The sequence below is a fragment of the Lathamus discolor genome, chromosome 3, assembly GCF_037157495.1.
Source record: "Lathamus discolor isolate bLatDis1 chromosome 3, bLatDis1.hap1, whole genome shotgun sequence".
In the NCBI taxonomy this organism is placed as follows: Eukaryota; Metazoa; Chordata; class Aves; order Psittaciformes; family Psittacidae; genus Lathamus; species Lathamus discolor.
Genome location: NC_088886.1, coordinates 146239004 through 146290284, shown reverse-complemented (window position 1 = coordinate 146290284; position 51281 = coordinate 146239004). Strand labels below are relative to the sequence as shown.

Sequence of the window (51281 nt, the reverse complement as noted above, 5' to 3'; positions counted from 1 at the left end):
TCTGTAGCCTACCTTTGCTCTTAGACACAGAGGCAAGGGAGGCCTGAAAGCAGACCATCCAGTAAAACCTGAGACAAAAAAGGCCTTGGCCTTTTCTATGTCCTCACCCCACTCAGCATTGAGCTTAAGTTTTCTTTGGTCATCTTCTTGATGCCACAGTAACTATAGAAGCCTTCCTTGTTCCCCTTTACTCCTTGCCAGTTTTTAATCTAGCTGTGCTTTGTCATTCCTATTGGCATCCCTATGTGCCCAGGCAATGCATTTGTATTCCTTCTGAGTAGTCTCTACCCACCTGCGCCTTCCATATGCTTCCTTTATGCTTCCTTAACTGAGCTTAGGCTTCTCCATTCAGTTGTCCCCATTCAGCCTCCTGTTATGCCTGCTGGTTTTCTTGCAGACAAGACAAACTGGTTTGCCTGATTCTGTGACTCAGATGGTTCTAATGTGTTCCTACTAATACAGGAATGTGAGTAATTAATTCATGATGCTATACTCTTGGTATCTTAAATCACATGCATGGATCAGGGCTTCAACAATATTCATATCAGATTCTTAAATTTTCCTTCTTCATCACACAGCTACTAACCTGATAGCTCCCCAGCTGTGTGGGATGGTTGACAAACCGTCATGCGAGAAGGACTCTTGGGTTGCCTTCCTCTTCTGAAATAGGGTTTTTTAAGGCTTTTATGTGCTTTTAAAGAGGCTGTGTCACGTATTAACCAGACACTCTGAAAAGCCTGCTTTGAGAAGGAACCTGCTCAGAACAAAAGAAACACAGTAGGTTCTTCACACTGGCACTATAGCAGATAAAAAGAGATTTGTTTGTGACAGCCAACAGTTGCCACCAGGATACTTCTGAAGTACCTGTAAATGTACTTGCAGTATTAAATACTCTGAAAAATACTTGCATGTTGTGGTTTAGAACAGAAAAATACAAAACCACTGCCATGAATATTAGCTTTTGGCAAGAAAATGACAACTTTCTCAAACCCAGGGAAAGCAGTTCAGCATACAGATTTCTGCCTGATTTTATTTTAAGCTTTCTTTCCACTGAAATAACTTTTTCATATGGCAGCTGTAGTTGTTATCTCTAAAGGAAGAGGGGACATTGGTATTTCCTCCTTCCCCATGAAAACCTCTTGCTTGCCAATGAGAAATTTCCACTGACTTCACAATCTTCCCTGAGCACATAGGAAAACAATAACATTTTCTCTTCAAAGCCATGTGTATGTGGTTACCATCTGCAATATACTACATGGCTTGTGGGTAATGTATTGATTTCCCTCTGCTGCACTTACTGTTACAATCAAATCAATGAGACCATTTGCAAAAAGAAATGAGAATGTTTTGACTGCCTACAATTCTTTTATTCTACAATTGCAAACTTTACTTTGCAGTCTATCCAGCTAGCACAATGACACATGAAAAGCTTCCTTACTGTGCTATTGATCTGCCTTCATCAGTTAAAATACTGTTTATGGTATACTAAGGCCACATTTAATTCCTCATTTGTCCAAGGTAGGAGACTGACAAAGAAGGAGGAGGCTCCAAGGTTACAGGCTGCTCTTCATGGCCATTGTAATAAAAATCACAGCTAATTTAAAACAGATTCTACCTGTTTTTCCTCCTTTGATCAGCTGGGCATGCTGTTTTCACAGTGGTTTTAGAAGTGGACAAAGTAGACCAGACACAGAAAATCCTTTACCAAGTAGACTGTATTTTTTTTACTCCACTTTCTGTCTTTTCATTGATTAAAGGTTGATGAATCCCATTTGCTAGAAAGTATTGAGGAAATCTGTACAACAGACTCATTTTTCCCAAGTGTGGGTTTTTGCACATTTGCCTTACAAGAGACTTTTCCTTTCTAGAGCTATATTTGATCACAGAAAGTTTAAGTGTGGGTGGTTCTAAACCAGGCTTCCTCACAACCATATGTATCTTTATTAGGGTAGCGTGAGGTCACACTTGGGGCTTCTATGGAAATCTTCCAAAGACAACTTTGTCTTGGTGGTGGTTCCAGCTACAAATCGGTATTTAACTCTGTGTCTTGGGAGTGGAGCAGAATACATTTAGTAAAACTGGGATGGAATATTACAGAAACAAGACCCAGTTATCTTTGTAATGCTATTGGGGTTCATTGAATGTAGATTTTTCCAAAAGATTTAGATTATTTTCTGTCTTTATTTATAAATAAGACTACTCAGTTTCTCTGAGTATTGCAGCGACTTGGTAGTAAAATAGCAAAATAGATTTATTCCATTCTTCATATAACTCTCTCTGTTGTGTATACTGTTGAGGCTGAGCATCAAGTATTGCCTGAAGAATAGCAATAGTTGCCAAGTACTGAAGTGTTATTACATTTCTCCGTCACTTTTCACCCCGTTTTTGGCTGTGCTATGAAAAAGGAATTTATTAGTTATTTACTGCAAAAATCTTTGTCAGTTGAACGTGATGGGAATAAGTGCAGGATAAGCTTTACCTTCCCTGGGTTTGATTTCTTTTAAAATTGCTTTCCTCTTGCTCCCCTTACTCTTTTGTATAACAGTTATTAATTATTATGCATTGATTACATTACTCTTGTGCCCAGGAACTCTTGTTATGGATAAGGACCCCTGATGTGCTATACTTTACAAAGCCAGCAGTGGAATACCTATTCACATTCGGGAGATTTAGAACCATTACAAAAGACAAGGAACAAGGAAAGAATGAGAGGTTTAAAGGATAGAACACAAGCTAATGATACATTATTGATCAGCCTGGAAGCCAGTGCTTTCAACACTCCAGGATTTTAAGCATTACCAAGTTGTGATGGAAAGCATACTGTATTACTCCAGTTATTACGTTTTTAATACAAAACATTTCTATTCTATCACTCTAGTTGACTTCATTTTCTATATTGTGATTAACATGCTTCTTAAATAGCAGATGTATTTATATAGTTACAGCAGAAGTCTATGCAATAAATGAATTTGGGGTAAAATTCTTTCCTTACCCCAGATGATGTTCCAGAGTGAACTTGCAGAGTAAGGTTTGCCATGCTGTGACATTCAGCAACAATTCTGCTAACGGCAGCTTAAATAATCATTTCCTCCTTCCCAGCTGTGTGTTTCTATTCCTGTACCATGCCTGCCCTGTACAGCCACAAGCATTTGTGCAGCACATTGTGAACTGAATTCAGGGAACTAATACAGATGCAGAATAACCTTCTAAAATAGTGTTCATGAAACTGGACTCCAAATAACAGTAACCAGAGTAATAGTAAAGTTGCCTGGTCCTTATTGAACAGAAACAGCCTAAGTTTTTAGGCTTAGAATTTAATTCACTTGGCAATTCACTGTGAGTTTAAGTTTTGATCTAGTTTTGTCCCCTCTGCAACTGGATCACCAGTCCTGGAGTGTATCTTCCGGTTTTGTTTCAGCTGTAAGGACTCCATGTGCTCATCCACACTTGGAGCAGCAGAACCCTGTGATAAGACACAGAGGTGCTGTCGAAAAGAGCTTTCTCAGTGACCATTATATCACCTTCCCAAATGACACAAGCTAGAATAGTGAGGATAGGCTTCTGTAAGACTTGCTGTAGCTCAGCCAGATTGACCAGCACGGATAGGCTGGCTGGAGAGCTGATTATTTTTAACAGTGCTAGTGAAGTTATTCTAGTAGAAATCTAAAGCCATAATGAAACCTCACTGACATTCATACTCACTGCTTTCAAGTAAAACTCATTTAACAGAACCCCAACCTCTGCATAAAGCTGTGTTTCTACTGCAGATAAACATACAAGTATTTAAGAGTAGGAACGTATGAAGTTCTAAGAGGGGCACTGAATCCTTTTCTCCCAAGAGCAGAATCTCTAGCTGCTAAGACATAATTCAGGTCAAACCCCACTGTATCAGCTTTTCTTCATCTGTGGCATGTGGATAAGAAAGTCCTGTATAGAATCTCCAGTCCTCAAGCTCTTGATGCTCCATTAAGTACTGTACCGGTAATTAGAATTCTTATGACTCTCAAAGGGCTAAACCAGAAGATTAAAAGAACTTTCTTTTCCTGTGAGATGATACGTTTTATACTTGGATAACTAGGATAGATGATGATTGCTGATAGGGAGATGATAGAGAGGCTAGAAGTGTTTATTGCTGGCTTTGCATTTCTTGAGCAATGGTATGTAGGTCATTGTAAAACCTAGGGAAAGAAGATAGATGTGGGACTGAAAATCATGAAGTCTGAATCCTTGACCAATCTGCCTGGCCTTGGATAAATGTCTTAAGCTCTCTGTACCTCATTTTTGTATATATGACTAAAGGTAGTATTTCCCCTACTATAGGAGGTGCTATAGCCTGACTATATTAATATGTGTAAAATGTTTTAAACTGTTATGGTGAAAGACTTTATGCTCATATTTATACACAGATAAAATTTTATGGAAAAATTTAACTATACCTCAGACAAACCAGGGAAGTTCTGGATTGTCACTGGAGTCAGTCAGGTTTTGCATTTGATGAAGGGGAATGCCAGTGAGAATCGAAGGTGGAATCAGAGGCACATGTAACACTTGGCAGTTACTAAAGTGCTTTTCATTTTGTTTGACATTTTAATTATGTTACAACATATATATACATTTGAATAATATATATACTGCATATCTGTAATAGCTTTACATCCTAGGTCTATGACTATGTGTGATAAATGAGAGAACTGTAACACTGGGACTGATACATAGATACACGGATGACTCAGCTTTACCAGGAGATGTTTCAAAGAAAAGGTCAATGCCATTCCTGACCTGATTTGGAGAAAACTCCAGGAACAAACTTGCCAACAAAGTTTTCAAGCTGACAAGCAGGTATTCTTTATTGCGGCACCAGGAGACACGGGGGATAGCTCCTCCTAACGTGTGTCTCCCTGTTGCTACACAAGCTGTCCTTATATAGTCCCTGGGCATACATACATTACGTCATTTTCCAGAAAGTTCCCCGCATGCATACAGAATTGTGGTGGTGGTCTCTGAGGGTCGTTTACTTCTTCCAACAATCTTCATCACTTCTGGCAGCCTTTGGAGCATGCACAGTAGATGCTCATACCACTTTAATTGGTTCGTTAGCACCAGAGACATAATAATCCTCCTATCTTCCTACTTATCAGTTAGTTTAACTGTAGCCCATCCTGGACACCTGCCATTCCCAGATACTCCTTATCCATGTGTCCTGTTCTTCTAGACTGTTTTTCTTAAAACTGTGTCAACTATAACAATTTATCTTGTACAAGAATGCTCAGTGTGTTCTGTAGCTGCATTCTATTTTTTTTCTATGTATCATGCACTTTAGTAATTTTCCATTGCTACTGTTACAAAGCCATCAAACTTAACATTACTTAAAACTGATTCTAAAGGTTTATATATTCCATTTTGTGATTTTGTGTCCCCCTTGTCTCAGAACAAAACCTTAACATTTCCTAGAAACTTCGTATAAATAGTCAATGACATCTTTGGGTGAAGAGGAATACAAAATATTGCAAGACCCCATTTCATTTCTTAAGGTATCATAAACTTGCCATATACACCATTACACCATACAGAATGTAGGAGGAAATAGATCTCTGAGTAATTGCTGAAGGGAAGAATCACAAGCATGTGCTGTTGTTGCAGGAGCCTACACTATGTCATCTATCGAGTAGGACCAGGTGGAGACATGATAACCTTGGAGAAGTAAGTATTGATCTTTGAATACTAACAGAAGCCCCAGAAAGAAGGAAAAGTATTTTGCCTTCTAACTTACTATTGTTTGCGCATGTCAGTGAAATCTGAATCAGTCAACATAACCAATTTAAGATGGAATCACAATTGTTCTTATGCCAGTCTTGGGCAATAGTGTATAGCTGCACTTAATATGACCTTTGATCCTGTCTCTTATGGTTTTCCCATAACTAACTAAGGAAAAAGCGCCCAGTTACAACACCTTCACAGTCCCAAATAGCTGGGAGGTTTTTTTTGCAGAGTGGTTACTAATGGTTAACTCTTCAGTTAGTCTTTACCGATGGCCCAAATAATGGAATAACAAGTGTACTTATTGAGTTAGAAGGGCCTGAGAGCCCACTGGGTATCAGGATTCCATTATCAGATTATTGTGGCAAGTTGAAGAAGTTATTTGAAATGAATGAAATGACTGGCAAGAGGAATGATCATCTGCATCAATATTAACTCAGGAACAGCTGGATAATCAGGAATTCTGGGGTAATCCCAGATCATAAGTTGATCAAGCAACCAGGAACAAAAGCAGTCAAATAAATAACCCAGTTATACTAAAATGAATTCACAGGAGCATTATACATAAGACCTATGCAGTAATCCTTTTACTCTGAGTAAGACCTCAGTGGGAATGCTATATTCAGTTTGATACAACCATTTCAATAACTACCAACTGAAAAACAGGCCAAAGGCCTGTTTTTATTCACAATAATCTGAATTTTAGAAGCTATGATTTAGGATTTGAAGTACTAAGATTCTTTTGACTAGTTTCTCATGGGAAACAGGAAAACAGTCTGGAAATACATGAAAATTGCTGGAAAGAGGAGAAAAATAATTTCTTTGTTCACCGTCGCTGAATCATAGAATGGTTGAGGTTGAAAGGAACCCGTGGTCCAACCTTTCTGCTCATTGCAGGCTCAATTACAAGTTGCTCAGGATCATGTCCGGTGGGGTTTTGTGTATCTCCAGAGATGGTGACTCCACAGCCACTCTGAGCAGCCTGTGCCAGTATTTGACCTCCCCCACAGTGAAAAAGGGTTTTTCTTAACTTGAAGCAGATTTCCTGTATTTCCGTTTGTGCCCATTTCCTCTTGTCCTGTCACTGAATACTACTGAGAAGAGTCTGGCCCCATCTTCTTTTCATCCTCCTATCAGGCATTTACACACATTGATAAGATCCCCTATGAGCCTTTTCTTTTTGAGGCTAAACAATCCCAGGTCTTGTCCCAAATAAGACATAGTGAGCATAATTGACAGCAACTAAGAATTTGGATAAATAAGCACGGGAATAGACTGCTCACTGACATTAGCTGGCCAATATCCACTAGTGGTTTTTAAGAAGAGGTTAAGCAAGGCAGGAATGAGGTAATGTTATCTCTTCCTAGTCACAATTTAGGATGATTTGTGGCACCCTTATTTCTTTGAATCTCAGTCTCTTTGTCCATCTCCACATTGCCTTAACTTTCTTTTCATCTATCAATCACACTCTGTCTTCTCTTGTGCATGTATCAAGCAGTGGCAGAAGCTCCTGTCAAGGCATCACAACACCACAGAACTACAAACACTTGCTAGTGAACCAGAAATTGCAAGATTCATCCTGCTTACCTCTTTGCTTGCTGCCTTTCTTCCAGCTGGTTTCTGAGTCTTCAGAACGATGGTCTTAGTGTCATGTGCTGTGCTCAGGTCTTGTGAGGTTATTCAATTTAAACCTGCCTCATTATAAATAGCAAATTGAACTTAAGCTCCAGATTCACCTGAGAAGCAGTAGGATGCATAGTGTCCCAATTTCTTGTTTTAATTAAGAAAAACTACCTCCTTCACAGGAATTTTGTTTCTTTCTGTGCTCTTTACTTATGATTTTTTACTTGGTATCTGTTGTCCAAACGTACTTTCAAACTTGAGGGAGTTTTTGTCAATGTTTACCCCAAAAAAGCAATGAATGAGCGATGTAAAGAAAAAGGTTCACACACAGAACAGGAAAAAAGGCTGGCATTCCATTTTTCTCCACTCAGCCACGCTTACTTCTTTACAGAAGCAGTGACTTTGAATGTGCCAAAAAACTCCAAACCCCTAAAAAATCATAGCATCACAGAATGGTTTGGGTTGTAAAGGACCTTAAGATCATCCAGTTCCAACCCCCCTGCCATGGGCAGGGATGCCTCACACTAGACCATGTCACCCAAGGCTCTGTCCAGCCTGGCCTTGAACGCTGCCAGGGATGGAGCATTTAGCACTTCTTTGAGCAACCTATGCCAGGGCTTCACCACCCTCACGGTAAAGAACTTCTTCCTCATATCTAACCTGAACTTCCCCTGTTTAAGTTTGAACCCATCACCCCTTGTCCTGTCTCTCCAGTCTGTGATAAAGAGTCCCTCTCTGGCATCATTGTAGATGCCCTTCAGATACCAGAAGGCTGCTCTGAGGTACTCACACAGCTTCTCCAGGCTGAACAGCCCCAACTTTCTCAGCCTGTCTCCATACGGGAGGTGGTGCTCCAGCCCCTGACCATCCTCATGGCCCCCTCTGGACTTCCACCAACAGCTCTGTGTCCTTCTTATGTTGAGGGCACTATTATTTAAAAAATAAGAAAACAAATGTGAGCAAGACCCCAAATAACTTTCCTGCTCAACTATAACGGTTTGAAATCAGGTTTCTGAGACCAACTAGTGCATTATGCATGGGGTTGTTCTGTTTGGCTGATTTGATTTGCCTCAAGCCTCAATGTTAATTACAGTGAAAAGCTAAATACAGACTCAATTTAAATTTGCTAACAATCTTAAAAATAGATGCTTCTGCCCTACTCTGAATCCAACACAGCATCCACACGCAAATGCAATTTAACACTACCAAACCCAGCTGTGGTCACAGATTTCATTCTCAGTTGGAGTATGTCATTTTAAGTAGCCATGTAACATTCAGTTTTCTTCCATGTATTTGGATTCAGCTTATGGGAGATAAAAATTGATCTCCTGTCACAGCAGTATAATGCCTATGGGAAAATGATTTGGGAAGGACTGGGAATTAAAACTCCTGGATTGTGCTAGTAATACTGCAAATAATTTACCATACTACTTGTAAACTCAAATAACAGGTGTATGACCTGTGGAGTACTTTATGACTGGAAAGCATTTCGGAATCATATAATCGAAATATTAGATACGTACACGTAAGAGCGAATTTCCTTGAGATGGAAACTAGGTGGGCCCCTCTGTTCAAGAAGGACAGGGAATTGCTTGAAGGAGTCCAGCGCAGAGCCACAAAGATGATTAAGGGAGTGGAACATCTCCCTTATGAGGAGAGGCTGAGGGAGCTGGGTCTCTTTAGCTTGGAGAAGAGGAGACTGAGGGGTGACCTCATCAATGTTTACAAATATGTAAAGGGTGGGTGTCAGGATGATGGAGCTAGGCTTTTTTCAGTGATATCCAGTGATAGGACAAGGGGCAATGGGTGTAAACTGGAGCATAGGAAGTTCCACGTTAACATCAGGAAGAACTTCTTTACTGTAAGAGTGACAGAGCACTGGAACAGGTTGCCCAGGGGGGTTGTGGAGTCTCCTACACTGGAGATATTCAAGGCCCGCCTGGACAAGTTCCTGTGTGATGTACTGTAGGTTACCCTGCTCTTGCAGGGGGGTTGGACTAGATGATCTTTTGAGGTCCCTTCCAACCCTTGGGATTCTGTGATTCTGTGAAAAATAATCCCCAACCATTGTGATAATAGGAGGAATTTGTGTGGATGGTGCTCCATTATGCAAAGGCCAATTTTCACTCTATGCTTTACATGATCTCTTCTTACAGCCCGATGTGTTAAAGATAAGGCTGCATCAGCTATTGGACCAAAAAGGTTGGAACAATTCTTAGTCAGATGGTTGTGCACTTTTTGGCAGCTTGTGTTGCTCATCATTCCATGCACAAACCTCTGTCCTTCATCAAAAGTATACTTCACCTGGGTGTTGGGGCAATCCCAAGGACAAGCACAGGCTGGGCAGAGACTGGATTGAGAACAGCCCTGAGGAGAAGGTCTTGGGGGTGTTGGTTGACGCTCCCCATGATCCAGCTGTGTGCACTTGAGCCCAGACCCTCCCTCCTCCTCCCCCCTTGTGCTGGGCAGCATCCCCAGAGCATGAGCAGCAGTCGAGGGAGGGGATCCTGCCCCTCTGCTGCGCTCTGGGGAGACGCTCCCTGCAGCCCTGATCCAGCTCTGGGGCAGCAGCACAAGAGGGACATGGAGCTGTTGGAGCGAGTGCAGAGGCGGCCACGGAGATGCTGCGAGGGCTGGAGCAGCTCTGCTCTGGAGCCAGGCTGAGAGAGCTGGGCTGGGTCAGCCTGGAGAAGAGAAGGCTCCTTAAGAAGCCTTAGGAACCTTAGCGCAGCTGCAGTGCCCAAAGGGGCTGACAAGAAATCTTCCCTGTGAGGGTGCTGAGGCGCTGGCACAGGTTGCACAGAGAAGCTGTGGCTGCCCCATCCCTGGCAGAGTTTAAGGTCAGGTTGGATGGGGCTTGAAGCAGCCTGCTGTAGTGGAAGGTGTCCCTGCCCGGGATGAGCTTTAATGTCCCTTCCAGTACAAGCCGTTCGTTGATTCTATGACTCAAAGCGGCTGCTTTAGAAACACGCCGGGTCCCTGAGGCCCCCCGGCCCCAGTTCCAGCGGCAGGACCCGGCAGCGAGCCCCCGGCTTTGTCCGAAGCAGGATCCGGCGGCAGCAGCCCCATCCCCGGCGTTCTGCTGCCCTCTGCTGCTCAATGGGGACCCTGCTCGTCCCTAGTTCGACGTCACGTTTATATTAACGTCATAAATGAAGCTGTATCGGCGATATTCGGCCGGAATGAGCAGCTGGGCTGTATTTGCCACTTGTTGTAATGCAAGTGTATCAGAACGATAATTTGTGACCTTATAAAATTACCCGGTATATGCTGGTTTTAATACTAATGCCGTTAAACAGCCCATTTTCTGTAGGTTACTGTTGGCTGTATGATGAATGCTAAATTACCACTTACTGACATTGTCAGTTTCTTCCACTGACTGGATTTTGCCTTTACCAGAGCACCATATAGCAAAGAAACTCCATTAGAATCATGTTTCTTGGCTCAAACCCAAGTAACTTTTGGATTTTTAGGGTTTTAGATTCTAAATTTGAAAGATTCTCAGAGATTAGTTGTGCCAAGATGCCCCTCTGCACATGACCTGCTCGAATCACACCCGAAATACCCATATGAACTCATACAAAAATTGGTCTTTTCTTCCTCCGTCATTTACATAAATGTACTCAGATTTTGATCCAGCTTCTCGCAACAACAGAAGCTTCGGTTGTGCAATCCATGGGACAGAAAATCCACCAGGGAGAACAGGGAAAATTACAAGCACACAAAGCTCCCTGACATTCCTGCCTCTGGATGCAGAAGAAAGAATGCTTCAGGAGTGGATTAGGCTGACAGATCAGGCTCTGTCAACAACTACTGGAGACTCACACAGAGTTCCCAGTGGAAAACTTAGGGATGAAAAGCAAAAATATCACCAGGGGACACTGAAGAATGACACTGGAACATCCCTCTTGGATGGTGCAAAATCTGAATCAGTGAATCTGATTCCATCCATTTTAAAATAAGTGCTTCGAGCCTCCCTGTAAGAATCTGAGAGCACGTTTTATTTGAATGGAATTGCAACAATCTAAGGTGATTTCTTAGAGTGGTGAGCATAAGGAACACATCATTCTGTAAGCAGTCAGAACCAGCATCATGTTTTCTCTTTCCGTAATCCTTCTCTGCATGCAAAGTACTTGGCAAACCACAGTGATAATCACTGCAGCTAAACCAGAGGACCAATTTGTACCAATATCGGTTGCCCCTGTACGCAAGAGAAAAAGCAAAAAGGAGGCAAGAAGGGTGAAGCAAGATGAAGAAACAATGTATTCACCACCTGGTCCAGTATCTGAGGAGGAGTCATCATCACATGACGAAGAAGAGGTGACTTCTCGACCTCGGGCCTCAACCGAGCTACGGAATATGCGAAGAGATTTTACCCGTCAACCAGGGGAGCACATCATCACCCGGTTGCTCCGATGCTGGGACAATGGGGCCGATGGTCACGAACTAGAAGGTAGTGAAGCCAAGCAGCTGGGATCACTTGCTAGAGAAGGGGGAATTGACTGACCGGATTAATAGTCAAGCTTCCAAGACTGCAGACACATCCAAGTGAGGCGCTGCACGTGGCAGTCTGCCATTCTTTAAGCCTGGTCAGAGAGCATACTGTCCTGGGTTTACCAGGAGCCGTTTTGGTCCTTAGTAGCTGGTGCAAGCTCTGTGTTTTGACTTCCAGCCTGGGCAGAGAGCTGATAACACCGATTGGTTTTAATTGTTGTTAAGTAATGTTTATTCTGGCCAAGGACTTTGTGAGCCTCATGCTCTGCTGGGGACGAGGGGAGGCCGGGAGGAAGCAGAGACAGGGCACCTGACTCAAGCTAGCCAAAGAGGTATTCCATACCACAGTAAGTCATGCCCAGGGAGGTAACTGGGAGTTACCCGGAAGGGCACGCTCTCTCTTCGGGGGGGTCGAACTTGTTCGGCGGTGGTATTGTATTCTCTTGTTATTTCCTTTATCAATATTATCATTGGTGGCAGCAGCAGTGATTTGTGTTTTACCTTAGTTACTGGGCTGTTCTTATCTCAGCCCGTGGGAGTTACATGCTCTTGATTCTCCTCCCCATCCCTCCGGGATGGGGGAGAATCGGGGCGGGGGGGTGAGTGGACGAGCTGTGTGGATCAGTTTAAACCACAACACATTTACATACAGAACCTAAAGGTCAGTGTGTCCTAAAGGTAACAAAGCAAAGGCAGAAGAGGGGCAGTTTGTACCTCCCAGCTGAGCCAAGCTTCTAAAACACCCTTGTGAGTTACACAGTAGTGCATCTTTCAAGAACTACCAAAAATAAAGCACTGGTTTATCACAGGAAAGCTCAAATGATTCACAAATAATAAAGACATGGCTAAATTCCACGTTGCTCATTGAATAAAAGCACAAATTCAAGTGAATGAGTAAAAATTGTCAGCCTTTTCTAGATGAAGGTAGGGCCTGCTTTTATAATGGGCTGACTCATTCCCTCCTATTGAAAAGCCAGACCTACCATACAAAACCAAACCTGTTAAATCTCAAAAGCAGGTGTTGCTGAGAAGAAGGTATCCGAAACTGCACCTTTGCTCAGTGTTTTTTCCACTTTAATTTAGCCCCTCTACCCTTAGCTGGGCTGTGCTCAGTTCTAAGCCTGCAGGAACTGAAGAACTGTTGCTAGTGTTCAGCCCAGTGCCTCTGGAAGCATCTAAGGCTTGTGCTGCCCAAGGCTACAGGCTTGTATTTCTTTTGAGGCATGTAGAGATTGATGGATTGTTGTTAGAATTCAGATTTGGAATGAGAATTAGAGTTGTGGATATGGAATAAAGAGGTGCAGATATCAGCCAATGGTTTTCTATTTGGTTTACAGACAGAAAACCAAACTCTAATCCCTCTGCTGAGATTGATGTCTTCAGCACTCGCACTGGTAAGGCTGCACCTGGAATCCCGTGTTCAATTCTGAGCCCCTCACTACAAGTAAGACATTGAGGTGCTGGAGCATGGCCAGAGAAGGGCAATGATGCTGGAGCAGGGCCTGGAGCACAAGCGTGGTGGGGAACGGCTGAGGGACCTGGGGGGTTCAGTCTGGAGAAGAGGGACCTTAGTCTGGCTAAGAGGGGACCTTATTGCTTTCTACAACTGCCTGATAGGAGGTTGTAAAGAGATGGGGTTCGGTCTCTGCTCCCAGGTAACAAGTGATAGGACAAGAGGAAACAGCCTTGAGCTGTGCCAGGGGAGGTTTAGATTGGATAGCAGGAACAATTTCTTCATTGAAAGTATGGTCAGGCACTGGAACAGGCTGCCCAGAGCAATGGTGGAGTCACTGTCCCTGGAAGTGTTCACAAACCATGTAGCTGAGGCCCTCAGTGATCTGCTTTAGTGGTGGATTTGTTGAGCCTGGAGTAATGGTTGGACTCAATGATCTTAAAGGTCTTTTCCAACCCAGTTGATTCTATGATTTATGTAGGTCCCAGACTGGAAAAGGTTATTGGTTTTATGCAAAGCTTGAGAGCATCATGTGGAAGGGAGGTTCCACAAAACCTAGTCTGGCAGTCAAATCTGAAAGTATCCCGGCTTTTAAAAAGCTGGATATGCCAATGTTGTTTGTTACAAGTACGACTGCAGGAACCCAGGGCCTCCAACACCCTGCAAACCTGCATTAACCTGAAACCTTTTATAAGCTTGGAAAAAAATCATAGGAATGTCGGCATCTACTAGAGCCTGCCACCACAGCATGTAAGCATCCTGCCAACATGGTTATTCACTGCTGTAATGAACACATGCATGATTAGAAAGTTTGTATAACTATTACTGGAAACCATTTTCCATCACAGTCCTTTCAGCTGTTTTACAGATACTGCAGGAGGAAATTCTGCCTTTGGGCTCATAGGCTTGGAACGTGCCATGGTGGGGCAGGAAGAATTAGGGGGAGCTCCTGATGGGAGCGCACTGTAAGTCACTGTTAAGAGTGATATACACGAGCATTAAGTGATGTGAGCAATGTCAAGGGAAGTCAAACTCACAGCCTATCCTGGTTCTCCTGTCAAACGTCATGTAATGTACCTTTGCTATGGCATAACTACATTCTGATCGCAAGCACCATAATAGGAATGTGTGGACATGAGTGAGTTGATAAATCAGAGTAAATCAGAGGCAGAGGAGGAACTAGAACTCAGTGATGCAAAGAGCCAGTTTCTCAGCTCTATCAAATACGTATCCTGTAATTTCATAGCCTCGTATTGTTTCTTAGTGTAGTCAAGCATAAACTATTTAAGGCAGGGATCCCCTATGCATGTTAATTGTGTGTTATGTAACAAGAGTGATGTGTTTAATTGTTACTGCACAAAAAGAAGCATAATAATAATGATGATTGCTCTGATTTCTGCCTTCCCTCATGGTGCATATTTTCCTTGAAGTAATCAGGGACTTGTTGCTAGGTAGTTAATATTTAAGGTACCTTAAATATTTTAATGTGTCTGTGCCTGTCGTTTCTAGGCAGCAATATTTGTTTATGATAATATTATACAACCCTTTCTACCTTATAGCCTTTATTCAGTGTAATCTAATAACCCATACAGTTAAATTTCAGTCCTGAGACTTGTTTTTCTCACAGAGTAGCATATTGAAGTATTGAAGCTATTGTTAAGAATGATATCTCTGATGCAGAAGATTTATTCTTTGTCAGGATGTACTGCTAGCATTCTTTTCATTCTTAGTACACTTCAAAAGTAAACAGAATACTTAAATAAGGCCATTTACTAGTTGGTAACGCTTCTGTGCACTTTCAGCACCTATTGCAAATACTTACATGTTCCAAAAGCAGAAAATTCCAGAGTTTTAAAGTAAATCATCAGTGGTTTGGGTGGAGAGAAGCCCAGTTTGAGCTGAATTACAGTTACCTTCATCTTCATCCTCATGCTTCCCGTCATGTTGCATCTCTACAGTTGGCTTTCTACCTAGTCTGCAGGCATGCAGAAATTGTGATAAATGGTTGAATTTAATGGCTGAGGATCAAGATTACCTCTAGTTGGAGAGAAATCTTCACATGCAAATCTTTTCTATCTCACTCTTTCCTAAGAGGCCAAGAGAAGGAAAGAGGTTTCATGGTAGTTGGAAAGGCAGTTAAATGGAGAAGGAGTGGCGATGAGACAAGAGCTCATCAGAAATAGTGACTCTTAGGGAAGGTCCTGAGGACCAAGTAATCACCAACACCTACTGAAATGTTTAATTAGGGGTATGTGTTATCATTTCATCAGTCCTTTGGAAGTAAAAATCAACATATTTTTGTCTGCTGGGCAACACTGCTGTAGGTTTTCCTTGGTGTAATCTCAATTTTCTTTAAATAAAGTAGAAAAACTCTAAAACATTTAACTTGGGATTAATGTTATATCTCTTGCTAACAGGTTTTGTCCTCTGAGCTTGCACTCGGAGAGGCAAGAAACTCTGCTGACTCCTCGTGTTCTTTGCCACAGATCTATATGGGCTGCAGAAAACATACATCGTCTACCTGCCAAGCCTGTGGGAAACACAGAAGAGAATTACTCCAGACAGTGCTCATGTCTGCAATTGAAAGCTGAGCTTTCCTTACAAGACACAAATGGATGGGAACTCAAAGTTCACCAAATGCTGAAAAGCAGAAATCAGGGCTTCAGGTAACCCATGTAGATGGTTTTGCAAATCTAATCTGCTCACTGCCAGATGCTGCAGAAATACAGTAAAGCCAGGCAGAGTTCCAGAGCCACTGCTGCTAAATTCAGTGTATTTCTGTTACTGTTTTAAAACTAAGATAACCCCCATTTCTTAAAATTAATCTGGTATTTCTGAAGGCAGCTGAACTGCCCTGCAAACACATCGTCTATCTGCAGTAGATACAATAGAAGTTCAGAGTTTGTTAGAACAAGTAGCATTACTCAATATGAGAAGCTACTTATTTTCATGTCTCTTCAAGTCTCCAGCCTTTTTACTGAGACTTCCAATAATGTTATCAGTTAGTGCACATTCTAACAGTGATTTCTGTATTTGTTGCAGAACACATCACAGAACACTCCATGGTGCTTGTGTAACAGCACAATTCAAATGTAATGGACCAGAGATTAAGGCCTCCATATACCACGTTTAGTTCCAAAACATGAAGTGTGTCTTTGCCAATTGGTGCTCTTTGGAATCCTTTCCTGAAATATGTGTGCCAAATGCACTTTTCTTTTTCTAATCTGAAAGTCACCACTCGATCCTCTACTCCTGCTTATCCTGCAGTTTGCTGGTGCAGGGGCATATAAAAACTGAAGGCTAGACCTGCTCCTTTCATGTAGACTCCCAGCTTCTGGGGACAGCAGGGACAATTCTGGTAGGTAACAACTGAACTAACTTCTGATTTTTACCCTCTTTTAAAGCTTAGTTATAAATTCTGGAAAGGTATTTGACTGAGAATTGGTATGTTCCACTGCTTTGTAACCAGCTTCTTGCCTATCTTAAAATAACTCTTGCTTTGGATTACACTCTCTGGCATACAATTACATTTGTATCTAGTATTACAAAGAGTGGACAGACCGTTCGCATTCACTTGGTGTTTCACAGGAGTGTAGACTGATGCCATCCACAATACTGTGAATGCGTTTGTCTGTGTAGAGCTGGGAAATCCCAATTACCCAGTATAAAAGGCTCTTTCTTTGTGCAGGAAGGTTAGTGTAGCTTAGTGTCATCTGTTTATCTGTAGGCAAATGCTTTATCTTAAGAACAGTTTTAAACAGACTTGTTGACTTGGATCTCCAGTACTGTTATGAGATACCCTACCTGCATAAATAGATTAAAGTGGCAATAAGATCATTGTATCTATTGGTAAAATGACTGCATTCATATTTCATTAATGGAAATATCATATATCCAGAGAAATTTCGATTTTTCATCTTAGGATTTATATTAAAGCTCCAGGAAATTGTATTTTGTATGGTTAACTTGTGGCTTCAATCTGTATTCTACAGCCAGCACTACTGAGTTCAGATGAGCTTGTTCTAAAGGCCTCCTTTACCCAAGTGGACCAAAAGAACTGGATTTGTTTCTGTCAGAAAAACTATGCTATTGACCAGTAACAGCTTTTGTAACAAAACCAGAGCTTGATCTGATATTAAATGTTTACAGTTAATGATTTACTTTAGTTTCAGAACACATCTGCATGTCATTACTTGGACACAACAGGACCAAAAGCACAGAAGTTACTGCCCATAACTAGTCCTTTAGTCTAAGCCTGTTTTACCCTCATGCTTGTGTATGTCATATTTAAGTTCATGATGCAGAAGTGTCTTTTATTTGGTTACCTGCATATTTTAAAAGATCAATACATACACGTCTAAAGAGGGAGACTGAAAACCCAGCAAATACAAACCTTCTCATAAGCATACCTTGATTAACCTTTGTCCTCTTCAGCAGCTACATGCCGGCTACCAGAAGCTTTATTATAATTTCAGCTATCATTTTATAATGTAAGAAGTGTGACATGATATCCTCACTGAGAATACTGAGACTAAAGCTTTCCTAGGCTTACAGTGCTACTGCAGTGCAGGGGGATGACCTGCCTCTACAAACTGTGCTGTGTTGCCTTCCTGCCTTCTGGGTGGAGTTTCACTTGTATTTCTTTCCTTCCCCAACCTGTCTGCAAACACAGCTAAGCTAACATGAAGTTGGAAGTCAAACATATCCCAGATAACGGGCTTGTACCTCCCATTGGACAGAGGGTGAAACCACACACCAGAGTGCCACAGTCCTGTCTTGGCATGTTCTTGGGGGCAATGTAACTATCTGCTGCCCCTTCCTCAGGATATGATTTGGTTGTGTGTAAATAGTCAAAATGCTATATTTATAGGAAACACAATGCCTCGCTGCTGTGATAGTTTAAATATAGAGAACAGGCCACTACTGGCATTTAAAATATCACTAGCTGGACAAGATAGTGCGATCAGAAAATAGCCTAAGCTTTTACTGTGGTTCTGTGTACAGGCGTTTCATATCCCTCTTACTGCACTTAAATGGGTTTTCAACTCATTTGATTATTTGCTTCTTGAACAAATGAAATGCCTTACATTTACTCAAAGTGAGTGTCAGGCAGCTTTATCTTTTTCTTAATGTAAATCTTTGGATATTTTCATTTTTTAAAGTGGCTACTGCAAATTCAGTGTGTGCATTTGAACACCATGTATTCCACAGCACATCTGCCATTTGTTGTGCATGGCTATATTTGAATAGTAATGCAATAATAATGTCATTCTTATTGTTAGTATTAAAACTGTAATTACTTGCTACCTGAGTTTCAAAGCCAAGTTCCCAGTGAGTTACTCACTCAGGGTCAAGCCAGAGACCAGCTAGTACTTGCATTGCAGAGGAGCAAGTTAATGAAGAATCCTTTCCCTCTCCTCTGCCAGTTACCCACATCATTGGTACCAATGCAAGGCAGCAAGCAGGCCCTGAGAGTAGGTAGGTCATAAGCTTACAGGGAAGGGGTGGGAATCTCCATCCACTTCCTCCTTTGCTACTCCCTCCTCCCAGCCCATATGCAGAATTGGTAGCTGTGCTGATGTGTCAAGACATACATGCTGGGCTGGGTGTAGTGTACTCTTGAGCAAGAGAGGAAACAAAGAGAGGCTATGACTCAGAGCAACAGTCTTCCAGCCAGGCAGCTAAATGCACTTTCCCTTATTAGGCCAGATCATGAAACCTTGCTTCATTTTGAGTGGTACCTAATTCTGCAGCAGTATCATTCACTTCAATAATCAACTTTTCAAGTCCCGCTTAGCGGAGTGAAGCTCCACCTGTAGCTTTAGCTCTTAAAACCAAACGAAAAACCCCAACAAACACTTGTAATTGAACTTGACTCCACCCACTCTGCCCAACATTGAATAGCAAGCATAACATGAATCAGGCTCCATTAGCAGCAGATGACGTTTGAAAAGGATAGCACCTGCTTAACTTCCTGTAAACGCTATGCTTTTATGACTGCAATCTGAATTGCCACACTGCCACCTCAGCTAATGAGGTGGGTTTGATCTGAGTTACTTTAGCGGGCTACTAAGAAAAACCAGAAAGAGATAGGGCCTCCTGCCTCCCACAGACTTTGCTTATAGCTTCACTGGAAGGACCCATAGCCAGTTTTCCCTGATTTAGGTATTTTTGTTACGTGATGTCAAGAACTGTGTCCTCGACTGAAATGTAATCCTGCAGGAGGGATGTGTCATTGAAGTGAGTTCATATGAGAATTATGCAGGCAGATGAACTTTCATACCTCTTCTGCTAGAATGCCTATAATGCTGCTCCAAAACCTGGAGTAACCGAATGGTTACAAGACATTGTGTCTTCTTAAACAGTGATGTTGACTGTCATGACTATCATTCACTAAAATGAAACTAAAAGAAGCATCAACCTTCTACCTACAACTAAGCAGACATTTCAGCTGTTATTTCAAAACACTTGTTGCATTATAATTTACATACTATATTGATACTTATAATAAAGAGTGACAGTTCTAAATGACCACGTTCAACCTGAGTTTTAAAACCAGGTTTTCAGACAGGTTTAAACTTCATTTCCCAACTAATCTCATGAGTCAGAGTGTATGAAATTCAGTATGTAATCGATTGCCTTGAGCAGCTATTTTCCTCATAAACACATGCTGTCAGATTAAGAAAAGATCTGTTCATTTTACAAATGCAAGTCAAAGTTAACTTCTGGAGTTTGGTTAGGCATCCCCCTTCCTCCCTTGCACTCATTTTGCACTGGGCTGACTCTGCTGCTTTCATTTTACGTGGATGTAGCCGAATTGTGTTTTATGTCCCTTGCTTAAGTGTAAGTAAGTTGCTAATCACTTCAAACAACCATGAAGTATTACGTAAGCAGTTCACAGACAGCTACACCACCTTTCATCATACTGGCTCTATGAATAAAAGTGTGTTTAGCTAGAAATTCAGAAGTAGTTCTTAATAAAAAACAAATGACATTGCAGAACAAGTTAAGATAATAGAATAGTTTGGGTTGGAAAGGACCTTAAAGCTCATCCAGTTCCAACCCCCTGCCATGGGCAGGGACACCTCACACTTGACCATGTTGCCCAAGGCCCTGTCCAGCCTAGCCCTGAACACTGCCAGGGATGGAGCATCTACCACTTCTTTGGGCAACCCATTCCAGTGCCTCACCACCCTCACAGTAAAGAACTTCCTCCTTATATCTAACCTGAACTTTCCCTGTTTAAGTTTAAACCCATCACCCCTTGTCCTATCACTACAGCCCCTGATGAAGAGTCCCACTCCAGAATCCTTTTAGATGCTGTAAAGTAAGTTTCTGTGGACAACAGCAGTAGAAACAGACTGCTTCATGTTGTCAGCATTTCTCTTAAATGGTGACTCCCAGGGCACAGGGAAGGGGAAGAAAAAACTACTGAGGAAATGCTAAGCCAAGTTCTTTCCTCAATCCACGTATGTGATACAGCAACAACATTAGAAGGGAGCAAGTGAACGGAGAAGGGCACATTTTGGTCCTGATGAGAAAGCAGCTGTCAGACTACAGCAGTGTCCTAAAAGAAACCTGTATTTAGAGGAGTGCATTTGAAACCCGTGACTGCCCTTCCATTTCCAGCTTATAAAATCACAAGACTAAATTAGGCTTCTATATTATTTTATTTCCCTCTTAAAATATAGCATTGAAGTCCTCCACACATATAAATATCCCTACGGTTTCTTACACACTTTCTATCCATCATTACTTAAAGTGCCCAACTGTGAACATTAGAAATAAAAACATTACTGTTAAGAGTGGCTATGCTTAGAGAAGGACAGGTATTCTGACAGTGCAGGCCTCTGATTTTACAAAAATCACCTGCAGAAGAATACACCCTCAACAACACGCATCAAGATTAACCCTGAAGTACTTGCTTTGGGTTTTTTTTACTCTGCTCTGAAAGTGATTAACATACAGGGTTTAATTTTGATGTCTTTTACATAGTGTAAGAATAAAGGATAAATGCATTACTTTCTTTCTAGCTCCCTCCTTCCCCCACAAAGTGTTTACTGTGTCCCAAGCTGCTATGTTGATTAAAAACCAGTTGAAAAGAGCTCTGGAAATGCATGCAACTTAAAATTCACTTAAACACACTTTCAGTTATAAAGTCTGAGAGATTTTCAGTTCAGCACGTGGCTACGGTTCAGTTGGGTTATTAGATGTGTTTGTTGTAGTGGTGAGATTGGTAAACACTTCTTCCTTAGTTTCAGGCTGGTGTCTTTCCATTTTGCTTTCTTCTTTAGCATCTTTATTACTGGTATCTCCCTTGCTCTTGACTACCACAGGCTCAATCTCCATGATTTCCTGTGGTGGCTTAGGCTCTGGCAAATTTGGCTGAAGTCCATCAACTTGAACGGGTTCTGGGACATCTTCTGCTTTCTGTTCAAGTCTTTCCAAAATATTCTGGACCTTCCTTACACCATCTCTCCTGGCCTGGCGCACATCCGGACGACCCTCAGGGTCCACTGAGTCTAGGGCTAGCAACTCTTTGGTCAAATACTCTTCAATCATCAAGTATTTTTTGTCATTTTTCTTGCCTTCAAAGGAGTTGACTGCCTGCTCAAGCATCTGTACTTTCTCCAGGATTGCCTCCACTTTCAACACACCAGGATGCTTTTGAGGTTCTCCTGATTCCGTTGTCTTCGGTGCTGCCACTTCTTCAGGAGGAGGAGGCCTTTCCTGCGGGGGAACCATCTTAGGTGGGGCAGGAACCCTTTTATCAGCTTTCTCTGCCATGGCTGGAGGCTTCTGGGGGGGTACTTTGGTATCCGGCTCTTGGTGGGTGACCTGGATTGGGATATATGATGGCGGTGCCTCAGTTGCGGGTGGTGGGACTACCTTGTTCTCAGGTTTGATTTCAGGGGATGGTCTTGGTGGCTCTTGAGGTGGGATTTGTTGTTGCTGAGAAACCTGGTGAGCAAAGCAAGTTTGTGTTGAGACACAATGAACAATGCTCCTTATTTCCTTCTAAAGAAGTAACCTAACTTCCATTTTCTGTGCTTCTATAAGTGCAGTTTTCACACCCCCCAGATGACTCATCTTTCCTGTGCACTGCTGAATTTTACCATTTTAACATTTAAAAAGCACTGTGCTGAAGAGTTCTGTTATTGTTTTCAAGCTATTGCAGATTATAAGCACCAGTGAACTCTCAAAGACCAATCTGCCCATGCTCACTGAAATCATCCCTACAAGCAGTTTTGTAAGACCCTAGGGCAAAGTCCTCACCTGATGCAGTCAGTAGGATTTCTGTAACTGACTGCAGCACAGTCCAGATTTCATCCTCACTGACAGCTGGTGCTTCTTGAAAAGCCAACTGCTTTGCTGAGTTCTAACCACATTTTGAGCTATTCTCATCCCATTTCTGTTTTCAGGACATTCCTTTTGTTGTTTGTGCTTATTTTTACTGATTTTATCTTTAGAGTATTTACACACAGAGGTTATTATGTCAATCAATACACTGTAGCGACTGGAGACAATGCCTGGGGATTACTACAGCTCTAAGAGTCATCAAATCAGGAATCTCTTGCAATTGAGATTAGCTTGGAAATCTTAGCAGAAAACTGCAATTCATGAGATCTGTGTTTTCCATCTGCCACCCTGTTCACTTACTCTTGCACATATACAGTGATTTTGGAAAGGTATTACTAGATCCAGCTGTCATGCATTTAAAAGGCTTAAGTAAAATACCTACATTTATACTTAAACCACATAAGTAAATGGCCTACATTGACAATCTGTTACTGCTTTACCCACCGAACATAAAGTTTGATCAGAGAGCTCCAATTCTCACCCACAGAAATATATCCTAGCATTATAACCTAGAATGTGCCATTAAATCTGAAGTCTTCATTGTTCCATATGACCTCCTGGGTTTTCAAAACTATTAACCTAGTTCTGCTGTCAGTTTTAATGTGAAATCTCTCCAGAGAGGAAATCAAGGCTTGTTTTTATAATATATACTTACACACACACACACACACTTGTCAAATTCCCAGCAGGTTTAGTAGTTTTAGTAACAATTTTAACATGGATAAACTCTTCAGTGAGCAACAGGGTCTATGAGCAAGAGCATGCTTCACATAGGAAGAATAAAAAGCTCTAAGACCAGGTTTTGCTGATCCCTTCTTCAGAACTAAAATTACTCTGTGCACCTGATGCACATTATACCCTGATGAGAGGAAAATCAAACTGTGTGCTAAATCCTATTTCAGTGATCCACAGACTCCACACTCCTGATGGATGGAAAAGCCACTTGCTGCCAGTATCATTTCAGTGTCTTCCAGCTTGTTTAAATCCAGAATAGAGACTGTTCTGCACCAAGTACAAGCTGATTTCTCAGCTCTACACTGAACAAACTACCTGGCCTGTAAGTCTCTTCCCTGCTCTACATACCTGGGGTCTGTCTACAACTGTTTGCACTCTGATGGGCGCCGGGGGCTGTATCTGGGTGGTAACTCTGGCCGGTGAACTCTCACGGCTCGATGAGCCTCTCTGGGTCATCCTGAATGGAGATTGTGCTCGCGTTGTCTTCGGCTCCCTCTCTTCTGGTTGGATTTTGTGGAACACTGGTTGGTGGGCTTGGAATTCGCTCTGCTGGGCAGGGTAGTGTGTCTTCTGTGCCTGGTGGTACACCTGCGCTGGTTGCCGCTGGATGTTTTCATGGATCACAGGAATTGGAATATAACCGCGAGGAAGCTGATGGCTCCCTGCGTTGGGTCTGCCAGAGGACTGAGGGGAAGCGGTTGCAGAATCGGGAGCTCCAGGACATTGAGGCTGCCATGAAAACGAAATCCATTATTAAACTTTGTGCTCACAGTACTTTCCATTTCCAAAGAGAAAAGGAGATGGTAACAGAAACAGAACTCGTGTTTCCGGCATGCACTTCCTTGTTTTTTTTTAGTGAAGGGCCTCTCTAGACAAACCGCAGAAGTTGTGAGAGCATCATTATAACAAGTAGAAACCTGAGCTACAGCATTCCCAGCCCTCAAATGAGCAGGGAGTGGATGCTCAGTCAGAATGGTTGCTGCTTTTGCATGGCTGTTCCTGTCTAAACCTGTTAAATTTGAGGTAAGCTAAAGTTAAGCAAACAAATTATACGCTGGAAACAAAAAACAAACCCCTACCAGAGGCTCACAGCATTTAGACTTCTGATTCCAGTCACACTAACAGATTTTGTTTGGTTTGGGGTTTTTTTAGAAGCATGTAATTAATTCAGTAGCAGGCAATGGCAATGCATATAAGGCTTATGCTCCCTTTTTCCCCCTAGGACCTTGCAACACCTTAGCCCCTTGGCAGCAAGTGAGCCTCACTAGCTCAGACCTGCTGTTAGCAGAAGCAAGCTGCAGAATCCAGCTTCCAGCATGTTCCAGGCTGTGGGTCTGCATTTTGGGGAACGGCAGTATGTCTGCTCACAGCTCCCTGCCACCTCCTGCTATGCCAATCCATCACCCCAAATGCTGTGCACCAGCTCCAGCAGCTGTCAGGCTATTCTCTGACCAGTTCCACTCTGTAAGTAAGAGGAACAAAATCATTTCCTGATGGGTTTGTTACACCGCTCAGTGAAAGGCCAGGTCAGCCTGGAGCTGGCAGAGGAGAGAGCAGGACAGCACAGCCAGAAGACAAGAGAAGGATGGGCAAGGAGAGGAAGGGGTTCAAGACCCCTCAATTGGTGCTGGTGGGCTGCTCAGCTGCCCATGAATCAGCAACCTTGAATAAGTAAGTTAAATGCTGGTTTGTATTATAGTACCCATCACTCCCATGATTTGTGCTTTTAAACCCCATGTCAACAAGGCCACCACCACAGGCTCTGGTTAGTTGATACCCACACCGTGCTGCCCAAGTCTGTAACAGCAAGTTCTGAGGTCCTCACTAGTTACGCTGGAGGACTTCATGAAGAGGCACAGAAGACAAGTTCCTAAAGCCACTCTGTGTACAAGACAAAGCTGAACAGTGTGGGGAGAAGGAAAAGCTGAGCCTCTTGCCCTGATATTGCATGGAGGTGGCATCATTAGCCAAGATAGCCGAGAAACCTGCTAACAGACTTCTAATTACATTGTTCAGACTCCACCACTCTGAATTACAGACCTGATGACAGATTTTCAGCTTGGTCAAGGCTGTGTTTCCTGCTTATCTTACTTTGAATAAAGATGAGGTTGGTATTTCCATGTATTGCAGGAACACCAATTCTGCTCATTCTCCAGAGAGAACAGGCAAACCAAAATCCTACCTCCTGACACACAAAGCAAGCAGGGTGACTCTTCTGTTCAATGAAGTTCATAGCTTGAAAATACTAACACGCCTCTGAAGAAGCAAATTCCTTTACAATTCACTTTTAAAGCTGTATGTATGTAAATACATATGCTTAATACAACTGAAATATTAAAGTGGCAAGCAAAGATCACAGCAGTAGCACTTCTGAAGTGGCCTGGCTTGTTAGCTGCCCGGCCACTTTTATTTCTGTCTCTCCCACTTCTGTTCACTTCACTTTCTGACTCATGGTGCAGAACACAGGAACCTGTCTGTGCCCTCCACTTATGGGGGAAGCAGAATAAACCCCAAAACAACCCTCCCTTGCTGCAGGGCCTCACAGCTCAGAGGCTGTCTTTCTGCAGAAGCCATCTCCATGCATTTATTTCTGCAGAATCACTGCAGACTGAAAGCAGGCCACGCTAGAAAAAAACCCTCACATATTTATGCTGCCCTGACTGTGCACTTTTGCATCTGAATACTCTTGGGAAGTATTGGGAAAATGTAATCCTGTGGCAAGTCTGGCTTTCTGAAGGATCAACTACCCGTGTGACATTCAGGTCATACATGCTGCGAAAACCAATGCAAACACACCCCAGCAACACTGACAAGTTACCTCGGGTCCGTGCGCGGCCGGCGCTGGGGCTGCTGCAGCTGCCGGTGTCTGTCCACATTGTTTATCCGCTTGAGAAGCCTCCACCGGTCCCCTTGGAGGGGACTCGGGGCCAGCATAGGCTCCCCTCAGAGGTGGCTGTGCCTGCATTGTGGTAGGGACAGCTTCTGTCTTGTACCGCTGCACACCGGGCTGTGGAGCAGAGAAGCACGGGTGCTGCTGTCTGCCGTCGATGCCTTCATGGATAACAGGAATAGGGATATAGCCGGCCCGGAGCTTGGGATATCCCATGTTTACTTCTCTTGCTGGTTGCTGCTTGGGGCTATCACGAGATGGACCATTTGCTGATGACTGGCTTTCCTAGAAGTTAAGAACATCACATTGCGCTTGTTAGTAGCTCAATACAACGCTAAAGGTCTGTCCTAAAAGTGGCATCGGCTCTATAGGAGAAGTTCAGACACTTTTGCTTCTGTGCAGCTAATAGCAGGTGCTCACAGCCCAGATCTGCAAGCAAAAGGAGAAAGGAAGCTAGTAAGTCTGCTTATGTATGAGGCTTTCACCCGTCCCACCCCCCTACTTCTCATAAATACCAACTTAGGCTTTAAAATACCTGCCTAATCACAACAGCATGTCTTATTTAACATGCACTACTTGTGCTTAGCCACCAGCCCACCCCCTTCAGCTGGAGCTCCTTCAATTCAAACAAGTGCCCACAGGGCCAGAGGCATTTCTTTAACACCTCTCAGAACCCAGCCTACAGATAACATCTGAAAAGATACTTTCATGGAAGCCTAATCCCATCAGAAGCACAATGTTTGTTTGTTGGTATTGTTCTTCCCACTGGCTATATAAAGAGTTACTGCTGCTGCATGCTGCAGAATGTATCACCCTTTCAGCTAGGGGAGGATCCGGTTCAGTAAATACTGAGGGAGAAGGGAAGACAGGATAATGAAGAGGAAAATGCTGAAAAGCAAGATAAAATAACCCCTGTGTTGTCTGCATATGCTCACTGGACAATGTCAAAGCTCTGGCAAGGGTGGAAGTGGTTTATACTAAGAGCCCTCACAAGTCCTCTAGTAAGTTCTTCCTGCATCGGTCATTCTATTTTGAGGCCCTGCGAGGGCTAAGTTCCAGATGTATCTGTAAGTCAGATCATGTAACAAGCACCTCTGTCATTCAGAGGGTAATGTCATTATTCAGTAAGAGGAGAATTTAATAAGGGGACATATGGTGCAAGTGTTGGAAACCCTATTTTTAAAGGGGTGTTTAAGCTGCAGAAATATTTGATGTTGCTTCTGGACTCATTAACGTACTAATTCATGAGGAATTAACTCTTTCACCAACCAGATTTTGAGCGTTCCTCCCATATGAGTGTCCCCTTAAAACGTGATTCCTGAGAATTCCTGTGAGCACTAAAACTGCAGAGAATAAAGGCTGTTACTTAGGTAAGCTAATAAAATAAAGGTAATAGTACTAAAAGGAACAAGATCAAAGTCAGAGCCCTGATGTTGCATTTCCTTTTACTCACTAAAATACCCTCCACAAAGGAAAACATTCTGAAAGAGGCACAGAGGAGATCCAGGCCTAGAAACTTCACACAGAGAAGTAACTTGAAGTTGGCAGATGCAGAACAAGGATGATCTCATGCCAAGGTCTGCACCAGGATCCACCACCGACAGTGAGTCATTTTAAATCCACCCTACCGGGAAACCGCGTCCCTCTGCCCAACACACACTGTCTGGGGAAGGGTTTCAGGACCCCCCTCACCAACAACCATTTGCCGGTTCACCTTCCACTATCACAACCCCAGATCCACAGCATTCCCGGCAGCCACCTCTCCCGGGATCCGGAGGGAAGCGCGGTGACGCCAGCAAATTGCGTTTGCCGGAAAAATAGATCTGAGGTGCGCTCAGCTAACAACAATGTGGGGCTGTGTCCCAGCCAACTGTCTGCTGGGAGAGCGGAGCTGAGCAGGCTGCCGAGCACGGAGGGAAAACTGATGATTCCAGAGTGGGAAGCAGCACCTTGCTGCCGCTGTGCGCTGACTCGATGCATTCTGCGCCCCGCATGCACCAGCTGCTCCCCGGCACAGGCTCCCTTGACAGAGGGAGCAGGCGGCGGGTGAAACCTGAGCGTTCACAGCCAGCCGCCCACAGCTATAAAAAGCAGATTCACTCACTTCCAGCGCTGTCCGAACTCCCCATAGGTAGGGTCGGGGCTGGGAAGGGGTTAGGAGCTGGGTGGGCACAGCAGCACCAACAGATGCCCCAACAGGAGAAGGGTTTCAGCCACTCCTGCTCTGCTCCACCGGGGTGTACAGCAGATCTGCCCTAGGGGATTAGTTGCCAGCTCCTCTCTCTTGCCATTTGAGGGGTCTGCCATGGTTTGAACTGCTCCATTTGGGGATAAGACCTTCAGTCTTTTGGAGTAACCTGCAATGATTGCAGGGGGGTTGGACTAGAGGACCTCTGAGGGTCCTTTCCAATCCAAACTATTCTATGATAAATCACTGCCAAGGCTTCAACATGGACAGACTCCCACTCCATGCAGCCTCCATGAACCCTCTCTTAGGAGTCTGCCCATGGGCTTCCCCTCCCTTGTCTTCATTTTCAGACCCTTGTGGCTCCCCTTGTTTTGAACCATTTTAACAGTCTGAGAGATCTGCCTCTGCAACTTAAGCCCTGGTAAGAAATACAGAAGCAGCAGCCCAAAACCAAAGAAAAAAATCAGGTTGGACTGCTTTCTCAAACCATTCAGTTTGTGTCTGAAGTGAAACTTCTGGTGAATTTAATACTTTTAAATGGAAACACTGGCCCCTCCTGAAGAGCCACAACATAAACTATACTCTCATCATTTGTTATTTATTCTTACAGCTTCAGACAACCTGTGCTGATCCTGTGGAAAGTCAGTATTTCGAGTCAATCCTTTGTTCCAAGCTTTTTTCCCCTGTAGTCAGGTCTGCTAAGCACAGAGGAATTTCTCTGTGCGTCTCTTCGCAGTGCCATCATACTGGAGCAGTCCTCAGTGGAGGAACAAATGCAGTGTCCCCCTTCTTTTCTCCATGGTCAGTAAGCTCTGAGGCAGAAAGATCAGATGCTCTCATCACAACTGCTCTTCCTGATCCACACTGGTCTCTTCAACACTTAGTAGTAGTTTGGGTTTATTCTTAGTGAGCACAACAGCAAGTGCATGTGGATCCCAGTACCCCTGCAGTCAGGCTTGTGGCCAGAGCCAGTCTGTTTTGTGCAAGGGAGCCTGGACTAACAGGTTCTGGAAGACTTCAGGAGAAGCTCAGGTGTGCCTGGGGACACTGCAGCAAGAGGGAGGAAGGGAATCCAGCTCTGGAAACCTCTCATCCTAACGCTGCAGAGACTGGGGACTCCCTTTGAAAGGTTTAATTCCTGTTTCACAGGACAGCCAGCCAGGAGACCAAACATGGCCATTTTTTGGTTTTATTTGCCTTCTCTCAAATGTAGTTCTTGCTCATTATATTAACAAACCTTACCTGTAAAAGCCCAGAGCTCACAATTAACCCCAATCTGCACAAAGAGGTACGACTATGTTTTTTTTGCCCAGGGGGGTTGTGGAGTCTCCTACACTGGAGATATTCAAGGCCCGCCTGGACAAGTTCCTGTGTGATGTACTGTAGGTTACCCTGCTCTTGCAGGGGGGTTGGACTAGATGATCTTTTTAGGTCCCTTCCAACCCTTGGGATTCTGTGATTCTGTGATTCTGTGACCAATAAATGAATGACAAGCCTTCATCCACCATCCTTCCCAGTTTGAAGTGTTAAAAAACAGGAACCCAACTCAAATATCTGCATTAAAAAACCCCCCTGAAGTAGATTTCTTCTGCCTTCAACCAAGGAATCAAGTTCTTTGACAAGAAACTGAGAGTAATTATAAGCAACAGAGTGTCAATGGATTTTCTCATAGTAACAGGACTGACCATCAGCACTGCAGGAATCCTGGCTGTGATCACACACTTGGTTTACATGTAACAGGCAGAATCCCCAAAAAGGGATTTGAGGTAGCAGCTCAGAAACATTGACACCAGTCATGGGCTACACTTCAGGTAGCCTGGAGCACCACTGGAAACTCTAGACCTGATCCACCATTTCAGTAGCAAGTGTGGATTCATCACAGACAATCAAACAAGAGCAAAAAGCATCGCTGTGCTGTGGCCAAGCCATGCTGGAGATCTGCTCAGGAGGAATGACAGGGGACGAGGACATATGCTTGTGTTGTGAGGCCATCACCATGATAAATAAAGGTGCAGCCAGCACAAGTTGTGCAACTGGAAAAAACACTTCATCCCCCCACATCCTCCTATTGGCGTCCCATGGGAAGGGCACGGTCAGGAGTGACGCTGAAATCCTCCAACTTGCTCCGATTTGAAGTGAGTTCTTGCACTGCATGCCAGTGGAATGGAAAAGTGACAGCAAGACAAATAGACAACCTTGCAACAAAACTGCCAGGACAGCTGTACTATCCATCCGGAGCAGATAATGGCATGACTCCTGATGCGCCCAGTGACTGCTTAAGTGTTATTCCAGACGGAAACAAAGAAACCTGCAAATTCAGTCACTGCTGATGCCAGCAAATTGCCACTGAGTCATCCAGATGGCTGTACCAAGAGAGTGAAATCTCAGAGTATTCTGTGTGCACGCTAGAACAGTTGTACCCGACTCAGAATCTCCCTTCTGAGACTCCTTGCATGAGACATTTTTCATTCCTCTGCTGCTAAAATGGTCTACAGGAAAACAAGTTAAAAAGCAAGTCTCATATTATTTGTAGTGCAGTAAATGCAGCTCTCTAAAGCATGTTATGTGTTGTACACACATAGAATCATAGAATCATAGAAATAGGGTTGAGAAGGACCTCAAGATCATCCAGTTCCAGCCCCCTGCCTTGGGCAGGGACAACTCACACTAAGCCATCCCACCCAAGGCTTCATCCAACCTGGCCTTGAACACTGCCAGGGATGGAGCACTCACAACCTCCCATACATGTAGCACCTCTGGAGCTCTCACAGAGCAACCATGCGAATACTTACATTGTACTCATTTTGTAACTATGATCTAAGCAAAGGATCACAGATTTCACCAACATTACCAGGGAATGAATTCTCTCTGACTGCAAATAGAAGCTCTACTGCTTTCAGTATGGTTCTGTATTTTAAGCTGCTTCTGTAAAGAGTATCATGCAAATAAAGGAATTCTGGTTGCAAAAATGACTGCGAAAATGCCAGGAGCTGACAAAATCTGACCTGCGAACACAGTTCTCATGAGTTTAAGCCCAGATCCATGTATTTAGGAAGAAAGGAGTAAAATGATTCTGTTCTTTCACAATGTAACTAAAATAAGTGACTAAAAGACGACAACTAAGTTTTCTTTGCATGCATACTCAAATCTATTTTATCGGAAATTGTCATGAATAACCAAAAAAGCCAGTAGTACCTAATATTCAAATCTAAGGCTGATGTACCAATTCTATTTATTTAAAAAGAAATACCATTTTATGTCATGGAAAGGCAATAGTTTAACCACCAGAACTGCATTCCATATCCACCTGTATTTTATTTTTGGCCACGCTTTTCCCCCTACCCTTTTCTCCTGCACTAACTAGATAAATCAAAACCACTACACTAGCTTTGCTACCAACAGAAATCAGCATGCCCAAGTATTTCTAAGGAGTTTCTCAACAGTGCTTTGTGTTTAAACATATTCATAGTACATTAGCATGAAGTACATTTCATTTATATACATATAGTCTTTTATGTAAATATGTATATATTTATTTATTTATTTTCACTTATATATATATAGTTCCAGGGGAACTATACGAGTGGGAATGTGGGGAGGGATTTGCTCTCAGTGCTGACCCCAAGCCTCCCACTGCCGTGCTTTAGCCACTGAGGAGTTCTACATTCTCACTCTTCTACTCACAATTTGTGCTTAAATATACACACTGAGCACACAGGCATTAGAGCAAGATATCATTAGCTAATGACTGAAGGAATCCATGAATAAGCTTAGTCGCATGAGCTGTCTCAGTAGACCTTGGTCACATCATGTAACCCATTTATCCGCCAAGCCGCTTTTGATGTTTTACTTGTTGAATGCTGAGTTTTATTTCCTAGCAAAGACATGTGTAGGCAAACAGGCCTTTTGTTCTCTCTTGTAATTATCATGTCATATTAGACAAGCATTACATTAGTGCAGGCTCTATCTGATGAAGCACAATGATGTCATTAGAAATAAAGAACCAAAAATTGAAGCAGAACTCTAATCCTAAGCTTCCCAGAGCAGAAAGCCTTACCGGAGCAAATATGTTGGCTATCTTACAGACCAATTTTGTTTCACAAACTAAAACTGTTCATTTTTGATCACCAAGATGATTCTTTCTTAAGTTAAAATGCCTTGGTACAGACATGACAACACTTGCCCTTCATGCCCACGAGTTGGCCCGCACAGAAAGCATCCAACAGGCCAAACTGAACATGTTCAGAGCAAGAAGCAACGACTGCTACAGAAAGCAGAACACTCTTAGAGAGAACTGGGATCACCACCCATCCTGTGAGCTTTAAAAGACGAGGTTAAACAAAAGCCCTTTAAGAGCACTCACAGAAATATCCGTGTCAAGGGCAATGAGAACGACACACTTTATACAGTTATTTCTGTTCCCTGCCTGCTTACCTAAGAAGCAGGTGCTCAACCTGGTGCTCTCCTGCTATTACATGAGCCAGGAATTTGGAACACAGAAGAAAGCGCAAGCCTCAAGAATTTGCAAACCAATGCCCCTTGAAAACCAGGAGAATAAGTAGCTAACAATTGAAATTCACAGGTTCTAGTCCGGGTTTACATCCTCATTGGGATTCATTTTGCGCACAGCAGTTCTCTGACTTCACTTCCTCAAACAGTGATTTTCCAACGCCACAAAACCACTGGCTGCACTGCACCCTATTTATCAATTATAAGGCCTTGTCACCAGCCATAAAAATGTACTTTCATGCTGCCCAACCTGCTGGGTGATGCTAGACAAGTCGCTTCGCCAGCCCATGTCTCATTTTCCTGTCTTTAAAGCTAAGGCAAAATCAAAAGAAACCAACAGCTTCTACAACATAATTGAAGAGACAGGGCTTTTCAATTACAAGCGGTGCAATTTGTGTGAACAAGCCATTTCTTCCATTTTGTATCTCTATTTGATTTGGCACAACTAGAGGGCATAGCTGCCACAGAAGAAGGAGGAGATAGAGCTTACCTATGAAGTGATACTGTCTATATACCACAAAGCGTATTGGATTGTTACCTGCCTTATCATGGTTCAAGAGGGAACAAATCTATTTTTGCCATGTGGTTATGGAAAAATCCTGCCTGTGTATGTGTTAAAAATGTGATTCCTAGATAAGAATGCTGCCACCTAGTACAAGTGTTCTTCCCGTCTCCTTTAGATAAGAGATATGCTGCGTCAGGACTTACACAGAACCATGCAAGACCGTCCTTGCTTCTCCTCTTGCACGACTGCACAGAGATCACCACGTTGTTTCCAACGTCATTTCTTTCTGCTCCTCTTATTTCCGATTTGATCCACCCCTTGTTTTCACATCAATTGGCATCTCCATAAAGTAACTCCATGCTTACCATGTTCTATTAAAGGGGGCTTTAAATAACTACTCAAAGCAGCTTCAGGGAATCCAGACAAAGCCGCAAAATCCCCTGCTGATAATTTTCTCACTCTTGCATATTATGCCTTTTATATATCATGGAATGGTTTGGGTTGGAAAGAACCTTAAAGCTCATCCAGTTCCAACCCCTGCCACGGGCAGGGACCCCTTCCACTGGAGCAGCTTGCTCCAAGCCCCTGTGTCCAACCTGGCCTTGAGCACTGCCAGGGATGGGGCAGCCACAGCTTCTCTGGGCACCCTGTGCCAGCACCTCAGCACCCTCACAGGGAAGAGCTTCTGCCTAAGAGCTCAGCTCAATCTCCCCTCATATACTTTTCTGTGTATACAGTACCTTTTTAATCCAGTAAGTCATTTATTAACCTGTGACAGAATGCGCATCAGCAAAAGTAATGTAAAAACCACTGCAGGCAAAAGAGACCTAAATTGTTACCTAGTCTTGCATTCCCTTCCACTGATGCGCACCACGGCCGAGTTTCAGAGAGGCTGTATTGAACTTCCAATGCAATTTCTAATTTGGTCTTCCAAGAATTTTTCAGTCCACTTGAACGTGAGAAGTCAGTGCTCAAAAATAAGTTCACTGCTAAAGAGATGGGAATTGAGTGACTTCAGACTTATTTGGGGAAGTGGAGAGAAAAGAGATGTATCAGTCATGAAGGGCAAGGATGGAAACTTAGGTGTAGTCCCCCAAATACCAATGAAGCCATCAGTTAGAGGGTGAGATGGCTGCTTCCATTGTTTAGGCCTGTGCAGTCCCTGCTGCACCCAATAAATACATCACTATTAGGACTGCTCCCAGGCTTTGTGGCTGGTAGAGCTTTTATCTCAAACCCAAAGCATTAGTGAGCTATCGATCACTGCAGCAGCAGTTCAGTGAAGCTCAGTACAGTCAATTCCTTTGGTCTATTTTTAGCTGCAGTATTCCCCACTGGGTTTACTGCATGTGGAAACGACATATGGGAGGGACATCAATAAATACTTAAAGCCTTGTTTTCTTCTTTAATCTTAAGCTATTTTTATCAACACTTTGGGGAATACCAAGTAAGCAATTAAACACTATGAATCTTGCAGAAAGTATGCTGAGCTGTGATGGCATAAGTTAATACCAACAATAGATAAGCGTAGGAAATCAATAATTCCACCAAAGAAGAGATAAGAAGAGTGACATTGCTAGTGAAGACTTTTAGTGGAAGTCTGCATATTCACGCTTCATGATATCAATTGTACCTTATTCTTTGAATGTCTTGCTATTAACTACCTGGACACTTGGAAGAAAATCATGAGTCTACAGGAGGTTTTGTTAATGCATGTTTTTCAGCCATTTGCAGAGTCCTGGCTTGTTTCTCACTGGAGATTTTCTGTTTTTTCTCAGGAACGTCTCCCTAGTCCAGCCTTGTACTGCAGTGAACAAAGCTAAATGTGCAGAGGAAGGACACTCATCCTTCAGGTGGGTAAAAGAAGGTCAGGTTGCTTGAGAAAATAACAGGGAGCCATCTGAATTGAGGAATGCGTCTAGAACACGTAGTTAAATGCAAAACCAAGATCTGCTGATATAAAATGGCTCTGTCATGGGTTACAGGTTTCAAAGAGCCATTTCTCATTTTACCTGGTACAGTTTACTGCAATCAGTGTAGTTACACTGATGTCAAGCCTAGGGTAAGTGAGAAGACCAAGGTCAACCACTTAGGAAAAATGGGGTTTCACAGATTCATAGAATAGTTAGGGTTGGAAAGGACCTTAACATCATCTAGTTCCAATCCCCCGGCCATGGACTTATTAATACTGCCTCAGCTATATTACTTAGCTAGAAAAGCTCCGATAGCTTTAGCCCTGTGCTCCATTCATTGTCCACTTACAGTGTAATCACAGAATCCCAGCCTGGTTTGGGTTGGAAGGGACCTTAAAGCTCATACAGTTCCAACCCCTGCCACGGGCAGGGACACCTTCCACTGGAGCAGCTTGCTCCAAGCCCCTGTGTCCAACCTGGCCTTGAGCACTGCCAGGGATGGGGCAGCCACAGCTTCTCTGGGCACCCTGTGCCAGCGCCTCAGCACCCTCACAGGGAAGAGCTTCTGCCTAAGAGCTCAGCTCAGTCTCCCCTCGGGCAGGTTCAAGCCATTCCCCTTGCCCTCTGCTTCATTTTTTTTTTTTTGCTACATCTCTTCAGAAAAGGGAACAAATATTCAGAAAGAGAACATCAACAGGTATAGTGTAAGGGTTAATCACCATAAAGGTGATTAAAAAAATATTAACTTTCACTGGCAGTGAAAGCAAGGCCAAGATAAAAGTCAGAACAGGTTTGATATTTGTATAATCATCCCTGCAAAGGTGCATGAAGTGTGACACATACAGCCAGCTTTTGCAGTTCTCAGATCACTTCTAAACCCCCCAAGTTCTCATCTGAGCTAGGCTGCGAACAAGGGAAATCAGAAAGCTGTTCATATCCAGTCTCTCTGCCTACATCTGTGATTTGACCTTCCTACCTGTTTGGGTTAAAAGAAAAGGAATTATGCCTTCAGAAATCACTGCTGGATTTGAAATGCAGCGTTAGTGGTTAATCTTGTGCTCTTTGGCATTGTCTAGAGAAGAAAACAGTATTTAGGAAGAGAAATACTTTGCTTAGGCCTGACTTCAAGTTCCTTCTGCTTAATCGTACCTGTCCTTGTGAAATGCACTGGGTACCACTGTGTGGTACGAAATGGTTTCAGAAGCTGTCCATTAATTCCAGCAGACATTCTTAACGCAAGGCTCTGACAAGTGACTCTATGAGATCAGTTAAGCACTGCACCTACCACCAGGAACTGGAGGGGTTTTTCTGTGAACTCCCCAAACCCAACAATTTTCCATATTCATCTCTGGAAGCATTTCTCTCCCTCTCTCCCAAGGAGAGATCCCAAAGCGCACACACATTCCTGCCTACAGGGAGCAGGAACAGATTTTCCTGCTTGGAAAGACGTGTATCCCACAAGAGCTGTTCAAAAGCAGGTGCAGCTTTTGCTGTGTATAATAACCCTCGCAGGCTGGCAGAAGCAGAGGCGCTTTTCATTACCACAGATTCCAGGTCAGATAGGGGTGAAAACTTGTTTTGTCTCGGGCACCCACTCCGGCAGAGCACTCACCCATCAGACTACTTCAAACTCTGTTTTCACCCCATTAATAAAAGCAGTTTAAATGTGGCTTTTCTGTTAAATGGGTGAGTTTCTATTCCCATAACACAAGCCTTTGAGTAAACAGACGCTGTTTTATGGCTCTAAACCCCATCCTATTTGTTAGTTTTACTGCCTTAACAGCCAGTGTTAGTGGGTGTCTCATGACAGCAGGAAGACGGTGCCTCCAAAAGCGAGCTGAAGCACTTTTTCCAATGCCAGTGTCAGTATTCACATTCTCAAACCACATTTTGCTAAGACTTCTTTGTATTACTACTAGAATTATGTCGTCAATGTATAGATCAAATGCACCAGCCCCTCACACGTTGAAAAGGGGTTGATTGTGATGGAAAAGCACATCCCTTTCCTTTCTTTCCCACACCAGGCTGCTCTCACAGGGAGCTTTTCTTCGGGAAATTCTCTTTTAAGACGTATTAAGTCCTTAAGCGCATTTACTGAGTGGTTTGAGCCGTGTGTTGCATGCGAGGCCAAGGAGAAGGTGGCAGGAGACACTCTGCGGGTCCCTTTGAGGACCGCACCAGCGGCTCCGCACGCAGCAGCCCTCGGTCCTGTCCTGTCCTCCCTCGGTGCCTCCTCCCCGCAGCAGCCCGCTCGGGCTCCGGGCCAGCCGCACAGCCCCGGCGGAGCCCCGGCCAGGCGGGGACCGGGGGGCCCAGCACAGCCCAACCCGCTCCGCTGGCCCTTGGACGGACGCGGGGACCGGTAACGCCGGCGTGCCCGGGGCGAAGCGGTGCTGCCCGCTGAGGAGCTCAAGGGGATCCCGAGGGAGTCGCTTTCCCACCGGGCTCAAGTTTCCAGCACTTTCTGCCCACAGTCATTGCTCTGGATTGCTCCAAACCGGGAGAACCGGACCCGAACGGGCCGTTCCTGCGGGCCCCGGACGGAATCACGGCCGCTCTCCCCCACCGCGCCTCTCCTTCCATGGACATATTTGGACTAAGATAGGGCTTTTCTCGGAGCATGCTGGAGAATCAAGGCAGAGCAGCCAGCCACCGAGACAGTTTGTGCCCAGGGAAACAACGAGAAATAAAGAAGGGGAGAAAAAAAAGGAATGAAAAGAGAAGGAAAGCAAGTTGACAAGTTAAGTCCTGGCCGGGTTTCTCCTTTTATAAAGGACATTCATGATGTGGGCTGTTCACAGCTGAAAAGTAAATCAAGGTTCGCGTCTTCCCCGGCAGGCCGGGCGGGCAGAACCAACTTTGAACAACCACCACGGCCGAGGGATCGGGTGACTGAACGCACAGAAAAGGGACTGCAGTGCGTCAGGGACGAAAGGCAGCTCCTGCCCTCCCCACCGCAAAGCCATGACCCCCACAGCCCTCCCTCCGGTGCCCCCCGCGGGCAGTCCCCCGGCCCAGGCACGGACCCGCTTGGGTTCCACCCGTCGTACCTGCGCCGGCGCCCGCTGGCGCGGGTCGCTCCATGTCGTGGTGCGGCTGTTGTGATCCACGAAGAAGGGCCAGCCCGTCTGCGGGTCGATCTTGATCTCCCAACCCGGGGGCAGCGGCTCTGCGCTACCCTCCATCTGCGGCGGCGGCGGCGGGGACTGCGCGGCGGCGCTCATGGCCGGGGACCAGCACCGGCCCGGCTCCTACACGATCAGCCAACGCCGCGGCGGAGCCGTGCGCCCAGTGCCGGGCGGGGGCGCCGGACCGGCGGCTTTATCCGCCGCGGGGCGCAGGGGGCGGAGGCGCGGGGCTGGAAGTGTCTGGAAGCGGCGGAGGAGGGACGAGGGACGGGGGAGGGAAGCGGAGGAGGAGGAGGGACACGGAGGAGCTGCCCGGCTGGAAACTTCTGGTTGTCTCCAGCGCGGCGCCGCCGACCCCCGGGTGACGGGGCACGGGGGCCACGGCAGCGCCTGGTGTGGGCTCCGGAGCAGGCGTGGATACCCAGCGCAGGGCTGCTTTATGCTCCGGCCGGTTCCTTCTGCACCACGTAGCCTGTATGTTGAGCAGGAAGTGTCCTTGGGGAGCCTGCAGACCCCTGGCACGCTCAGTGCGTCCTTTGGCAGGGTCCCGATCGCCCAGCACAGACAGCAAAACCCCAAAGCTCCGCCCAAAAGCTCTTTGCCCGTGACTGGTAATTCAAGGTTCTAGTTAACAAATAACGGGCTGGTTTTTCCCCAGATGAGGGGCTGTGTCGCTTTGTTCTTCATATTCAACTACGTTTGAATTTTCTCAGCTCTTTGCAAGTATGTATCTCAGTCCCCAGTTTCACTTAGAAATACAGCTAAAGGCAGAAAACGTGTCTGTGAGCTTTAACTCATCTCTTTCTCCTTGGGTGCTGTATCAGCGTGTCATGCACTCTGTGTTTAGCTTGAGGTAACTGTACTTCACAATTAGACCACTGGTAGTCATCTGACAGTCACAGGAACAGCCACAGATGCCTGTTGATAGCTACTAAGTAGACGAGTGAATGGATAGTGTCCCTCAAGTGCAGACGTCCCCTGCTGCAAAACTGCTCCCCTTCAAGGAATTCCAGGTAGTCATTCCTCAGAGATAGATGCTCATTACAGAAGTATCTCTTACAGAGAAACCTGCCTGTTCTCACCAGGACAGTCAGGATCTGCTCCTGCTTGGGGCAGGATCAGAGGTCTCTTGATACTGCTTGACACCGATAGTCACTCCTCTTTTGCTAGAGTGGGTCTTGTTTATCACAGTGACAAACCCAGTAACTGCTCAAACGCGCTTCACTCCTGCAGCTCTCCCATCCTGCACATCCCTCGCCTTCAGAACCATGCTGTGGTCCATCATGGACCGGGGTTTCTGTCTTTGTTGTGTGCCTCCAAGTATTGTAAATGGATTGTTTATTATACTCTCAGGTATTATCATCACCATTACTGACTTCCCTATTTCCTACAGCAACATGTCCCATACCTTGCACATCCCCTGATCAGCCCTGTGGTGCCTGTCGCTGCACGTATCTCCTCCCTGTCAGTGACATGAGACCTCTGCTCAGCCTCACTGGTGCCAGCAGTTGCCTCAAAAGACGTGATAGCAGAGATTTATTCTGCTCCCAATCAGTAGAGATCTGCAGAGGAATTTCACTCTCCGTCTTGTCACAGAAAGGCATGCTTGGACCATATGTTCTCTGTAGCATATTGCCAGAGTCTTTGCCAAAGCAACAAAAGCAACTGATTCAGACACAGGGGACACAGATGTTAAAAGGTCTTGCAGGAAAATTACTCCTGTAGGTTGAGGAAGCGATGCAGATGGGGTTTGTAGCTGATAGAATGTACAAAGAGATGTGAAGAATGGGGCTGCTTTGTTTTGCTCAGCTGGCAGCTGACCATATACTCAGCAGAGGTAGTGAATAAGGTCAGCAAATAGCCAACAGCATAACAAAAGGAATAGTCAAAGGGGTGGCTAACAGGTTTAAGTTAGCAGTTTTTGTGAGGAGCTCCCTGCTAAGAACCAAGGGGGTTCTGTTTCACAGGAATTAGCACAGGCTGGTGGCTCAGGGAGCTGCTGCAGGAAAGAAACCCAGAGGTGGAAAAGCATCCAGCTGGAGAGAGAGCAGTCTGGGCTGTGAAGGAAAAGCACTTCAGTGATTGAATTTAGCTGGCTAGACATCATGCTTCTCTGTTAATTAAATTGTCTTCCTGGACAGGGAGGTTTTAGCCTGTTTTGTTGGGAAGGTGAAAGGACTCCCATCTAGGTACGTTATACCTATAGGACAGCAGTACAGGGATTCACTTTCTGGTCTCTTGCACTCTGCTCTCTCTGGGCTGTAGCTGCAACCTGGAGGCAACATGGCTTCTGGTTTATATTGCCATTAGCCATATTTCAGATCAGAATGATTTATGGATACATTCGTCTAAAAAGCACTGCCAAGTGAAAATTCTGGGTTCAGGAAAATTGGTTCTTAAGATAAGCAAGTCTCTGTAGTGTCTGGCTAATCTCAGCTGGGACTCCAGGCTCCAGGTCTATATATTCTGTTTCAGAAGGGAAAACAACTGAGAAGCATTTGCTAGTTTTTTGTCTTCTTCCTATAGGTGCAAGCAGAGCTCTCCTGATTTCTCCAGGTGTCTGTCCACATGCAGGAGTACCGATCCAAGCTTTACTCCAGGGTGTTCCAATGCAACTAGTAACTGTATAATTGTAGTTACCCAGAAGTAATAAGCTCTAAAGGGTCTTCATGTGTTTCTTTGTCTTGAAAATGGACTGACTGTAGGTAAACTAGCTGGAAAACTCTGAGGCTTGCATGAACAACTGAATAACCCAGGAGCCCGAATCAAAGCCAAGCCATTCCTTCACCAAGCCACGAGTTGCATCATTTCTCAGTTTTGACCTTAGTACTATGAGGGAGTTGGCCTCAGCTTCTGAGCTATCCTGTGGTTACTTGAGTTTGTAGGTACGGCTGCTCTGCAGGAACCCTCAGGACAGCTAGGGAGAGTAGTGAGCACCCCGGGGAGCCGCTGCACGCTGGCACATCTCCCTGGTGCATCAGTAAACGTCTGCTGTGGTGATCTGCTTCATCTGTGGGTCACACGAGGTCTCTGGTTACAGATCTCTCTGTAATGAGATGGTTGGGCATGTTTGTGTGCAGTGTCCTGCTGCAGAGAGCTCCCTCCTCAATGCACTCCAGCTCCAGCTGAGGTTGTACCAAGCAGCACTCTTATAACAATATAATCATTATTTGTTGTATAAAGAAGTAGGTATCTCTGGTGTGTCAGGTAACAACATGTCTTGCAGTAAGCTCTAAATGTGCTTTCTATCCATGGCAGTTTAGCAGATCACCTGAACAGAAAAGGCACTGTTAATCAGGACTGGGAATTAAAATGCTTGTTCTGGATCAGGTACTGTAGAACGCTGTTGTTGATGAACCTGTGGGTATGGCATGTGTCTAGTGCTGGATTTCTAAGCAGGCATCAGTCCAAGTTCTCTGCTGGATGTGTTTAAGATTGAGTCATATGAAAGCTTTGTTAATAAATGCTGCAAGAACACAGAGTTTCTCAACCTTCAGATTCAAGATTGCATTCCAGCATGATTTCCATCACCTGATGTTTCATCCAAATCCAGAGCATCAATACTGAATAGTCCAGAACTTCACTGGCTTCATTCTGAATATCCTGCTCTGGGTGAATGAATCATTTCAGCTAAAAGCAAAAGGTCTCAAGTACAGATTCTCTGCTAACTATGATCAGAGAAGTGGAGATGTTTGGCTTCATGGCTTGTTCAGAGCTGTGGACTTGTATCAACAGCATAAAAAAAGAGCCACTGGTACAATTGGGCCCTGTATTTCAGAAAAGTAAAGAAGCAAAATGATTGATAATCTTGTACTAATCTGCCACTTACGCTACTGACCGCCTTTGACTTGATTTTCCGTGTTTGTTCGGTACATAATTTAGTGTAAGTGCTGAGGAAAGTAGGGTAGATTTAGATGAGCTCTTAGGCAGAAGTTCTTCCCAATGAGGCGCTGGCACAGGGTGCCCAGAGAAGCTGTGGCTGCCCCATCCCTGGCAGTGCTCAAGGCCAGGTTGGACACAGGGGCTTGGAGCAAGCTGCTCCAGTGGAAGGGGTCCCTGCCCGTGGCAGGGGTTGGAGTTGGATGAGCTTTAAGGTCCCTTCCAACCCAAACCAGCCTGGGATTCTATGGCAGCCCTCCACAAGTGGTCTGATCGCACAGAGTGCTGTACTCATGCAGGCATTGTACGGTTCATACAGCTGGATCGTATCAGCAGCTTATTGGAGTCAGAGTAATAATATGCACCCTTTTTGATAGATAAATACAGTTCCTACGAACTTTGATAAGAAAATAGAGTGCTAAATGTACTGTCTACATGGACAGTACCTGTTCCAATCACAGTGCAACTACGCTAAATCTGGGCATTCACAAAGCACATACTCAGATTTCCAAATTTCATATTTTTCTTTCTGACCTGAAAAGGCCTCCAGAAGCTAATTCCAGTACTACAATATTTTTTCCTTTCTTTTGCCTTTTTATGTCCAGCTGGAACACAACCTGCCTTAAATCAGGGCGTGTATCTGGCTGCGAACACAGCAAAAACAGCTTTAATTTCTGTCATCTGTATGCACAGAAAGCCAAATTCAATCCAGAACATGGGCAACAGAAGACAAGTTGGATATTTAGAGCTCCTCATTGTCCTAATATGTTAGGAGTGGTGTATGGAAGCTAAATGAGTATGTACAAAACAGGCACTGGTGGTTGACTGTTCCCTGCTCTTCCCAAGTCAGTCGGACTGAAACCTGAGGAGACAGCTCTTTGATGTAAGAGGTGTCTCGGTCTACCCAGGGAGCAGGAGAACCTTATCTTGCTTCGTCAGGAGGGTGAATTAGAGTCAGTCGTTGCCGGCTTTTTGAGTTGCTGCAGGGTCACCATCCATTAGTATTTACAGGCCTCCACCTAGTGGATAAACGGCTCTGCTGTACCCAAACCTGCAGTGACCCGAATGAGCATTGGGACATCTGAGGGGCTTTTCCAAGGCCAAAAGTGAATCATTTCCAGAGGCGAGTGTGCCCACAGCAGGCAGGGTACAGAGGCTGGGAAAAACACTGGAAAACCAGGAAAGGGAACTTGAAAACCCTCTTCCGTGAGTAAATCAATCCTTTTATAAGCAATAGCAGAGAATGGCACATGTGGAGGCAGAACCATTTCTCCAGTTTCTGGGGGATACTGCAACTGATTTAGTGTTAGTGCTCTGTTCCTAATCATCCCTTCAAAGTGTTTTCATCCCCTTGAACTGAAGAAGCAGCTGCAGAGCTGATAGCATCTCTGTCTCTCTCCCTGGCGCACTGGACTCTCAAAGGAGGCAGCAGCAGACTACGAGGGAAAGAGAAGCAAATGCATGTCCTTTAGTCTCTGCTCCTCCTGGCTCTCCTCCTCGGAGCAGTGTCTCTCTGGGAATTCAGCTTTGGAAGTGCTAGCATTTCCTAGCCATCCAAAGAGCTCTTTGGGTCCATGCCAGGAATGCAACCCCTCCACTTCTAGGAGTGTAGTTTGGCTGCTCAAGGCTGGCTCACTGATAAGAGCAGTTGAGAAGAGTTGGAAGAAGCATTAGTGCCTCCCCCGCTTCTTTTGGGAGCTGCTTCCAGCTGAGCTCTCACTCCAGGCCCTCCCAAATCTGCACTGTGGCTGCACTACCACTATTGCTGTTTATCTACATAGGAAATCCATCATTCAGAGGTTCAGCAGTGGTATCAGCACGATGGGCAGATGCAAGGTGGGGAGTTTCTGGATAGTGTTACTGCTTGCATCAGCTATCTGATCAATGTAGACAGTTACACAATGCTGCAAACAAGTCAACAGGTAAAACTAAAACTCCCGGGTAGCACAGAGCATACATGTTATCTTAATGAAGAGTATTGCCTTGTGTGCGCTGAGCTTTAAACCAGCCAAGAAGTCAGGACAAATCTTCACTTGCACAATAACCTTCAGAAGAGGAAATTATACACTAAACCAGGCTTATAATAGGTATGCTTATGAAGAAGTGAGTTTTGCCAGGGTGAATTTTGAGACTCTGGTTTCAGCAGCAAGGAAATCCAAGCAGAAAATCTTAGCCTGCATCCTCCTGGAAAGACCAAAGCAACATCCAGAGGAGGCATTTACACAATTCTCCTGGCCAGAGGAGTGAATCCTACTCATTAAAATCATTTTCCTCTAATTTCCCCGCTAATGTTGGGTAAACATCCCATCTACAGCAGTGGCTCCGACCCATGCTGACAAGTGAATGTGGATGGGGTGGCTCAGTGATTACTGCTTATACCCATCAGCTTTGTCTCCTCCAGCATCCTGCCCCTGCACAAGGGACACAGAATGAAACATCAGTACGCTGCAGCGCACAACCTGCAGATTAATCTGAACTGTCACTAAATTCCTTCCTAAATTAGAACAGAGGACTGTAATCTGGAGCTCTTGATCACATATTATCTTCTCCTGCCATCCCTGCTCGAGGGTCAGTAATGCACGGCAGGGCAGAGAGCTGGGAAACGTGGGGCTCCACTTCTGCTCCGCTGTCTGAGTTGCATCTCCAGAGTTCAGGGGAAGGCTGAAACCTGGGTAATGTTTAAACCCTGGAGTTCATTGCAGCTGTAGAATAGTTTCCAAGCTCAATAAATTTTCTGAAACAGAGGGTTAGATGATGCTTATCTTAGTTTGCAGCACCGCTATTGTTATAAAGTGATAACAATCATTTCCCCCCCCCCCCCTAAATTCTTGTCTGTAGTAGCTAAAAAGATCGTTTCCAGTCTTTAGCTAGTTTTAACCAGAATAAGGCTGTTTTCCTTTCCCAGTGTTTATATTTCTAAACACTCCAGAGCACTGGAAAACTAGGTTTTTATTTCTAAGTGCATATGGCAAATTTTCTCATGTCTGTCTATATTCTTATATATTATTTTACTTCCTTTTTTTGGCTGAAGATCATCTATTCCGTGGTTTAAATCACCTCCATTAAAAACCAAAATACATACAGTACAAAACACAAAACCAGCGGATCTGATTTCCTGTCCTGGGTTCAGCAGTAGCAGTCATTTTTTTTTCCTTCTTAGTAGCTAGTGCAGTGCTATGTTTTCATTTTTTGGCCTGGGAACAGTGCTGATAACGCTGATGTTTTTAGTTGCTGCTCAAATGTTTGGTCTGGCCAAGGACTTTCTGAGCCTCATGCTCCGCCAGGGAGGAGGGGAGGCCGGGAGGAAGCAGAGACAGGACACCTGACCCAAACTGACCAAAGAGGTATTCCATACCACAGCACGTCATGCCCAGGATGTAACGGAGAGTTACCCGGAAGGGCTGGGACTGCAGGGTTGGACGAGGTATCAGTCGGTGCTCGGCTGGGGGGAGTGGGGCGAGTTATTGAGTTATTGGTCAGCTGGTGTTGAGGTGTTGTATTCTTTCTTCTTGTCATTTCCTTTAGCATTATTATCATTGGTGGTAGCAGTAGTGATTTGTGTTACACCTTAGTTACTAAACTGTTCTTATCTCAACCTGTGGGAGTTGCATTCTTTTCGATTCTCCTCTCCGTCCCTCCAGGAGCAGGGGGAGGGCAAGAAGGGGGGGGAGTGAGTGAACGAGGTTTGTGGTTGGGTTTAAACCACATTTCCAAAGGGTTATGGTGTCATGGACACATCCTTACTAAGCTTTAGGTCAGCACAGGCCTCCTCCTGATGCATTCCTGCTGGGAATGTGGCCTGGCAGTTGGAGTAGATCACTTTTGCAGTTCAAGTCTCTTGGCTCTTACCCCAGTCAGAGACCTTAACCTTTGTTGAGCTCTGTAATACAAGATCATTGCATGTGCTTTCTCTTTCTTTTCTCTTGCCTGTAAATTTTACTATCAGAGCTCACAGTCTTGAGAAAAGTTTGGCTTTGAGGAGTCAGCAGGTTCTAATGAGGAGGTTGTTTGGCGGTTGTAATTGTTTGGGGGGGTTTTAATTCCCTGGACCCTTTTGACCAGCTGCTTTAACTTTTGGTCTCAATGAAAAGGTGTTCATTCATTCCTGCTGCCTGCCTGTCATCCTTTGCATCCACGGCCACTTTCCCGTAAGTCTGAGCAGGAAGAACATTTCAAAAGCAATTTCACCCCAGTACACTCCATAGAAATCAGCAGCTGGGCAGAAGAGAGAAACCCATAGAACATCTCTTATGAAGGAAAGATGAGTAAAAGACAGCTGCTCACAGCTGGTCAGTGGTTCATAGAATCACAGAATGGTTTGGGTTGGAAAGGATCTTCATGTCATCCAGTTCAAACCCCTCACCATGGGCAGGGATGCCTCACACTACACCATGTTGCCCAAGGCTCTGTCCAACCTGGCCTTGAACACTGCCAGGGATGGAGCATTTACAACTTCTTAGGGTAGCCTGTTCCAGTGCCTCATCACCTTCACAGTAAAGAACTTCTTCCATATATCCAACCTGAACTTCCCCTCTTTCAGTTTGAACCCATCACTCCTTGTCCTATCATTACAGCTTCAGCATGGGAATAGCCCTGCTACACATCAGTGTAGATCTTAACAGGAGCTTGGGAGAGGGCCTAGAAGTGACCAAATAATCCTTCTGATGATAAACTCAGCCACAGCCATATTTTAAATGTTACAGCCGTATTGTTAATGGTGTTTGTAAAGGTTATCTCCTGCGAGCAGGTGACTGTGTTCCATGTGTCTGTGTTTAATGAGCTTCTTTTCAAGGCATCAAAACATGGAATTACATGCAAAACAGTAGCTCCATATCTGTGTTAGCTGAAGTCCATCCTGAATTAGGTACAAACTTTTGCTTTGAAAATGATGTATTAAACCTTTACCCTCCACTGCTTTAACCAACAGGAAGAGAATCTGAGACTGAAGTTCTGCAGCTTTCATTGTGCTTTTTAGCTCCATCATCTTCACTGGGAGCAAAGCCAAGTCTGAACATCCTGGAAGGATTTGCGGGAGAGTTTGCAGTAATGTCAAGCAGGCAACAGGACTCAGTAGAATAATAAACAGCTTGAGAGGTTGACTCTTGCATCTGAGCCTTTTTACTCACTTAGTGTGGGATACTGTAGTCTAGTAGCATCTAGACAACTGTATCTTACAGTTTTCTTTCTCCTCTAACATGAATGCAGCTAGGCTTCCCAAAAGAGAATACAGTAAGAGAATTGCAGGTTGCAGGTTTACACACTGACAAGTCAAGGAACATCCAGATGAATTCAGCACAGAATCCCTGTTTTTATAACATAGGACTAAGAAACAAAACCTTTGTGAGAGTTTTTGATGCAAGGTTGTACACTCATAGCTCACTGTATTCATGTGACAGGAAATTACGTTTTAACAGCACAATCAATGAGCGCATAAAGAAGTTAATCATTATTTATCATCATTAAACAAAAATGTTGAGTGATTATGCATAATGGACACAAGTGCATTAAAAAAAATAGGTCATGTCAGCAGTTTGGACCAAGATCTTTTTTGGTTCTGAAGAGGCAAATAAAGGTGTTTCTTACCCAGTTCTCCATCATGGTTTTGGTACAATAAACTCTTGGAGTAACTGTGATTAAGCTGACTTAAGAAAATCATTATGTAGTCCCAGTGGTGGGAGGTTTTCAACAGATTGAACTTAGAGCACCTATGTGATTTCTGGGTTGGTTTGGAAAATAATACAACAGTTGTCAGTACATCTGGGAAGAATCTGTTGAAACTAAAGTCCTGTAACTTCATGTTCCGTGAAGTTCTGAGTGGAAAAGAGAATTGGAATTTACTTCCCTGGTTAAGGTGACCTGAGCTGCACACAAACAAAAGGGGTACTGGGACCTGGTCCATCTTCCCTTCACTGCTCATCAAGCAGATGTCTTGTGTTAAGATGGCCGGGGCCTCATGTTCTCCCAGGTTATTTTTGCTCAGTTTAATGACAGAAATGAAGAAGCTGTGAACACCCCTGCTTTTGAAAGCAGCTCTGGTGAAGACAGAGATACGGTCTTCAAAGTGTCTTTTTGTAGCTTCAGGAAAGCAAAGCTGCACCAGGCTATTTGTGTGTTTCACTCACTGATTTGTCAGATCACATTTTGCTCCTGTTAGCCCTGTGGGATCACATCCAATGTTTTTTCAGAGTTTAGACTATGATCAAATAGGAGCAGTGTGACATAACAGAAGGTTTTATTTTATTTTGGGATACGTGTGTGTTTTCTCGTTGCAAACGAAGAGTTGACAAATAGATGACAAATTCTGGATGGCATTTGAAGTAAACTTTCACTAAGCTGGCAGCCTCTTTATGTTTATTTTTGGTGGAATGACCTTTTGATGTGTAAAGGCCCTAGATGCTTCCTGATTAAGTTATACTTCCATGTGAGAAACGCTTTCAGCTCAGAGGAGTTACGTGGGAACAATTGATGAAGGTGTCTTTTGCTTTCTCACAGCTCAAACTGTAAGATAAATGGAGATACACATTTACCTGAAGCATAAAGCTTTTTCTTAGTTGCAGCTCCTGGTGCTGTCTTTACAACCGGATGTTTTAGAAGAGCTGATGGGGTGGATGAGCTACATGAAAAAACAGAACTGGCTCTTCTGGGTTTGACCTGAAGGTAAGAATTCTTCTTTGAAAAAGGTAACTGATGTTAAAATAAAAGAACATTTCAGTGCAGCAAATGAGCCTTCTTTGTGCCTTCTTACTTTTATTTTTTTTTTATAATTTTAATCATTTGAATATTCTTTTTTTCAGATTCCTGATGACTGAAAATTCCTGACCCTTTTTCAGCCTGGAGAAGAGAAGGCTCCTGAAGGGGAGACCTCAGCGCAGCTCCAGTGCCTAAAGGGGCTGCAGGAAACCTGGAGAGGGGCTTGGGACAAGGGCCTGTAGGGACAGGCCAAGGGGAATGGCTTGAAACTGCCCGAGGGGAGACTGAGCTGAGCTCTTAGGCAGAAGCTCTTCCCTGTGAGGGTGCTGAGGCGCTGGCACAGGGTGCCCAGAGAAGCTGTGGCTGCCCCATTCCTGGCAGTGCTCAAGGCCAGGTTGGACACAGGGGCTTGGAGCAAGCTGCTCCAGTGGAAGGTGTCCCTGCCCGTGGCAGGGGTTGGAGCTGGATGAGCTTTGGAGTGCCTTCCAACACGAGCCAGTGTGTGATTCTGTGATTTACTTATGCACTACTGTTGATTCGTTTACACTGCTCAGCTCCCATCCTGACCTAGCTCTCATCTCCTGCCTGTGTGCTGCGAGGAAAGAGGTTTGCATATGCCTGTATGCGTGTGCTTAGCAGTTGCAAAATTCAAATAGCTCGTACTATTAGCCCTGCCTCCTTGTAAATGTCAGCCTTTCAGCTAAGTCAGAACTTACAGACATTTGATTTAGATGAAGCATGAGGTTTTTGGGGGTGGAATAAAAATAAATAAATAATAAAAATCTCACACACAGGGAATGCACAGCATATTCTCAGGATATCAGGCTCCTCTCCTGGTTGTGATCCCTGTGTTAAATCCCAGTTAGTTCACAGGAGTCTGGACAACAGTCATGAGGAGACCTCTTAATTTTGCCCCCAGGTGTTTCTATTACACATCGGAGAGTTTCCATATTATATAAGAGTTATTTTAAGTCTCCGTGCATTCTGCTTGCCTTTGGAGGGATAATTTGATCAGTAAATGAAGGCAAATTAGATGTAAAAGAAGCTGGATATCAAGACTATAACCCTCTTGCTCTTGACATAAGGATGTCAGAGAGCAAGAAAAGACTGTCTTTAAGTCTTATTTCCTTTCCCCTGCTTCTCAGCAGGGCTCTGACCTGGATGTCCTGCATCTTACAGCATCACTGCTGCTCTGTACAATGCAGGCTCTGTAGAATAAAAAATGGAATAATAGTAATTAGAAACATGTTTTGATTTTAGAGCTGAGGTGAAGACAAGTTAGCAAACCACCCCTGCGAAATGTCACTGCCACGGCACAGCTTCCAGGCTTGCCCTGTGTAATTAAGAATTAAGGTATGCCAGCTAACAACTTGTATTAGATAAGCTGCTCTGACAAAGAGATAAATCAAGAAGCTAGTCTAAATCAATTCCCCTGCTGAGGTCTATAGATAGTGAGAACTGTTTACAGGGAATGATGCTGCACCACCAGCTGCCATTGGGAAACCCTTTGGGCCCAGCCATACAGCCAGTTTACCCACAAAAGAGTGCACTCATGCAAACCATCAGCAGGCAGTTTCTGCAGGAGAATGTTCTGGGAAATGGTGTCAAAGGCTTTACTAAAGTCCAGGTCAACAACATCCACAGCTTTTCCCTCATCCAGTAAGGAGGTCATCCTGTCATAGCAGGAGATCAGGTTAGTCAAGCAGGACCTGCCTTTCATAACCCATGCTGTCTGAGCCTGATCACCTGGTTGTCCTGCGTGTACATGCAGCAGGGACACCTTCCACTGGAGCAGCTTGCTCCAAGCCCCTGTGTCCAACCTGGCCTTGAGCACTGCCAGGGATGGGGCAGCCACAGCTTCTCTGGGCACCCTGTGCCAGCGCCTCAGCACCCTCACAGGGAAGAGCTTCTGCCTAAGAGCTCATCGCAGTCTCCCCTCGGGCAGGTTCAAGCCATTCCCCTTGGCCTGTCCCTACAGGCCCTTGTCCAAAGCCCCTCTCCAGGTTCCCTGCAGCCCCTTCAGGCACTGGAGCTGCTCTCAGGTCTCCCCTTCAGGAGCCTTCTCTTCTCCAGGCTGCCCCAGCCCAGCTCTCTCAGCCTGGCTCCAGAGCAGAGCTGCTCCAGCCCTCGCAGCATCTCCGTGGCCTCCTCTGCCCA

At 44.4% G+C, this 51281-nt stretch overlaps 1 protein-coding gene across 1 annotated transcript; it reads right to left on the bottom strand.

The window, feature by feature from the left end:
* Positions 1 to 20978: 20978 nt before the first annotated feature.
* Positions 20979 to 38750, bottom strand: BAG3 (BAG cochaperone 3). Its single transcript, XM_065672387.1, has 4 exons — positions 38478 to 38750; positions 26241 to 26597; positions 23771 to 24151; positions 20979 to 22288 (listed from the first exon to the last, which is right to left on the bottom strand). The coding sequence occupies exons 1-4, from the start codon at positions 38649 to 38651 to the stop codon at positions 21515 to 21517; spliced, it is 1686 nt and encodes a 561-aa protein (XP_065528459.1). The 5' UTR covers positions 38652 to 38750; the 3' UTR covers positions 20979 to 21514.
* Between the last annotated feature and the right edge of the window lie 12531 nt (positions 38751 to 51281).

Coding starts and splice junctions, on each gene's coding strand:
- BAG3 (XM_065672387.1), bottom strand. CDS start 38,651: ATGAGCGCCGCCGCGCAGTCCCCGCCGCCGCCGCCGCAGATGGAGGGT. Junction 26,598..38,477: donor GCCAGCGGGCGCCGGCGCAG/GTACGACGGGTG, acceptor CTTAACTTCTAG/GAAAGCCAGTCATCAGCAAA. Junction 22,289..23,770: donor CAGTTGTAGACAGACCCCAG/GTATGTAGAGCA, acceptor TTTGCTCACCAG/GTTTCTCAGCAACAACAAAT.